Source organism: Mercurialis annua, linkage group LG7 (genome assembly GCF_937616625.2).
Source record: "Mercurialis annua linkage group LG7, ddMerAnnu1.2, whole genome shotgun sequence".
In the NCBI taxonomy this organism is placed as follows: domain Eukaryota; kingdom Viridiplantae; phylum Streptophyta; class Magnoliopsida; order Malpighiales; family Euphorbiaceae; genus Mercurialis; species Mercurialis annua.
Genome location: NC_065576.1, coordinates 43222205 through 43294293, shown reverse-complemented (window position 1 = coordinate 43294293; position 72089 = coordinate 43222205). Strand labels below are relative to the sequence as shown.

Below are 72089 nucleotides of genomic sequence, written 5' to 3'. Positions count from 1 at the left end.
TTCGCGCAAGTGCATGTGTAGCTGCATTGCTGCATGCACTGAACTTACAAATCCAAGATGCAAACAAATTCTAAACTCTTACCTTATTCTGAATGATATCTTTCACTATGGTAGTAATTCTAGCCAAAGTCTCAATCTTCTTTTCCATTTCACTAACATGGGTCAAATGCGCCACATTCTTATCATCCTAAAAGATTTCACAGCCCAAAAGTCAGTTCAATGGATCAACATACAAGTAGGAATATGCATCGGTTGGTTCGGTTTAGTTCGTTTTGGAATTGGCCGAAACCAACCAGCCAAATTTTGTTAAATTTTTCAAACCGAACCGAACCGGATTATAAGTTCGGATTACATCAAACCGTGCCAAAAATTTCGGTTCAGATCGGTTTTTTAAAGAAACCAAAATTTTTATATATTTCTTTTTTGAGTTTTTATCTTAAAATTAATTTAAATATTACAAAAAATATTGTCTAATATTTTTTCATATATGTCTATAAGCATATTATGCCATATTTATCTATTTTATGCTAAGTAGCACGGAAACGGAAACGACAGAAAACGGACTCGGAGAAACGGTATTGTTTTCAAATGAAGGACAAAAAACGTGGGAGAAACGTGTAAATAATAAAAATAAAGGGATATATTTATAATTTAAGAAATTATAAAATGCTATATATATTACATTTTATTTATATATTTATGTCAATTAATAAAATAAATTAAACATAATTAAATCTAATAAAAATAAGAAGATAAGATTTATTGTAGATAATATGAATAATTAAAATTGTGGGAAATCGATAAAAAAAAAAAATTTACTGAGAATTTTTTAGGTTGTTAGAACTCAACTTTCTTCGGATCAGTTAAGCCTCCGAACTTTTGGCTATTAGATTGTCTATTTTTTTTATTTACCGAAACGTTTCTTTATGAGTTTCCGAAAGATTTTGAGAGTTTCCGTTTTCGAAACGTTTTTGATACAGGACACGTAACTTTATGAAAGTTTCCGTGCTTCTTAAATTGTATGAATTTTATTAACTTCCGTCGGCTATAATTAAGGAATAGAGACTAAAAGAGCATAATGTCTGCATTTACATTATTTTAAAAAAAAAAATTATTAATTTGATTTTCCGATTATTTCGATTTTCAAAATGCTCAAACTGAACCAAAAACCGAACACCAAACTTTTATATAAATATAAACCGAACCAAACCAAATCCATTAAACAGCCAAACCATAGTTATAATTCCGGTCTGGTTCGGTTTTACGTTCCGGTTTTATTTTTGCACACCCCTACATACATACAAGTCATACAAATTATACTAAAAATCCATTTCAAGTCCAGCATTATACCTTACGACCTTGAAGTTCCACCTGTAGGTCACCTATTTTTCTTTGCACTGTACTTAATTCTCTCAAAACCCTAATCAAGCCATCACCCTTCTCACCAGTGGATAAGTTTTGTACTTCTTCCTATATAGAATTGAAATTGCAATAGCTAATTCAAAATCAGATTAATTAGCAGAGTCATAAGTTAAATTAGAATTGGAACAAAAAAAATGAAAATTGAGATTGAAAACCTGAGAAAGAGGCGGAGCAACAGAAAATCTGAGATCGGCGGCGATTGAGAGAGCATCAGACATCCCTCTGATGCGTCTGATTGGCTTCTTGCCCACCCAAGGAGAGTTGTCGCTGCTTACCATCGATATTTTACAGTTAACCGGAAAATGTTTTCGTGCATGCGATCAGGCATCTTCGTCAAGTCTAACCCAGCTCTTTAAAAATTTCATTAATGATGGTCTTTGTATATATTTTCTAGTTTTATAAAATTATTTCTTTAACCTATCAAAATTAATTTATACACTTAAATTTTATAATTGTATATTTTATATTATATATATTTCAAAATAAATTTGAAAAATTAAACTCGATAACATGCATGAAATATACTTTAAGCAGTAAAGTGTGATACCTATTTCTCAAAAAAAAAAGTGTGATATCTGATTTGAAAATCTACTTACGAAAATAAAAAAAAATTATCAAATTATTTTACTAATCAAGATCAATCTTTTCTATTGTCCGCAAACCGATTCCTAACATCATAAATCACAATTATGACATCTGATTCAACCATCACTGGCAAATTTTTCATAAAACAAACAAACAAACATTTTACAAAAATAATTTAAAATATTTTTTTTTAGAAAAAGGTAAAAAAATAAAAACTAAAACTACTATAGTCCAACAATTTTATTTGTATTGTTGAAAGGTTTGCACCTATCAATGATTTTTGACTTGTGATAAATGAATTTTGATATATATTTCGTCGATAAATATTAACCTATTAAAATAAAAAAATAAAAAAAGTTGGATATTTATTATATTTTACGAAATGAAAACAACATGAAAGAGAGATGCCAACCGTTAACAGAAAAAATAAAGTACTAATGGCAGACAAAAAAAATAACAAACGGTTAGGATTTTTTATTTAGGAGAAAAGAGAGAAAGAGAACATAAGAAATGAATTTTATAATGAGAAATTTAGAGAAAACACGGGCTTTACCCATTTTATTCCCAAAAACACGGGCCTGCTTTTCTCTTTGCAATAATATCATTTTGGGTTTTTAATTTGCCATTATGACTTTTATTATTTGAGAATTAAACTTTCATAACTTGAAAAATACGATTAGAGAGAAATCACTGATTTGCTTGTCTTTAATTGAGTTTGATTTTTAAAAGGAAATCCGGATTCTCGCCATTATCTTCTCCACTCTCTTAAACTTTAAACCCTTAATCAAACTTCCTGATTAATTATTTTTTGAAAAATATGATTTTGTAATGGTCAAAATTAGGTCAGTCTAAAAGAAATCTCCAAAAAAGAAATTTCTGATTCCTAAATCGAAAGCACAAACTAGCAAAAGGAAGGTTGATTATGTTGAAGGTCGGTCATCTATTAAGAATTGTAGAGTTCGTAACCGTGAGGAATAAGATAATGATTTTGAAGATTTTGAAATCATTAATAGAAGCAAGACAACGATGTTCATACTAATGACTCAGTGAAGGTATTTTTTTTATTTTCCATAATTTTTAGTATATTTTAGGTTGTTTTTGTTTGATTTTGTGTTTGTTTGATTTCAAATGTGTGTGTTTAAATATATTTGCTTTTAGGTTGATTTGTTCTGTTGTTTTATTTTTTGGGCAGGTGCTTTGAGTATTACCAGCAAAGTCATTATTGAATCAAGATGAAGAAATGCTTATGAGAATAGAACGTTAACGTGTGTAATGTTTTAGGTGTTGGTTAGCCAATGGTTAACATTAGATAAACTATTGGTTAACTTGTAATAAATTTTTTGGTGTTGCAATCATTTTTTGTTTCTTTTTTGTGAACAGCGGTGGTGATGTGGCGGTGTTGCAGTCATTTTTTGTATTCCACAGTTCACTAATAGGGTTTGTTCATCGGCGCAAAAATCTAGGAGCAGCGGCGGCGTGGATTATCGAGGAGCAGCGGCGGCATGGATCATCATCGCCATCGATCAAAATCAATTGCTGCTCTCTTCTATTTTCCAATCAGTCGCTGTTCTGCAATGGAGGTGAAGTTGGCGCGTTGTTGTTACGGAGGCGGAGACGGCGCTATGTTATTGAACGGAGTGACTTCGACGGAGAAAGAAGGCGGAAGAGGAAGAGCTTCTGGTGTGGTGTGGTGGCTTTATTTACGCTGCAGCTGTTAATGAGCCACAAATTCAAATAGTTTGGTGATGAAGGAAGTTTTTGATTTATACTTGTTATGATCAAGTTTTATGTTGGTTAAGAAATGGTTAACCAATAACAAGATGAAAAAATACTTATGAGAATAGAACGTTAATGTGTTCTGGTGATAATATAAATGCTTATGATAATGTTTGTTTTACCTGAAATAATGAGTTTTGAACTCTACTCTAACGTTGTCTTTGTATGCAACAGTATGTCCTGGTTTCAAGGTTAAATTTAGTGTTAATTTAATGTATAATTATTTTTTGGGCAGGTGCTTTGTGTATTACCAGCAAAGTCATTACTGAATCAAGATAAAGAAATGCTTATGAGAATAGAACGTTAATGTGTGTAATGTTTTAGGTGTTGGTTAACCAGTGGTTAACATGGGGTTAACTGTTAGTTAACTTGTAATAAATATCTTGGTGTTGCGGTCATTTTTTATTTTTCTTTTGTGAACGACGGTGGTGATGTGGTGGTGGTTTGATTTTTTGGTGTTGCATAGCCTGCACTTTTGGTGTTTGAAGAAATGCTTATGAGAATATCTATTGATGTCTGTAATATATTAGGTATTGGTTAACCAATGGTTAATATTAGGTAAACCGTTGGTTAACTTGTAATAAATTTTATTTTGAATATATTATTAATAAAATGGTTAGTAAACTGTTGCTGAAATTTTTTTTGTTACTAGTTAACCATTATACTATAAATTGCAGTACAGTGTGTGGTTTCAGATTGCAATATATTTTGATTTTGTTAACTATATGTTTGTAGCATAAAATGAGAACTTTAATTAGTTAAATTGTGTGTTAATTAATTCACAATGTTTTTAGTATACGGTTGGTTATTGTTTGGTATAATGAAGTGTTTGAATTTTATCTTATTAATAGAGTATATACATAGTTTAAAATTAGAAACACCCATCTCATACTAATTATCTTCAATAACAAACACACTTAATTTATTGCTAAATTTATTTTTTATTTATCTTTAATTGTCAAAAAGAAGAAGCAAAATAACAACTGTTAACATTTTTGAACATGCTATTAATGGTCTACCAAGTGATGATCAATAGTATACTACAAAACAAACTGGAACAATGATTTATAAGAGATCTATTAACGATATATTTAAAATAAAACTTATTATAAGTTAACCAATGGTTTACCCAAGATTAACCATTGGTTAACTAACATTCGAAACAATACAGATATTCATAAGCATTTCTTCAAATACCAAGTGTGCAACATCAAAATTAGACCACCACTAACAACCACTGTCATCCACCACTATCAAATTAGACCACCACTAACAGCCACTATCATCCACAACTATCAAATTAGACAACCTTTTCACATCACAAAGAAATTAAATGAAAAAACATACTACTCAGACCAAAAAATTTGAATTACATAAGATCTATTACTATTTTGGTTGACCGCGACGAGTCTTTTTATTATGTCCCCGCTGTCCACATTGGTTGCATTGTACGCTTTCATTATCCTCGGCATCCAACGGCTGCTGATTAGGTCTCAATTGATATCTAATTTCTAATTTGCTTTTCCAACTAGTATCTTTCAGTATACTAAATATCATCCTGCTTAATTGTTCAAAATTTGTATCTTCTTTGACAAGCATTACCTTGATTTTGTAATTCGAGTAATTGAATCACATACTCCGTTGTAGTAAGTATTTTCAATGTTGTCATTCCTACAATTAAAATCAGTTAATAAGATTAAACGGACCTGTTTGAATAAAAATTTATATTAAACAATACAATTTCTTAAAACTGAAAATAAACTAGGCTATTTAACAGTGTTCATCATTTAAATAGTGTTCATCATTCCAAAAACATAATCCAATTGCAGTGATAAATATTAAAGATCAAATCTTTTTTTCCAAATTGAATTTGAAAACAAAATTAAGAGCAAAAATATTACCCGATTTTGATTTGATTATCTTTGGGAGATTTGCGTGACTTTGATGTACCGATTTCTCTAGATTCTTTTGTTTTTGAGATCACCTAATAGCAATTGAATTCATCCGAGCTTGGGAAGAATCTTTTGCGCTACGATGATCGTCTTTTTTCTTCGATAACTAGAATTCTCTGTATTTTCTTGCGGTGGAAATTCAATTTGAGAGGAATTTGACTGAATTTGGAAAGATATTAATTGATATGCTTTAAATGTGAATTGGAGAGAATTTTGGAAAGAATCTTCAATTAGTTGTTACCTTTTGATAATCATTGTATTATTTTAATTAGGGGTATTCCTATTTAATAGCACCACCTTTCGCGTTTTTTTCGATTTAAGCCACTACTTCAAATTGTCTCAATTGTTAGCACATACTTTCCAATCTTTTCAATTATTAGCACAAGCCCCATTTCCGGCATCTGAAATCCTACGTGGCTTGCCGGCTTGCCCCGTCATCGCCACGCTGGCCTTCCCATACGACGTCGTTCACTTTCCCTTCTTTTGGAACACAAAACGCTGCCGTTTTCTTTAAATGAAACGCTGCCGTTTCGTCCAAACATAAATTTCCCCCATTTCCTCTTCTTCCTCATTCAGTCGACCTAATTTCTAATTTTTCTCTCTCAAATCCCTAAAAAGCTGAAAGCCCTAAAACTCATTTGGTCACCTTCGTTCCCCATTTTCTCAAAGCTTCTTCGTTTGTTCTTCTCATCTTGGAATGACGAAGCATAAGTACGAGACCAGTAGCTGTTCAAGTGCCATTTACTCCGAAGCTACGAGTTCAGAGTTCAACGCCATTCCTCATAAGTATTGCAGCCATGATGAAGTTGCTTCTGTGTATACATCATACACGAAAAGCAACCCTGGACGGAGGTTTTACCGCTGCAAGTTTAGAGAGGTGAATTTTCTTGTGATTTTCTTGTCTCTGAATTTGTGGCTGTTTTGTTAGGGCTGTTAATTAGTGGCTGTTATGTTAGTCTTGGGGCTGATTTAGCTGTGGTCAATTTTTAAATGTATGTTAGGATTGTGATGAATTTGGTTTAACTTTTATGTGTTGTGTTATTCTTTGAAGCACGATGACTGCAACTTCTTTGAATGGATTGACCCAGAGCCAATTGGTCGTGAAAGAAAAGTTATGACCAAGATAATTGAAAGAAGGGATGCACTGGAGGAGGAATTGAAGCTCAAAACAGAGTCAGAGGCCAAGCTTAGAGCTGAGTTGCAAAGCAATGGAGTTAGGATGACAGCTTGTCGAGGCGTTATAGGTGTGCTGAACCGCAAAGTGGACGATGGTGATCGTAAGAACCTTGAGCTGCAACAAACAGTTCGTGAAATGGCTGAGATTAACTCAAGAGTTGCTAAGCAAGCAGATAAGCTTGGAGGGGTCAAGTCAAAACTGTTAAATGAGAAGAAGAATCTGCAGAAGAGGAATGCAGTGTTGTTGAGGATTGTTTGGTTTATGATTCTGGTGGTTGTGATTATTGCTGCAGTGGGAATGAAAATATGTTAGTTTATGTTGGTGTTAGTTTATGTTGGTGTTAGTTCATGTTGGTGTTAGGGTTAACAATGTCAGTTTATTATGGATGGTTAGACTCTATGTTAGTTTATTATGCAAGTGTGTTATGCACATTTATGTTAGTTAAAAATGATGTTAGTTTGTTATGCACATTTATGTGAAACTTATGTTAGTTTATTATGCAAGTTTATTCCCCAAACTTATTACCAGTTTATTATGCAAGTCTAGATGTGAACAATATAGTAACTATAAAATTGGCAATTGACAAAAGTTGCATAAATACCAAGCACTTAATTACTAGAATGTAATTTACAAATTGTCATTCTAGCATAACTGCATATCATAAGCAGGTGCAAAAAAACTGGCATTCCAGTTTCAAAAAAACTGTCCTATAATCCTGCAATAAACAGGTCCAAAAATATACCTATAAACCTGGCATTTCAGGTCCAAAAAACTGGCATTCCAGCTGCAAAAAAACTGTTCTAGCAGTTTCAAATAGCAGTTTCAACCCTATACAGATTCTACTATTCATACCAAAACTACTACCTATCTAAGGTTTAGTTACACTAGCTTGAGAACTAGAGCTCCCATAGTTTGGTTCTCCACGTCCAACTCCTCCTCCAACTCTTCCACGTCCTTTTCCACGTCCAAATCCTCCGGTAGGTGGCTATAACAAAGTAACAAATTGTCAAAAATGTAATCATTAGTCCTGTATTCAAAAGACAATAGTTTTATACATACCCTCATATAGATGTTGCCTCCAGGTTCTGAAAATAGTTTTGTAATACCACCATGAGTTGGAGCTGTGCTAGCCATTCTTGGCTGTTGGTATGGGGTGTGTGCACTCACAGCTGGGATTCTTGCTGATAGTACTGGTGGTGTTGCAGGAGCTTTGGCTGGTCTACCTCTGCTTGCACTTCGAGTTGCAGGGGCTTTGGCTGGTCTACCTCTGCTTGCTGTTGAAGGATCTTTTGCAGGAGCTTTGGCTGGTCTACCTCTGTTTGCAGTAGGATTCTTGGCAGGTCTAGAGGTGGAAGCAGAAGGTTCTCCTGCAGTAGGATTCTTTCTGGGCCTCCCTCTTTTAGCCTAAGAAACAAAAAAATAATTGCTAATTAACACACCATTAATATGCATAAGAAAACACATAACAAGTGTAATTAAGTTTCTCACCGGTGGCTTGTCAGGTCTCCTAACTGCATTGTTATACTTAGCAAGACATGTTCTTTTGTTATGGCCAACCTGATTGCAAATCTTGCATGTCATTTGAATTCCATGCCTTGTCATGCTTTCCATTTCCAGTTCCTCAATTCCTCTTCTTCTTTTTTTCTTCGGCCTTCCAGGCATTTTCTTGTAAGGTGGGGGTAAGATATTATTACCAGCTGTTTCTGGCCACATTCTTCTCCCATTCAGTGGTTGTAAAGCATATCTATATGTCTCAATATACAATCCTACATTGTAGCATCTGTCCACAAAGTCTGCACAATCTTTGTTCTGCCAATGTATACATGCACATGCATGGGTACAGGGTATTCCTGATATTTGCCAACCCCTACATGAGCATGTCCAATTTGGCAGGTCCACCACATATCCATCTTCCCCAATGCTGACCTCAAAAGTATCACCCACTGCTGGCTTAACAGCACACAACCTACTATAGTATTTTATCTCCTCAAGTTTTTTTCTAATCCTAGGACAAATGGTGTCAGTTACCCCACACATATGTGTCAGTTTGTTATGCATTCTCTCCATAAGGTTAACCCTAATGTCCTCTAGCATGTCAACTATGTGCTTAACCCTAGTTTTCACAATGTACCCATTGAAGGTTTCACAAATATTATTATCTATCATATCATTTTTACAGTGCTCAGAAACATAAGCCTTACAGAATTTGGTGGGATCCCTATCTTTGAAGTCCAGACATGCTGCCTCATTTGCCTCCATTAATACTTTCAGTGCCAACTTCAAACCAGGCTCATGAGTTTGTCTTGTTGCTGCCCAAAAAAGTTTCTTTAAGGCTTGACCCTTGAACTCTTTCTTCCAATTGCAGTAGACATGTCTGGCACAATTTCTGTGTTGGGCTAGGGGTGCCAGCCTTGCTATGGCATTGCAAAGGCCCTGTTAAAACAAGTCAAAAAACAGCAATTCAGACACCAAATTGACAATTTCAAACAAAACATAATCTATTCAAAACAACAATTGGCATACCTTTTGTTGGTCACTTATGAATGTCCAGCCAAGCCCATCCCCCAAATTCAGCTCCTCAAAAACTATATTCATAAACCATGTCCAAAAATGTTCATTCTCACTTTGAACCACTGCCCAAAATACAGGATACATTTGATCATTCCCATCCTTTGCTACTGCAGCTAATAGTGCCCCACCCAATTCTGTTTTCAGAAAACAGCCATCAAAACCCAGCATCATCCTGCACCCCCTTTTGAACCCTTCTCTCAAAGCACTAAATCCTATGAAAAAACCCTCAAATGTACCATCCACCTCGTTGATCAAAAAGTCAAACCTCCCAGCACTATCTACCCTCATTAGCTCTGCCTTGTATGGCCTTAACAGGGCATAATGTTCCACAATAGAGCCCTTCAACATTTGTGTAGCAGCATACCTTGATCTGTAGCATTTTGATTTTCCTGCCTCTACTGCATACTGCTCCATCAAATCCCCTGCTACTTCTTTGACATCCCAATTAGGATTTCTCCTGAATTTTGAGATAAACTCCTTAGCGATCCAACCAGCCGTAGCAGCTCTATTCCTGGTCACTCTAGAACATGTGTGTTGGGGTGTTAGCTTCCTAATTGCAAATGTTTTCTCCTCCTTTACCAAACTAGCATACAATCTCCATCTGCATCCATTATTACACACAGCCTCAATCTTGTTGTAATTTCTCCTCACAATTTTCACATTACGACCATTCATGATTCCCCACTTCTGAACAGCATCCTTCACTTGTTGGTTGCTCTCAAACCTCATGCCTACCACAAACTGTAAGGTCTTATGATCACAACTTGGATCATACATCTTCCTCATGCTCCTTTGCTGTTTATCTATCTCATCCATGTCTTCTTCCTCAGATGTGCATAGAGAATTTACATCACAGTTGCTGTCTTCATAATCAGAAGCAAACCCATCTGGCTGATCTACATTATCAGTAGGTATTTGAGCATTACCATTTTCAGTTAGCATTGGAACAGAATCCATACCAGACCTTTGCACAGAAGCATTGGCAGACCCCTTTCTATGACTCTGGTGGAGTAACTTTCTAGAGCATATGTACTCTTCATCATCTGACATCTCATCATCATCCAGACCATCATCAGTTTCAGACCCATCAGCAGGATAATAGTCTGCATCTTCTCCATCATCATCTTCTGATTGTGCCAAACCATCAGTGCTTCTAGTTGGCTCATTCACTTGGTCATTATTCTGCTCCAGAAGAGTGCTTCTAGTTGGCTCATTCACTTGGTCATTATTCTGCTCCTCAAAAGTGCTTCTATTTGGCTCAAACACAAAAGACATACCCTCATTTTGTGACACTGGAACTTCATTAAGCACAAGTTCATCAGCCTTCTCAGGAGAATTCAAAGACTGACTAGGAGGTGGTTCTATGTCTACAAAATCTATTCTACCTCCCTCAACCACATTTTCTAACACTGTGGAGCTCTGGGAAGCAATAGAAAAACCCCCTGGTGTACTTGGACCTGCATTGTCTGTTCTGTCTATTTGTTCACCTTCCACATAAACATCAATTTTTTCATTCCCAAGCAATACACATTTCACCATATCCATCACAGCATTATCACAATCCAGTACTCTTAGTCCAGTTTTTAGAGGCATTCCAGGGACACGATAACTCAGTTTAACTTTTTTATACCCTAATCCTTCTGCAAACAGTCTGATACATAAAAATTGAACCCTATCTGGACAGTAACCATAATCTGCCTCTACCTTTCCACCCATATAAACCATTTCACCACATAATGTATAAAATTTCCCCCCATAATGATACCACATAGAAAACCCAGAAGCATATATTCGTTGCTGCATTCATAAACGAGTTTTTTAATCAATTAAAACGATACAACAACCTCGAACGGTTTCCTAGGGTTTCAGAGAGAAAAATAAAATTAGGGCAACGTACCTCAACTGCCGATGGAGTGAGAAGACTACCCCCAGGAGGAACAACAACCTCTAACGGATTCCTCTTGTTATTCGCAGACTCCAGTGGATTCCTCTTCTTCTTCATATCGATTATACAACTTCTGATAAGTTTCTTCAAATTAGGTTAAGTTTGAATTTATGGTTCAACTAATTTAGGGCTCTCAAGGATTTCTGGAATTGGGTATTTGATTGTTTTAGAGATTTTATCGTTTTAGGGATTTGAGAGAAAGAAATTAGAATTTAGGTCGACTGATTCAGAAGAAGAGGGGAAAATGGGGGAAATTTATGTTTGGACGAAACGGCAGCGTTTCATTTAAAGAAAACGGCAGCGTTTTGTGTTCCAAAGGAGGGGAAAGTGAACGACGTCGTATGGGAAGGCCAGCGTGGCGATGATGGGGCAAGCCGGCAAGCCACGTAGGATTTCAGATGCCGGAAATGGGGCTTGTGCTAATAATTGAAAAGATTGGAAAGTATGTGCTAACAATTGAGACAATTTGAAGTAGTGGCTTAAATCGAAAAAAACGCGAAAGGTGGTGCTATTAAATAGGAATACCCCTTTTAATTATGAAAGGTTAGTTTTGCTATAACAAAAGTGGAGACCGTAATTTTCAATTTTAAAACTTAGCCTCATCTTATTGAGATTAAAGTTGCTATTGTGGGGTAGTTATCAATTTTTCTCTTTTATAATTTTATATATCTTAAATTATGGTATGGGGAGATTCTTAACAATACTTAAACCTTTATGCTAATTTTTTTTATGGAATGAAGTAGTAAGAAAATTCTTATCGAAATATTTGCAGTGAGAGAAACTGGTTAGAAAGATAAGTGGATTTAACAAGTTTTGTTTATCACAATAGCCAATCCAGGTTTTACAAAAGCTAGAGTCGAATTTGAAAATTGATTCAGGTTTATTCAAACTGCGAGGAAGTTGTTTGCTTCGCCTATACAAGGCATCCATCTTTCATGTGAATGCTTCACAGGGATTTGTCGATTTTTATTCTGCAGCTGATTTTGTTGTCTTCCGCTCTCTTAATCTCTTCTCTTTTCTATTGGTTTTTGGTTTAATTTACAATTCTCTGTTGGTTTTTCTATTCTCGGTACGTTTTTTTTTTTTTGCACCGACTGCCAGAGCAAGATGGCCTTGTGTAAGACAGACGCGCTAGAGGATAATGTCTCGGAATTAGAAATTTCACACGCTAACCCGCGTGGCACTTAGGCGATCTTGCTTGTGAAGATGCTAAGTAAGCCTTGAATTTTAATACGAAAGTAACTTAGTAACAAATAGGGACAATAAGAACTTGAATAATACAACTTTGTATTAATAGTAAATAGAGAGCTTTACAATGATTCATGTATGTATACAAATGAGGGAGTTTGACTATTTATAAAGTTTCCACCTCCTAAATGAATTAGGATCTATTTGATCCAACGGTTTATATTCTACATTCTAGAACTATCTACATTATTCTATATAATGCAAGAAGCTACTATATACATGTAATACCTTCTAGAAAATTCTAGAATATTCCGAATTAGTCTAAAGAATTCTAGATAATTCTGGAATAGTCTCGTGAAGAAGCTTCTAGAATGTTCCAGAACATTCTAGAGTATTCATGAGAATTCTAGGATGTTCCAGAGGGTTCTAAGATATTTCGGAGGATTCGAGAATGATCTAGAGTGTTCTGGATGATTCTAGAGTGTTTTAGATGATTTTAAAATGTTCTAGAGGATTCTAGAATATAAAGTTTCTAGAATGTTCCGGTGGATTCCGGAACATGAGATTAGAGAGTGTTTTCGGAGAAATTCGAGACATAACCTCCATCACGTGCGCATAATTGTACAGCGCGTGACAATAAGCTTACTTGTGCCATATGCGCGAGTGGGAACACGCACTGTTTTGAATAGTAGCGTGTGTTTTCACACGCTTAGAGGATATGATTTCTGCTTTATTAATGACTTTAGTAAATATTTTATTTGGTATTTTTGTATCCTCCTCGCATCAAACCAATACTTTTAAAATATATATACTCTTTTTGCTCATAAATTTTAGTGGGCGAGAGAGGATGGTATCCGGCCTTTGGCTGGAAATCATTGTCTCTCCGCCTGTTTGTATATTTTTGTAAATATTTGTTTGTTTATTATTTTTTCTTGTATTACATTGCTTCGTTTTGGAGATTTTTGTGATCATGCTTTTAGTGTGTTTAGTTATTGTAATTGTAGTTTGTGTATGTTCCGCTGTAATTCTAACAAGACTTTTCAGCACTTGTTCGATCTTCGTATTCAAATTTTTTGTTGAACCATGGTGGGTTTATTTGATTCGTTCCAGAATTGATGTTCTTTTGATAATATATGTTGCAACTGAGGAGTCAAGATTTCAATTTGTACAAGTAAGACTATGTGTACAAGTTAAAGATGAAACTTTATAGATTGAAACAAGCGCCTTGAGCTTGGTATGAAAAAAATAGAATGATCCAAAATGGTTATATGATGGCACCAGTAGACTCCAGTTTATTCATGAGAGTTCAAAACAAAAAGTTGTCCATAGTATTGGTCTATGTGGATGATCTCATAATCACGGGAGATGATGCGACTCCAATAGATCGGGTGAACGCCAACTTATCGGTATGTCTCCAAATGAAAGCCTTGGGAAAGCTAAACCATTTCTTGGTCTTTAAATCAAGCACATGAAGAATGGACTTTTATTGTGTCAACATAAGTACACAAATGATCTAATAGAGAAGTATGGAATGTTTGAATACAATCCTATCACAACACCAGTTGAGGTGCATTCAAAATTATGCTCTTTCGAAAGGAAAAACTTGAAAGACGCTATCATGTACAGACAGTTAGTTGGGAGCTTAATCTATCTCACTCTCACGAGGCCTGATATATTATATGCAATAGGCATGGTGAGCCAATTCATGCAGAATCCTAAAAAGCCTCATTTAAAAGTCGTTCGAAGAATTTTACGATACCTATAAGCTATAATGAAGTATGGTATATGTTGGACCAAGTCCCATTTGAATCATAATTTTGAGTTTGACAATCAATATAAAGAGCCTAATCATGTTTATTAGTGTATAGGAACATATAAAAATCATCCTGGGTCGAATCGCATCTTTCTAGCGAGAATCGAAAAATCAAAATTCCGACAATTAGTAGCTTTTCGCGCCCGAGATGCCTTCAGCATCGCGGGCGCGACAAACAAATCTCGGGCGCTATATTCATTATCTCGGACGCGATACAAAGTCAGCCAAAAACCCCTTAGGATTTTGACCTTCATCACGGGCGCAAAACAAGGACTCGGGCGCGATATATGTGACCGTTGGAGGTCCAACGACTCTTTCTGAGCACCCCAACCAGCAGATGACACATGGGCTTCTCCCATTGGACGATTCATGTCCTTTGAATATCGCGGACGCGACGTAGAGGATCTCGGGTGCGACAGGGTGCTTTTCAGCACAAACTTGAGTTTTTTTCTCTCTTGGGCTTGTTGATGGGGTTATAAATACCCCTTGTCTACCTCATTTATGAGGTTAGACTTTATCAACAACCAAAGATTACAAGCATTCAATTTCTTATTTCCAAAAATATTTATTGTGCATCAATTTACATTGATTGCTTTCCTTTTCTTTTGTTGATTATCAATCTTTTGATTAATCATTAAGTGTTGCGGGTTTATGATTAGCCTTGAAAAATCACTTTGTGAGTTTGAGATTAGCTGTAGAAAATTTCTTTGTATTAGTTAGTGTTTAGTTTTAAAACACATAGATTAGCAGGATCAAGTTGTGATCCGAATCACTCTAAATTCTTTGTGTCTTTCTTCTCTCTAAACCTTTTTAATTTTTAAAAATACCTTATTCCCCCCCCCCCTCTAAGGTAGCATTTGGAATTTCAGTGTACTATACAAGAAAGAAGGAAGACTGAAATCAGCGGCTGTTGTGATGCTGATTACATTGGAGATCACGATGCGAGACGCTCAACTACAGGTTATGTGTTCAATATGGGAACATGACCCATATCTTGGTGCAGCAAGAGACAACCTGCAACTTCGTTATCAAGTACGGAGGCAGAGTATAGAGCAACATCAATAGCAACTCAAGAATACACATGACTATTACAACTTATGAAGGACCTGCATGAGCCAACTGATTATTCAGTGCAACTATATTGTGATAATCAGTCTGCTATATATTTGACTGAAAATCCAGTGTTTCACGCAAGAACTAAACACATGGAGGTTCATTATCACTATGTTCGAAAAAATGCCTTGCGCGAAGAATTAAAAATGGAATACGTAAAGATTGAGGACCAAGCTGCCGATATATTGACCAAAGTACTTATTTCTTCAAAATTTAAAGATTTCAGGAAGAGACTTGGTAGGATACGTAAAAAAAATTTCAAAAAAATAGTAGTTGAGGGGAAGTGTAAGAAAGCACCGACTCACTTTCTTCTATAATTTTCTAGTCCTTTTTTTTCTAGAATTTACTACTTGATGATTAGGAAAAGGCCAAATAACTAAAAAAGCTAAACTATTTATGAAAGTTTCACGAAAATTCAAACTTTTTAATTTTATCCAATCTGTTCTGAAATGCATGATTTCGTTTCAATTTTATCCAACTATACAATTTTACTTATATGACATTGATGTGTGGCGATGTCATATCAGCGCTACGTAGGTGCTACATGAATAAAATTACATAGTTAGACATTATTGAAACGAAATTATGCGTTTTTGAATAAATTGAATAAAATTAAGAGTAAAATTTTCCTACAACCTTGGTTGTAGGAAACTCCTACAACCATTGTCATGTCATTTATTGATTGGTCTCTTTCAATATATTTAATATATTTAAAAAGTTACATTTTTAGTTTCTATATTTTACATAAAACATGTCCACATAATTTATGACTTCTAAAATTGCAAATTGGACAATAGTATGATTATTTATTTTCAATTGATAATTTTTCTCTATATTTTTATTTTTTTAGACAATTTACATATAATAAAATTATAGTTGGAATGAAATTAAATAATAAAAGTAACAAAGATTATTAAATTAGTTAACTAAATTTTTTTATTAATAATTTTTTTTTAAAAAATAACATATATTTCATCCATTTTTATTTCTTAAAATTATGATAAGTTACACTTAAATGATTTTAAATAATTGTTACAATAGTAAATTAAAATTTAGATTATATTATTATTATTATTAATATATGAGTTAATTTTTATTAATTTAATCTTTCATTCATGATAAAATGTTAATAAAAATTATAATTTTAGAAGTATTATTTGAAAAAATAAAAAAATAAAATTACTCTATATAATTAAAATATAACTTCCAATAAAATATAAGAATTAAAAATGTAACTTTATAAATATATTAAATATATTAAAAAAAGCCAATTAATAAGTGACATGTTAATAGTTTTAGGAGTTTGCTACAATCAAAATTGTAGGAAAATTTTATTCTAATATTAAAAGATTTAAATTTTTTAAAAACTTTTATAAAAGATTTAATTTTTTTTACTCATTTGGCCGTAGAAAAAAGAGTATTTATCCCACGCAATGAATGTATCACATCATTTTTACAACAAGCCAATAATCATTTGCGATAGGGAATTTTTATTTATTTTTTATATTTTTATCATTAAACATTTATATAAGACTAAAGCCTTATTGGTTTATTACACGAATGATATGGCGCAACCGTTGCGTTGTATAATTATTCAAACTACCGTGAACCACCGACCTTGCTGACCATTTATATGTATGCATTAGAAAAGAGAGAAAGTAAAGTGAGTGGAGTGTGTTGTCGTGTGTTGTCGTGTGTGAGAAAATCAAAGAAGAATGTGTACTAAATAGTAAAAGGTAGTTTAAATTGAATCTTCCAATTACTACATGTGCTAATTATTTATTATTTGCTATTTAAATCCTCTAGAAGATGGAGACCTTTAATTTCATAAAGAAATAATTGAGATATAGGCATAACATTCTTGACTTAGTAAAAAAATCTCTCTCTTCTCTCTAAAAACCTCTTATGTTTTCTTTATTTCTTTACTTTTTACCCTTTTATTCGATAAATCTCTTTTTTGGAGGTTTATGATTAAATAAATTTTTAGGATGGTTTTTTATTTGAACTTTATATTCAAATTTATAATCCAAGAAATTTTGATGTGTTTAGATCTATACTTGTGAAATCTATTATGCTCAGAAGGTTAGAACTCAACGGATCAAACGGATCGTCAGCAAAATCATATGGGTGATAAAATTCGAGACCTTGCTCAATCGGATTCTGTTCATTGTTGTGGTTAGTTATAGCAAGATGTACGTCTTAGAGTTATCTTCCTTTTGATTATTTTTGGCTTGTGTTTTTAGTTGCTTTTTAATATTTTTTGGATTTAATTTTGAAAGATCATATGATTAAAATTTGTTATATGACTTTCATCATTTTGTAGTTTTCCATATTTATTTAATGCCTAGCTTGGAGGGAAAAAAACATTCTTGACTTAGTTTAATTTAATTTAAACTAAATAATATTATCTCTAATTAATCCTACCAAGTTCCAACTGTAGATTGCATTAGACATTTATTTCTTAATTTCTCTTTTGTTATTTTATAAGACTCACATGATGTCCATCCTATGAAACGTATATGAAACTCTTTCAAATCAAACAAGTCAAAAATGGAAAAAGGAATTTGTCTCATTTTTCACGATATTTATAAAATACGTAAATTTGCTATAATTTGACGATATTAAATGAATGCTCAACTGCTTAAAAAATCACAAATTTTAATGTGTTTTGCATATTTAACACGAACTTTCAATTATGGCAATTTTAGACACTAACTTTTGATTATTGTTATTGAAATAATTACACAGACTATTAGAATAGGAGGTTTTATTCTCAAAAATATGGTGCCACCTCCGTATTTGAAAAATAAAGTACAACATTTTTTTATTTAATTTTTCTATTTTTGTTTTTTAATTTTACGGTTTCTCCTTCCCATTGTTGTTTATGGTAGTGCGGGCGGTAGTTGTTTATTCCTTTTAACCGATGGTCGTCTCTATTGGGCTCCCAGGATTCACAGCTGCCATACATGCAAATCTCCAAGGACAGCATCTTCAAGATCCTTCCAAGCTCAGCGATGGTGGTTGCCTGCAGATCTGACGGATTTATGGGATGATATTTTGTGAAAGTGAATGAAGAGAAACATAATTGCTTCTTGAGAAAATGGTAGCTATTGATTTCGAAATTGTATCTTTTGTAAAGAAAACTAAGTTTTTGTACTATGAGTATTATGTTTCTATTTTTTATTTGATTATGAATGGATTATGTGTAAACTAATGGTTTACCAATCGTTTGCTGATCATTTCATCTAAGAAAGACAAATCCCATCAGATTTGAGCAATGGTTTATCAATAAATTTATTTTTAGTTAACCGTTAGTAACCATTAATAAACTATTAAGTAAACCGATAATATACCATTAGTTAAACTTATAATAAATTTATTTTTAGCATATGCCGTTAGTAAACTGTTGGTAAACTTAAATTGTACATTTTTTGTAAAATCGTATTTCTGCAAAAAAATTGTCAAACTATATTTTTGCAAATATTTTGGTCAACCCGTATTTTTAAGAATATTTTGCTATTATATGGGTATTTTTCAAAAAAAAACCTCTTTTTTTTGTAATTTTAAACACCAAAAATTTCCGTTTAAAAGATGTTGATGCGGAAGGCAAAACAATGTCTATTCTGGTGCACACATCAATATTGTTTTAATGGAAAATTGCTCGATTCATAGAATTGCAAAAAAGAAATGATAGTTAAATTAAATTGCAAAAGTTGAATTTTCGTATTAAATTGCAAAACACGATAAAGTTCATAATTTGAGCCTTAAATAAATTTTTAAATAATATTTAAAAGACACCGCTCTTTATTTTAGATATAAGGGACATATTTATACCTTTTCTAAAACTAATACATTGTGCAAGAGGTCAAATGGGCAAACAATAATAGTTTAAACGTGCAGTGGGAAAAAAATTAGTTAAGAGATGTTATACGTCAAAATAGTATAGTTTAAGGGTCAAATAGAACACGTCAGCGCGCGTGTCATTCACGAATGGTTTGAGGAGATAAATAGAACAAAAACAAAAGTTAAGAAGTTCGATAGGAAGAAAAAAAAAAGTTTAGAGGTGTAATGTAATAAAACAGTATAATTTAGGAATTACATTATGTATTAAGCCAAAGAAAAACTTGTTATAACTTCTTCTCTAATAAAAGAATTGAAATATAGGTATCATTCACAGCAGCCTCAAAATTCAGAGCTGCTTAATTCGTTGATCAGTGAACCGGAAGTGATGGAGTTACTCACCGGAGGTTTTCTAAGTCTTTTCATCACCATAGTCTTGTTAAAAGCTCTAACAAATCTCATCTCAAAAAGAACCAAAACCAGAGCCGCTACTCCATTAAAGCTTCCTCCAGGTCCATCACCTTTACCACTATTAGGCAACCTTCTTCAACTAGGCGACCAACCACACAAATCTTTATCCAAACTGGCTAATATTCATGGACCATTGATGACTCTTAAACTCGGTCAAATTACTACAGTCGTCATTTCTTCTGCAACTGTAGCCAAACAAATCCTCCAAACACTCGATCTTAATTTTTGCGACCGAAGCTGGCCTCAAGCAATCCAAGCTCACGATCATCATATAGTTTCTGTCGCTTGGATGCCAGCTGGACCTTCGTGGCGGAATCTTCGAAAAATTTGCAGTTCTTATCTCTTTTCGGTTCAAAGACTCGTTTCTAATGAGAATCTTCGTTACAGGAAAATTCAAGAACTTCTTGCAGAAGTTCGAGAAAATTGTTTGACCGGTGCTGCACTTGATATCGGTAAATTAGCTTTTAAAGCTACGCTAAATGTGTTGTCGAGTAATATATTTTCTTTGGATTTGAGTGATGACTCGGATTCGGATTTCGTAAATGAGTTCAAGGAGGTCGTGAGGTGCGTTATGGATGAAGTTGGAAAACCTAACGTAGCTGATTATTTCCCGTTGCTAGCGAAGATTGATCCGCAGCGTTCGAAGCATCGGAATACAGTCAACATTGGGAGGATTCTTGATTTGTTTGATCGGATAATTGATCGGCGTTTGCAGCTTAGGGAAGAAGAGGATTATGTCTCAACCAACGACATGCTTGATACTCTCCTTGTCCTGGTAGAAGACGATAATTCAGAGATGGATAGAAATTCCATGAAGCATTTGTTCTTGGTAAGTAGTTCAATTACTGGATATACCCCTCTTTGTCATAGTATTAGAGATTTGGTGTTGGAAATTTGATAACATATAAACTCAATCATTTAAAAAGAAATATAATTACATTTTCATTAATTTAATTTGGTACTATATTTCTCGTAAATTATAGTACCAAATTAAAAATAGTTTGTTAGTTAAATATAGACTAAATCATTTATTACTTTTTTCATCTATAGTCTAAACTTTTAAAATCATCCGTAGTTCATTTTTCGGTTTCAGTTATAGTTATTTGTTCAAATTAGAGTAGAGAAAAATTCATATATTTTTTCATATTACTTCATACTATTTTAATTTGCCTTTTTAACATATATATATATATATATATATATATATATATATATATATATATATATGTATATATATATAGATCATATTTGAACTATTTTTCAATATGGTTTAAATAAATAGCTAAAATTAAATTTAAAAATTGAAAATAGACTAAAATAAATGGCTATATATAAGAAAAGTCAAAAAATGGGGACACTTTTTATTGACTAAACCTTAAACAAAGATCTAGTGGACTTTTTCAAATTTAGAATAGAGAATCAAACTCCTTCTTTTTTTCTTATTTTATTAATAAAGTTTCAAATTTAGAAATATGTTGATTACTTTTTGCTCTTGAAAGTATATTTTTTTCACAACATATTTTTTTTAAAGTTACAATAAAAATATTAATAATCAATTAATATTTATATAAAATTTAATAAAGAGTCAAAATTAAGAGAATTCATTAAAAAATTCCTAAAAAATGCTCATTTTAATAAAGAATACAAATGGAGATGCATAATAACGAGAGCATTTTAAATTTAAAAAAAAAATAGTTTCTAACTTCATTTTACTTCTTTTTGGTAAATATTAATCAAATATTCTTTTTTAGCTATATGTTTTATATTAGAAAAGAAAAGAATTTATATTTTTAAGAATATAATAATCAATTCAACTTAATTTTTTTAATATAATTAATAGAATATGAAATAGAGAGTTTTGGCTCTCTACACTCTATTCTCTAAATATATGAAATAGAGAGTTAAATAGACTTGTATGTTATTGTTGAACTTTTTAAATTAAAGAGTTCGACTCTGATAGATTTCATTGAAAATTTTCTAAGAAGGTAAAATGATTTTATCAATCCATAAATATAACCAAATTAATAGAAAAATTAACAGTGTAATTCGACAATTTTATAAGTTATGATAACTATATCTAAACAATAAATACAAAGTGAAGGATAGAATCGATAAAAGTAAAATATGTTTTCATGTTCTAATTATTTAGATGAAAAATTAGTCAATGATAGAAGAAAAATTAAAACTTTAAGAAATTATCTTTATTTATATGCTATTCCTAAATTATTATTTTTATAATAATTAAAAAAACATTTCTTTAATTAGGAAATAATATATAATAAAAAGTTTAAATATCAATTGTATCTAACTTTATCATTTTTATTTATTTGGGTATAATTGTCATAACTTGTAAATTGACGAACCCAGTCGCAATTATGTTTAGGAATATTAACATTAATTTGGTCATAATTATAAATAGATAAGTTTATTCTATATTTTCTAAATAATTTAAGCTAAAGTAGAATAATAAAAAAATGACAAAAACTAAATCAAAAAAACTAAGATATATTATTCAAAATATGACAATATGAAATTTAATAATTGGCTCATTTGACATAAAAAATGATTATTAATTAATATAAAACAATTATAAGTGTAAAAATTTAGAAAGAATATAATTATTTTTAATATACTGATATAGAACAAGCTGCAAATCCTTGTTCATGGATCGTCTTATAATATAAAATTAAAATTACATAATTACTCTAACATAAAAACAAAATTATTTTATATAGAAAAGACAAACAAAACTCTCATAAGAAAACAGACGAACACCACAAAATTGAGAGAATAAAATTAGTATAAACTCTAAACAAATTCATCATTAGTCTTGAGAAGTGTTGATCTATATTTGATTCTTGATTCGCATATAAATTGAGATCAGGGGTGGACCTAGAAAGAGTTTATAGTGGGCAGTTGACCACCTTATTATTTTGAATCTTTAAAAAAATATGAATATACATATTAGTAGTATAGTTTTTCGGTCTTAAAATTTATAGCACTGACCACCTTAAATTTTTAAATTTTTCCTTCTTATAAATATTTAGTACAATCTTGCCCACCTTATAATAAATTTCTGGGTCCGCCACTGATTGAGATTGATGTGTATGGTCAATTAATTTTAACCAAGAAAAGAAAAAAAAAGATAAAAAGAATTGGCTATTTATCCTCTTCTGTGTAAATAATGTAATATAAAAAATGAATGACTACTGTCAGCTAAAATAATAAACCATTGACGGCAGTCGAAAAGAATAATAAAAGAAAAAATTTATTATACCACCTTAGTTTGCGTCTGCCTCAACATTTATATAAAGGATTGTATATGGAAAATATTGAACTAGCAAACTGCTCTCAGACGGTTACGATTTTTCATTTAAGAGAAAAAAAAAGATTATAACCTTTTTTCTTTTAATTATGGATGCTCAATCTGTCAGGATTTATTTGCCGCCGGAACTGATACAACTTCAAGCACACTGGAATGGGCAATGACAGAATTACTCCGCAATCCAAAAGTTTTGTCAAAAGTCAGAGCTGAGATTAAGCAGACTATAGGCAAAAGCAGCTCACTACATGAATCACACATAGCTCAAATACCTTACTTGAAAGCTATTATCAAAGAAACTTTTAGATTGCACCCAGCAGTTCCCTTATTGCTCCCTCGTAAAGCAGGAAAAAATACAGAAACTAATGGGTACATAATTCCCAAGGATGCTCAAGTGCTTATCAATGTTTGGCATACAGGCAGAGACCCGACTCTATGGGAAGATCCTGGAATGTTTCGACCGGAAAGATTTTTTAAGTCGGATATTGATGTTAGAGGGCAAGATTTCGAGCTTATACCATTTGGCGGTGGTCGGAGAATTTGCCCCGGGTTGCCATTAGCAACGAGAATGGTACACTTAATGTTGGGATCACTTGTTCACTCGTTTGATTGGAAACTTGAATATGGTGTTACACCAGAAAATATTGACATGGAAGAAAAATTTGGCCTTACTTTACAAAAGGCTCGACCTCTACGAGCTATACCAATTCAAGTATAATTCCCTTTTTTTAATGTTTTAAAAATACCATATTTTTTGTGTGAGGTAAATTTCAACCAAAAATTTTAAAAACACAAGTTTTAGCGAATGTTTGATGAGTACATTTCAATTTTAGTCAATTACACATTCTTTCTGAAAGAAATATCAAAAACAGTTTATTTTTTTTAATCATGGCTATTTCGTAATTTATATCCTAATTATAATAAATATTTTTCAAATAAAAAACTAAATTTGGTTAGAATTGAAAATATTATAAAAAATTATAGTTTTTAAAAAAGAATTAGTGATTGGCTAAAATTAAAATGTGTTTATTAAAAATTGGCTAAAATTAGTGTTTTATTAACGTTTTGATTAGAATTGACATCATCTGAAAAGATTTGATATTTCTAAGACATTAGACCTTTTTTACACAATTGTTTGTTGTGCATGTGCGCTGTATCTGGTTCATATTTGAAATTATTATTATTTAATCTATATTTGAAATTGTTGCACATATGTTTTTTTTTGTATATTTATCATGATTTATATTTGCACATAATTTTTTCTTTTTATGTATATTGTTGATTTACATTTGATATTTATTACGATTTTTTTACACGTTCCAATGGTGAAAACTATTGTAAAGTAAAAAAATAATAGAAAAAATAAAAAAAACGGCAAAGCATATTTCAAATATGAAATGAAAAATAAAAGCATGAACGATAATGATAAACGAAAACGGTAATGACGAACAACGATGGTGATAATGATGAACGCCGACAAGAACAATGAACGCCGACAATGACATTCAATTTCATATCTGAAAAAAAAAAGATCGTGAGATGGCTATGAGGATGGTAACAGTGGTGAAAAATAAAATTGGATGATGGCATTGATGATGGTAATGAAAGAGCGTTTCAAAAATATGAAAAAATTAAAGGAAAAAAAAAATAAAGAAAAAGAAGAAGATGAAGTTGAGGAAGAATAATTGTTACTTATATTGTTTAGGTTATAAACGAGAAGACTTTCGATGAATGCAGTATTTTACAAAATATAAAAGTGTTGTAGTATTTTGGTTAATACAACTCAAAAGGAGTGTAGTTATGTAAAAAGCCCCACTACATATGACTTCTCGAAAGAAAATAATACAACACAATAATTGCAACATATTATTTGTGCAACAAAATAATAATGAAATTTTCATGTGGAATATGTAATGAAAAAAATAATATTTAAAAGATTCTCTATTGAAAATACTTATTAGTTTGTTGAAAAAATGACATTGCACAACGGTTGTATGGAAAAAACACTCCTTCTTGAAACCCATAACAGTCTGACGCAATTTGTGGATCGTCGACCACTCAGACGCGTATAAACAATATTTAAAGATGTTTTTTATAGTTTTTTTTATAATTAAGGAGGGGGGCGTTTGTCGGTAGAATTGAACCCACGACCTTAATAACATACTAGCTCACGCATATACCATTTTGAGTTAGGCCAAATGTTATAAAAAGGTCAAACCTTTCACAAAAGTTCCACAAAAGTCCAGACCTTTCAATTTCGTCGATTTTGGCCAGAAATCGATTATTTGCTTTCAATTGTGTCCAACACTCAATTGACATTTAATTTTGCAGTATCTTATTGTCATATAATTATCAGTATCATATGTAGCAGATTATTATATGATAATATGATGATACTGCTGGATAATATAAGAAAAAATCATATTATCACATAATCATATGATTATCACTGTATCAACTTATCATATGATTATCACTGTATCAACTTATCATATGATTATCACTGCTTCACCTTAGCATTTAATTATCAGTGTATCATATTGCATTGTCATCTTATTATCATGTAATTATCAGTATCATATGTAGCAAATTATTATATGATAATATGATTATACTGCTGGATAATATGAGACAAAATCACATTATCATATGATTATCACTATATCACCTTATCATATGATTATTACAGCTTCACCTTAGCATGTAATTATGAGTCAATCGTATTGCATTGTTATCTTATTATCATGTCATTATCAGTATCGTATGAAGCAGATTATTATATGATAATGTGATGATACTGCTGAATAATATTAGACAAAATCACAATATCATATTATCATATGATTATCACAGTATTATATTATCATATGATTATCACAGTTTCACCTTATCATGTAATTATCAATGTATCATATGCATTGTAATTTTATTACCATGCCATTATCAGTATCGTGTGTAGCAGATTATTATCATCTCGTTATCATAAATATTTATCTGTAATTTTTTCCATACACAGTCGACCCTCTAATAATTAATACACATGGTGGATCAAAAATTTATTAATTTATTGAATTTATATAAAACAAATTATAAAAGATATTTTAAAGCATCTACATTAATAGACCTAATATTAATATTATATTATAAAAAAACTAACTAAATACACTTTACAATCACTCAATTTAAAAAAAAAATTATATTCAATTTAAAAAATATCAAACTAAAAAATAATTATTAAGAAGTTGTATTCATAATGTAAAATAATTTTTAATATTTTTAATACTAGAAATACTTTACTTACTTTAATTTGTTTATCTAATAACTTCTTTTAAAATTTCTCAAAAGAATAAGAAAGTCATAATTTGATGGTATTTTAACTTCCACTTTATGAATTAAGGTTAGTATTGCCTCAAATAAATCATCAATTTTTATATATTTCTTTAAAAAAATCTCTCTAATAATTAATATTAATGTAGAATATATTTTAAATTTTATTAATTATTAAATAATAGAATTATTAATTATCCAACGTGGAACGAAGTTGGTTCTCTCAATTTTCTATTAATTATTAGAATTATTAATTTATAGAATATTAAATATAAGAGGGTCGACTGTAGGTATTATATTATCATACTAATAAGAATTTATCATACTATTATCATAACATTATCTATCTATTATTATGACATTATCATATTGTTACCATTATCATATCATTCTATTATCACAACTTTATTATAATCATATAAATGATACTGATATGATAATACTGTGATACTCATATGATAATGAGATGCTAAATTTTTTAGAAAAAAATACATTCTCTGCAGTGTTATGATAATAATATGATAATATGTTGTTTTTTTTACACAAAATCATTTTATGTGTATTTTTATATCTAAAATTGAAAAAAAAAATAAAGAGTAAATTATAAAGATCCGAATTTTAAAAAAATCACAATAACCACCATGAATTAAGGAAAATATCGCTAAAATAAAACATGATAGAACGGTGGAGCGAAAAGAACGGAGGCGTAACGATGAAGAAACAACAAAGTGGAGAAGAAAAAAAAAGAAAAAAGAAACAGAGAAGGAAAAAGGAAGAAAAGGAGAGAAGAAAGAGAAAAAGAAAAAAAAAAGAGAAATAAAAAAATGACAGTTATCACATGTTAAGAGTAAAAAAAAATTCAGAATAAAAAAATAAAAAAATATTGATATAATTATAATATAAATATACTTTAAAATAAAAAAATAAAATATTAAAATAATGAGATATTTTCTCTATTTTTTTTTATTGAGATAGGAAATCAAATTATTTTTAAAAGTGGAGTATTTATTCTAATTTTCTCAAGAAGGTACCATGCAATCATGCAAAGTTCGGCCAATTATTTTGAAAAAATTGGAGTGTAGTTCAGCAAGCCTAATTCAGCAAGAAAAAAAATTATCAAATGTAATCGTTGGGCCATATTATTCGTGCAACAATCCAATTACGCGTTAGTCATGTTGAATTTTTAATGATTAAATAATAAACAATAATTAAAAAAAATTTTATTGTAAATATTTATTGGTTTATTGTAAATATGACATGAAACGATCAATGCACGGTATAAACAGTCCGGTAAGAAAATGTGATGAGCTGATCAAGTGGTATTTTTATGGATAAAATATTTGATTAATCCTCATACTTAACTATTAGTATTGCATAGTAGTAAAATAATTGAACAAATTTTTTAATTGCCTAACCAGTATATGTTGGATGGCCGAACTTAGTTTGCATCGCCGAACCAGCATGTGCTGGATCAATTATTTTGATTGGCATAATGAATGGTAATGGACTTCAATTCCAATTTAAAGCTCCATGCTCCAACTATCAAAAAGATGACCAGTTAGGCAATTTCTTGCCTTCACTAATTCGGCAATATTGATAATTGGTCCGGCAAAAATAATTGAGTTCGGCAATTAATTGATTTTTCTGATTAAACAAGCGATTATAAATTAGATATAAGCGCTAAGCAGTAAATAGAAATATATTTTAAACTTTATTAATAAAATATTTAATCATTAAAACGTAATAAATGTTTAATCATTAAAATGTACTCCATATTTAATTTTGAGAAATATGTTAAAGTTGACGATTTTAAAATGTGAACGAAAAAAGTCGAAAAGAAGGGGTATTTTTCAATGATTAATGATTAAGCCAATAATACATGCAAGAGTTACAAATATAAGTATCACGCATAACAGCCTCATAATCGCAGCTGCTTAATACGTTGATCATGGAGTTACTCACCGGAATTTTTCTAAGTCTTTTCGTCACCATAGTCTTGTTTAAAGCTCTAACAAACTTCATCTCAAAAAGAACCAAAACCAGAGCCACTCCATTAATAAAGCTTCCTCCAGGTCCATCACCTTTACCAATATTAGGCAACCTTCTTCAACTAGGTGACCAACCACACAAATCTTTATCCAAACTGGCTAACATTCATGGACCATTGATGACTCTTAGACTCGGTCAAATTACTACAGTCGTCATTTCTTCTGCAGCTATAGCCAAACAAATCCTCCAAACACTCGATCTAAATTTTTCCGACCGAAGCCGGCCGCAAGCAATCCAAGCTCACGATCATCATTTAGTTTCCGTGGCTTGGATGCCAGCTGGACCTTCGTGGCGGAATCTTCGAAAAATTTGCAATTCTTATCTCTTTTCGGTTCAAAGACTCGGTTCTAATGAGGATCTTCGTTATAGGAAAATTCAAGAACTTCTTGCAGAAGTTCGAGAAAATTGTTTGATCGGTGCTGCACTTGATATCGGGAAATTAGCTTTTAAAGCTACGCTAAATGTGTTGTCGAGTAATATATTTTCTTTGGATTTGAGTGATGACTCGGATTCGGATTTCGTAAATGAGTTCAAGGAGGTCGTGAGGTGCGTTATGGATGAAGTTGGAAAACCTAATGTAGCTGATTATTTCCCGTTGCTAGCGAAGATTGATCCGCAGCGTTCGAAGCATCGGAATACAGTCAACATTGGGAGGATTCTTGATTTGTTTGATCGGATAATTGATCGGCGTTTGCAGCTTAGGGAAGCAGAGGATTATGTCTCAACCAACGACATGCTTGATACTCTCCTTGTCCTAGTAGAAGACGATAATTCGGAGATGGATAGAAATTCCATGAAGCATTTGTTCTTGGTAAGTAGTTCAATTACCGGATATCCTTTTTTGTTAATTCTTAATAGTATTAGAGATTGGTGTTGGAAATTTGATACCAATCATTAGAAAAATATATAAATTACAATTTCATTAACTTAATTTGGTACTATATTTCTCGTAAAAGATACTTGTAAATGAAGACATTTACAATAACTATTGTAAGAGCATCTCCAATAGATTTTTTAAAACACTATAACTTTTTAATTTAAATAGTTTGATAGTTAAATATAGACTTAATCATCTAAATATATTTTATTTTTTCGTCTATAGTCTAAACATTTAAAATCATTCATAATTCATTTTAAAAAAATTGGATTCAACTATTGTTATTTGTTCAAATTGAAATGAAAAAAGTTCATATATTTTTTCATATTATTTCAATTTGCCTTTTTAACATCAATAATCTCATATATATATATATATATATATATATATATATATATATATATATATATATATATATATATATATATATATATATATATATATATAAAGATCATATTTGAACCATTTTTCACTCTGATTTAAACAAATGACTACAATTAAATCTAAAAATTGAAAATAGACTAAAATAAATAAGTTCGGACTATAAATAAAAAAGTCAAAAAAAATGGGGATATCTTTGATTGGCTAAACCTTAAACAAAGATCTAGTGGACTATACATTAAACAAATTTAGAATAGAAAATCAAACTCGTTCTTCTTTTCTTATTTTATTAATAAAGTTTCAAATTTAGAAATATATTCATTACTTTTTGCTCTTGAAAATATATTTATTATTATCTTTTTCCAACATATTTTTTTTATGTACAAAAAAATAGTAATAATTGATTACTATTTATATAAAATTTAATAAAGAATAAAAATTAAGAGAATTCATTAAAAATAATTAAAAAAACATTCCTAAAAAATGCTCATTTTAATAAAGAATACAACTGGATATGCTCTCCAAATATAGTTTTTATAATAACGAACATCTTTTTTTTAAATAAAGATCATTTTAAATTTAAAAATTATTATTTTTTAGTTTCTAACTTCATTTTACTTCTTTTTTTTGTAAATATTAATAAAATATTTCTTTTTTAGTTATTTGTTTTATATTAGAAAAGAATAGAATTTATATTTTTAAAAATATAATAATTAATCCAGCTTAAATTTTTTCATATAATTAATAAAATATGAAATAGAGAGTTTTGGCTCTCCACACTATCTTCCAAATATATGTAATATAGAGTCAAATAGATTTGTATGTTATTGTTGAATTCTTTAAATTAAAGAGTTTGACTCTTTAATAGAATTCATTGAAAATAGGCTAATAATCACCCATGGCACCTCAATTTTAGGGGTACGGGCGCTAAACCCCCTGATGTTTAAAAACGGGCGTTAAACCCCCTGATCTTTGTGGCGGCGCTCACTAAACCCCTTTTGGACGAAATATGACCAAAATACCCCTGGCGCCGTTTTTCCTGGTCAACTGACTTTTTTTTTAAAAAAAATAAATAAATAGTGGCGCCACGTCAGCTGCCACGTCACCGAACTACCCTAAAAAATTAAAACACCTAAAATACCCCTAAAACACCCAACCCAATCAAATCAACCCAATTACATCCAACCAAACCACTTTCACCCGGCGGCGGCGGTGGTGGTGGCTGTGGTGGCGGTTCGGGTGAATAAAATTAATGAATAATAATTTATGAAGTAAATGAGTGATTAACTACTAATGATAATTTATTAATATACATCAAAATGCTATATTTAATATATGAATGACGATTTAACAATCTAATATATAAGAAAAAAAATTTGTCAAAGATAATTATAAAAATATTATATTTTAATATAAAATAATTAAAAATAATTTTATTTTAATTATATGTGGACCCCACCATATAAAATCTCTGGATTCGCCACTGGTTACACACAATTTAAAATTCTAAATAATTAGAAAAAAATTCAATAAAATACATACATGATTTTATATTTGTAAACTAAAAATATACATTAAAAACTTATACAAATTTATTTTATAGTGTATATGTATTCAATTTTCCTTTTATATTTATTTAATTTTCCTTTTTACTTTTATAGAACTATTTGTAATTTCATTTATATATATACATATTTTTTCGTAAATTGCTATGATATGTCAAAAAAAAGATCTATAGCCGAATCTATTTTTTATCAATTTTTTAATTATTTAACTCGATATATGAATATTTCTTATCAAAACAATCATGAATAAAATTAATGAATAATAATTTATGAAGCAAATGAGTGATTAACTACTGAATGATAATTTATTAATATACATCAAAATGCTATATTTAATATATATATGAATGACGATTTAACAATCTAATATATAAGAAAAAAAATTTGTCAAAGATAATTATAAAAATATTATATTTTAATATAAAATAATTAAAAATAATTTTATTTTAATTATATATGGACCCCACCATATAAAATCTCTGGATCCGCCACTGTTCATAATGACCAAATTAATAGAAAAATTAGCAGTGTAATTTATAAGTTATGATAACTATAGCCAAACAATAAAAACAAAGTGAAGGATAGAATAATTTCAAAAAAAAAAGTGAAGGATAGTGATAAAAGTAAATATGTTTCATGTTCTATTTATTATATGATAAATTAGTCAATGATTGAAGAAAAATTAAAACTTTAAGAAATTATCTTTATTTATAAAAAAATATGTTATTCCTAGAATATTATTTTTATAATAATTAAAAAAGGAAACATTTCTCCAATTATGAAATAATTTATCATAAAAAGTTTAAATTTCAACTGTATCAACTTTATCATTTTTATTTATTTGGATATAATTTTCATAACTTGTAAATTGACAGACCCGGAAAATATTTTCAGGAATATTTACATTAATTTGGTCATAATGATAAATAGATAAGTTTATTATATTGTCTAAATAATCTAAGCTAAAGTAGAATATAAAAAATTGACAAAAACTAAATTTAAATACTGAGATATTATTTCAATAACAAAAATATGAAATTTAATAAATGGCTTATTTTGACATAAAAATAATTCTTAATCAATATTAAACAGTTGTAAATGTAAAAAATTATAAAGGATATAATTATTCCTAATATTCTGATATAGAACAAGCTGCAAAGCCTTGTTCGTAGATCGTCTTGTAATATAAAATTAAACTACATAACTACTCTAACATAAAAAATATTAAATTATTTTGTATAGAAAGGACAAGCAAAACTCTCATAAGAAAACAGACGAACACCACAAAATTGAAAAATAAAATTGATATAACCTCTAAACAATTCCATCTTAAAACTTGAAAAGTCTTGATCTATATCTAATTCTTGATTCGCATATAAATTGAAATTGATGTGTTTGGTCAATAAACGTTAAGCAAAAAAGATGGAAAAAATGGGCTAATTCTCTTCTGTGTAAATAATGAAATATAAAAAAAAGAAATGACTACTGTCAACTAAATAGTAAACCATTGATTGCAGTTGAAAAGAAAAATAAAAGGAAAATTTAATTATTCCACTTTAGTTTCCGTCTGCCTCAACGTTTATACAAAAGATTGTATATGGAAAATATTGAAACTGCCCTTACCAGACGGTTACGAATTTTCATTTAAGAGAAAAAAAAATTCTAACCTTTTTTCTTTTAATTATGGATACTCAATTTGGCAGGATTTATTTGCCGGCGGAACTGATACAACTTTAAGCACATTGGAATGGGCAATGACAGAATTACTCCGCAATCCAAATGCTTTATCAAAAGCCAGAGCTGAGATTAAGCAGACTATAGGCAAAACCAGCTCACTACATGAATCACACATAGCTCAATTACCTTACTTGAAAGCAATTATCAAAGAAACTTTTAGATTGCACCCCCCAGTTCCCTTATTGCTCCCTCGCAAAGTAGGACAAAATACAGAAACTAATGGGTACATGATTCCCAAGGATGCTCAAGTGCTCATCAATGTCTGGCATATAGGCAGAGACCCGACTCTATGGGAAGATCCTGGAATTTTTCGACCGGAAAGATTTTTAAAGTCGAATATTGATGTTAAAGGGCAAGATTTTAAGCTTATACCATTTGGCGGTGGTCGGAGAATTTGCCCCGGGTTGCCATTAGCGACGAGAATGTTACACTTAATGCTGGGATCACTTGTTCACTCATTTGATTGGAAACTTGAAGATGGTGTTACACCAGAAAATATTGACATGGAAGAAAAATTTGGCCTTACTTTAGAAAAGGCTCAACCTCTACGAGCTATACCAATTCAAGTATAATTCACTTTTTTTAATGTTTTAAAAATACCATATTTTTTTGTGTGAGGTAAATTTCAACCAAAACTTTAAAAAATAAAGTTTTAGCCAATTTTTTTATGAGTACATTAAAATTCTAGCCAGTTACTCATTCTTTCTAAAAGAAATATCAAAAAAAATTAATTTATTTTAATCATGACTATTTCGTAATTTATATCCTAATTATAATAAGTATTTTTCAAATAAAAAATTAAATTTGGTTAGAATTGAAAATATTATAAAAAATTTGTATATTTCAAAAAAGAATGAGTGATTGGCTAAAATTAAAATGTATTTATTTAAAATTGCTAAAATTAGTGTTTTTTAACGTTTTGATTAGAATTGACATCATCCGAAAATATTTGATATTTCTAAGACATTAAACTTTTTTTACACACTGGTTTGTTGTGCATGTGCGTTGCAAGTGGTTTATATTTAAAATCGTTATGTTTTAATCTATATTTGAGATTGTTGCGCATACTTTTTTCTTTGTATATTTATCGTGATTTATATTTGCATACAGTTTTTTTACATATATATCATTGATCTACATTTGATATATATTGCGATTTTTTTACATGTTCCAATGGTTAAAACAGTTGTAAAGTAAAAAAAATAACAAAAAAAAACAAAAAAAAACAGCGAAGCATATTTCATATCTGAAATGAAAAATAAAAGCATGAACGATAATGATAAACGAAAACGGTAATGAAGAACGACGATGGTGATAAACGACCAGAGATGATGAACAACGACGAGAATAATGAACAACGATAGTGTCACGACCCGAAATCTCGAGCCGTGACCGGCGCTAGGGAACGGGAGTGGTTGCTCCGGAACCCGTAGCAAGCCTAAAGACGAGTAAAAAAAAATTTCGCAATATAATGAATAATATAAATAAAAAAATCCTTCATAAAACATTTTCATAACTTGAAATATTTACAATACTTGTAACATCGTCCGAAGCGATGTACGATAAGCCAGGGTCTTATCATGCGATGTCACACATCAAGCATAGCCCGGTTTGCAAAATATAGTAAACGGTTAAAAGCGCAGTTTAAAACTTTATTTACATATCAGAGTTGGATAAAACATTAAAACCGTTCAGCAAAGCCATATTCATAACTAGGACTTGACATCTACTGCAGCACTATCGATCGACGTCTTCTTATTTACATACTTCCAAAATACGGACTTCTGAACAAGGATAGAAGTCTGTCACATCAAAACATTTTACCTGAAAGGAAGGACTATTTGGGGGTCAGTCAACGCTGAGTGAGTTTATAGTTTACAAATGAGTATTATTTAAAACAAAACAATGCTATAAACATTTATGCATATGCATCCAAACATAAATTCCGAATGAAACCCTACACCCAAATAAATCATTCATATTCGAGAATCATTGTAACCATAGTATATAACATCACATCATTTGATCCTTAGTGGTACGGTCCCGAGATAGTTCGACCGAGTTACCGTTACCACGTGGCATAGTCCCGAGATAGTTCGACCGAGTTACTTATGCCACTACTTAATCCCAAGGTGTGAGTCCCGAGATAGTTCGACCGAGTTACTCACTAGATACGGGTCCCGAGATAATTCGACCGAGTTACTCACGTATCTATCAAAAACATAATCCTCCTTCCGATTTCACATTTCACATTTCTAATTATAAAGCGCTCAGATCAAAACTGGTGATCACACAGTTCCTATTGCCGCCCAATAGGAAAGCTTGTTCCATCGGACTTACATTGGTTTCAAAACAATGATGCATGTCATTTATAATAAACATTTTAATAATAAAACAATGCTATGCAATTTATATAAAAGTTTTGCATTTAAAGGTAATGCACAGTTAATACGTCAAATGTAAACATATATAAACTCACCGCTTGCTACTCCTAAAACCTCGATCGATTAACTGTCGTCTAGTTTAAGGTGCTCCTTGTCCGTTAGCTGCGTTCCTTGCCGGATCTAAATAAGATGTAAATTAACTTAAATAAGATTCTAACTCGATGGACTCTATAGACTTAAGGTAAAACGCACACTTAATTCGCTATAATTTAACCGCGTCTAACCTTGACTTAAAACTAACAAAGTAGACCTTTTTAAGGTCTAATAAAAATCCTAAGTCCAAGAGTTTATTTAATAGAAGTTTACAAACTTCTAGCAACTTAACATGTTAATCGTCAAAGTTTTGCTTATCGACAAAGATTATAAATGACTAACACATTCCGAGCTCAATCTCAACATTTTGAATAGCTAACATTATGTTAGTATTCAACTCATGTCGAACCCTTAATCGACATTTAACAAATCCATTTTTTTTTCTTTAGGCGTTACGATTTTGTTATCGTAACTTAAACTTCTATTTATAAATTTAACATATAATTCTATTCCATTTTTCATAACAAATCTTAAATACCATTTTAACTAATAAATAACTAATCTTAACTTAACCTTAAATTATATATATTCATACATTTTTGTTTTTCCATTTTTCCAACACTTTTGAACATTTTCTTAACAACGTAATCCACTTTTAACAACTCGCTAAGTTCTCGTTTTTAATTCAAACTCAAAGGTGCTCGAGCGAGGGTCGAAATCACGTCGAATTACCCTCTCCCCCGATGTCCGAGGGCTGCAATTGCAGCCCTCAAAGGGGCTGCCCAGCTCTGCTCTTTAGAGCAGAGCTGCTGCTTCCTACGGCAGAATTCTGCCGAAGCAGAATTCTGCTCGTAGGAGCAGAATTCTGCTCCTTGGTGAGCAGCGTTTTGCTGCTCACCGGAGCCTCCTCCGGCCACCTAACTTTCAGAATTTTTACACCTAAAAACAACCTTGAACTTCCCAACATATTCACCAATATTCAGCTAAAAAAAACACTTCCTAAATTCATCAAATTAATCAACACAACCATGAATTCTATAGCTGAATTTTTAATCACCAAAATTACCAAAACCTAACATAATATTTCACTTATAAATCCTCATACTTAATCAACCATCTTTGAAATAGATTAGATATAAGTAATTACCTTAGAAAATAGAGTGAAACTCCTCCAAAATTTCTAAGCTTTGGTGAGAAAATTGATGAGAAAGGGAGAGGGGTATGGGTTCGGCAAAAATGGAGTTTTTTGGTGAGAGTTTGGAGTTTCTTGGAAGCTTTGGTGGAAGATAGGGAAATATGGATCATAAATATGATTTAATTATTAGTGGATTTGACAATAGGCTTTAGTAAATGGGCTTTGGGTATATGGGCTTAACATAAAAATGGACTTTAATTAATCTTAAGTCCTCTTTTTCTTTTATTTGAAATTTAATCATAATTTATTTCACTTCCGTAAACGTCGTCGTGCTAAACCCGAACCGTTTCTTAAACTTAATAAATTTTCGTAGTAATTTTATTTGTATACTTTATTTGGGCACTTATTTTATTAGTTACGACTAATTTCTTATTTATTTATAATCCCACTAATAAATGTTTTCGAAAGAAAAAAAAAATTTAGCTTAGACTTTATATTATTGATTTCTTAAATTCTCTAAGACCCGAAAAAATTCTAAAGTCTAATCTCTTTTCCGTCCTTCTTACTTGAATTTCTAAACTCCAAATATTTCCGGTACGACTCTTCCTTAAAAATCTTACGGGTTATTACAGATAGTGACATTAAATTTTATATCTGAAAAAATAAAGATCATGAGACGGCTATGAAGATGGTAACGGTGGTGACAAATAAAATTGGGCGATAGCGTCGATGATGGTAATGAGAGAGTGTTTCATAATTCTAAAATAATTTAAGGAAAAAAAAGAATAACCAAAAAAAAGAAGATGAAGTTAAGGAAGAATAAGAAATAACCTATTTTCAGGTCCCTAAACTATACTTGTTTTGTTCATTCAGTTGTTAAACTATTTTGTGTCTTTATCTATTCCTTCAACTTATCGAAAAAACATTTTCAAGTCCTTGGACGATAAAAACGACGTTTTTTTATTTTCGAAAATGTAATTTGTTACTTTAAACGGCATCGTTTTTCTGAGTCAAGAACTTAAAAATAATTTTTTTACTAAATTGAAGGACCAGATAAAAATAAAAAATAGTTTAAAAACCGGATAAAAAAACAAGTATAATTTAAAGCCCTGAAATGGGTTATTTCGAAGAATAGTTAACCAATGGTGTACTGATGGTACACCAATAATATTATTTTTAGTACACTGTTAGTAGACGTTGAGTTAACCGTTAGTATATGTGTAATAATTTTTATTTTGAATATATTGACTATAAGTTGTAGTATTTTGTGTAAAAAATTCTATTGGTCTTTATATACTTTTCATAATTTTGTTTTTAGAAACCGTTAGTGAACCGTGATTAAACCGTTGATAAATTTATAATTAAATAATTTTTAGCATGTTGTTAATAATTTTTTATTAAATTAAAATTGTGCATATAAAACATAAATTATTTTCTAGTATACCGTTAGTCACATATCAGTATCCCGCTGGTTAACTAAAATTATATTTCTGAGATTAATTTTTTTTTTTTAGAATAACAAAAGTAAGTTTTGCAAAAAAAAAAGTACAAATTGTATTTTTCAAAAACAGATTTTGACGTTGTATTTTTTAGAATACTAGTTTTTTTGGCCACGTGCTACGCACGTTAACGATATCTATATGACCCGTTATTTAATATTATAATTGTATATTTTTTTACTAATATATTATTATTTAAATTTTATTAGACTTGTGCTTTTTTATTTGTTATGTTTAATTATTTTATAAAATTTTAATTTCTTTTATTGGAAACGTTAAAAAGTTAGAATTAAGCAATAGATTTAATTTTTCATATTGTTGTTATTAAAAAATGATAATATGATTGGAGCAAATTTATATTATTTTTTATAGTAAATAACTAATAAATATAAAAAATATCAAAATTTTAACACAAAATATTATAATATGATTATTTAATATTAATGAAACTCGTCATATTGTTTTATATATAGTGATATATCTGTGCAATTCATTTTAGGATTAGTAATTTAACACATAATGATAGTTGTTGCACAATTCTTTTAGGATTAGGAATTTAATATATAATGGTAGCTACTGCGATAATTATTTTTAACATGTTTTCTTTATAGATTAGGAATGTCATCTTTCTATTTTTTAAACATAAATATTTTTATATGTCACAATTAAGAATATCAACTTGGATAAAACATGTAGAGAGTATTTTTGTCCGTGAATGGAAGTGTTTCCCCTACGAGTACACTTTTATATTTGTTATAGATTATAGATAGATAGATAGATTATAGATTATAGATTTTAGCTTTCTATAAGTACTTATCTAAACAGGCCATAAATAATAGAGAAATTTACTAATTTACCTAAAATATAAAAAAAAATAGGACTATATACATCAATGCGGAAAAGTTATAACAATTACCTCACGCTTTTCTTAATTTTGTGTTATTACTCGACGTGTTCAAAAGTTAGTGATTCTACTCCAGTATATAAAACACATGACCTGACATTCCTTTTTTCTTTTGTCTCTTCCATGTCTCTTTCTTTTTCTTATTCTTTCTCTTTATCTTTTTACTTCTTTTATCTTTTTATTTCTTTCTTCTATTTTCTTTTTTTTCTTGTTTGTCTTCTCTTTCATTTTTTTCAAATAATATCATGTTCAACCTCCTAAATTGATTTTAAAAATTTACAATCAATTTTGAATTTATTGATTTTTTATCTCACAATTTAATCATTTTTTCTATGTCAGATCTAAATCTAAAAAGACAATAAAAAAAATATATATCAAAAAGTAGTTTTTCTCCAAACTACAACTAATTATAAAATAATTATTTTAGTTTCAGATAAAAATCAACAAAAACACGATCTGCAAAAAACTATTTTTTTCATAACCTTATCATAATATTATGATAGCCTTATTATGCATAATTATTTTACTTATTTTATCATAATATTATCATTATCATAGCTATATCATAATATTATTATAATTTTATCAACCTTATGATAATTTTTGCATAAACCAGTTTATGCATAATTAGATTACAGTTTTATAATAGTATCATAATATTATCACCTTATCATATGATTATCACAGCTTCACCTTAGCATGTGATTATCAATCTATCATATTGTATTGTCATCTTATTATCATGTCATTATCAGTATCATATGTAGCAGATTAATATATGATAATGTGATGATACTGCTGCATAATATTAGACAAAATCACAGTACCACATTATCATATGATTATCACAGTATTACATTATCATATGGTTATCACAGTTTCACCTTGTCATGTGATTATCAATGTATCATATTGCATTGTCATCTTATTATCATATAATTATTTGTACCGTATGTAGCAGATTATTATATGATAATATTGTGATAACCTTATCATACTATTATAATAACGCTAGCATGATATTATCACAACGTTATCATAATATACTATATTATAACAATATCATAAAATATTATCATGACGGACTTTATATATCATAATTTTATCATACTATTATCATAACCTTATCAAAATATACTTTATCTTAACAGTATCATAAAATATTATCATAACATTATCATGACGTACTTTAACATAACTATATCTTAACCTTTTATCATAAACTTATCATACTATTATCATAACATTATCACAATATACTTTATCATAACAATATCAAAAAATATTATCATAACATTATCATGACGTACTTTATCATAACTATATCATAACCTTATCATATTATTATCATAACCGTATAATATTATGGTATAGATATGATAACGTTATGATACAGTTATGCTAACATTAATGATACCGAAATGATAATCAAGCATTTTTCTTGACATAAAATCGTTTTTCTCTGCAGTGTTATGATATTGATATGATAACGTCATAGTGATAACAATATGATAATCAGACGCTGTTTTCTGCAGAAAATCGTTTTTAATGCAAATTTTCAGATCTTAAACTAAAAAAATTTAAGAACAATTTTTTTAGATATGACAGTTAAAATAAATCGTAATAATCACCACGAGTTAAGAAAAAATCGCTAAAATGTGGAAGAACGGCGGAGTGAAGACGAAACGAAGGCGGGGAGAAGGCGGAGCAACGACAGAGTAATGGCGGATCGTTGAAAGGAACGGCGGCGGCGTGATAAAGAAGAACAAATAAATGAAGAAGAAGAAGAAAATGGAGAAGAAGAAGAAATGGAAGAGAAGAAGAAGAACGATAAAGAGAAAAAAGAAAGAGAAAGAGAGAGAGAGAAGAAAATCTGAGAAAAAAAGAGAAATACACATGTGAGAGTAAAAATAAAATACTTAGAGGAAAAAAATAATAGGAAATAAATATTATTATAATAAAAAAAGGCTTTAGAGTAAAAAAATAAAAGTGTTAAAAAGGTGAGGTATTTCTCTATTTTTTCCTTGTTGAAGTATAATTTACTAATATTTTAAAAAATAGAGTGTTTTCTCTAATTTTCTCTAAATAATAAGAAAGATGAACCGGGCCAAACAGTGAGGATAAAATGAAGATGGGCTATCCAATTGATATTGTTCCAGAAATATTTGGGATCCGCAAGAGCCCATCTTCTAATCAGAAAAACTCGGGTAGTCAGGCAAAATTAGGGTTACAGTTTTACTTATCTCCTATATAAAACGCGTCTTCTTCTCATGAATACATCAACAATTCCTCTGGTTTCAGGTGAGCAGCGGAGGTTTAGTTTTTCTTGTGTGTTGATCCCGATGAGGAAAAAATCCCCTAAATAGATAGGAAGTGCCGTATGACACTTTACACAGCAGCGCCTACATTCAAGAACTCTCTCAATACTTCCGACAACCGATTATTTGTTAATCGGCCGGATTTATTAGGTTTTCGCGGTGTTTCCGTTGTGTGGGTGATTTGAAACGGGTCCCTGAGGGTTCTCAATATTCTTTTTTAAAATGTCTTTCTAGAATTAAATTGTCAGGTCCGATGCCACGTCGCCGGTAGCTATTTGGCAATGGCCGGCGATGCTATGATTGGACCGAGATCGAAATTTATTGTTTCGCTGCCTGATAGGAATCTGTGGATCTGATTTCTCTCGATCTATGGAGCCGTTTTCGGCGATTACATTTTCTTTTAATTTAATATTTTTATTTTTTAGATTCATATGTTAATTTTGAGCTTGAATATGAAGCCTGTGATGATTTCTTTAAGATTGGAATTACCGTCTGAATATCAATTGATGTCAATTTTTAAGACTGGCTGTCTGAGGCTTCACTTCGTATTGAAATTTTTACAATTTTATATAAAAAATTAATTTCCTAAACTTGGTGTTTGGAAAAATTGATTAATTAGGAACTTTAAAAATTAAAAATTTACGGGTTCTTCAATTTGTTGAATTAATGAAGAGTGTCTTTTGGTCATAAGTTTGTGGTGAAGTAAAAAAAACAAAGTTAGGTCAATTATTGGACTTCTAAAAAATTACTTATCATTCGCAATTTTGTGTGAAGATTTGAATTAATACCTAGCAATTTTGCTATAGTTTATAACCCACTGACTTCTAAAATTTATGAAACAAACTATTAAAACAGAAATGATAATCTAATTTGGTGGTTAAAAAAAATTCTAATTCATTAAAACGGAAATGATTTGTTTTTTATTATTTGAGAAGAACGGAAATGATAATCTAATCTGGTGGTTAGATTCATCTAAAAAAGATTAATTGATTTTGAAACAGTAAATATCATCTTAGTTAATTGATGATGTGCAATAAGAATAAATTAAATTTAATTTAATTTAAGCTATTAATTTCCTTAAATTTCTACTACAAAATTAAGTAAAATGCATAATAAGACCATTAATAAACAATAGATCATAAAATTAGAAGGATTTATCCTTAGTTCTTTTAGAAATTGAAAATGTTAAGCTTCGCATACAATTTGCCCTAAAAAATTACAGATTAGATAACTCATTTTCATCCTTATTGTGATGCTACCAAGGCCCTAAATGACCTAAAATTCTATGGACAACTCTGGTCCTCAAAAAATTGGATTAATAAGTAAAGAACATAGATTAGCATTTGCTAAATTACTAAATATTCCTGGATTTACAGCTCAAAAAATAAAGCTATTCTTCATGTTGATCCATTTCGACTGCAATAATATGGTTCTTGGTGTATTAATCATGTTGGAGGAAAAAATCTGTTGAGGTTGAACGGCAAAGTGTAGAACTCCTCATTTCTGTTATCTCCTCTAAATGTTCTGAACTTGACCCACCACGGCATTCCCCGATCTTTCTTTGACTTCTCGACGTCCAGTGTGTTGTCGAGAAATACAGCAACGATTAGACCGACAGTTGCCGGAGATGAGAATATGGTGTTCAGAAAAGCATTGAACTGCAAAGAAATTACAACAATTCAGAATAAGCAATTTAGTAGATGAACTGTTTTTCAGAATGTGAGCTGAATTATATGTACTTACCCATCCTGCATTGCTGTGAACAAGGCCGTGGCGACTGGGATTCCAGTACTCGTTGAAAAACTGCGGAACAGAAATCCCGAGGAACAGGGAAAGACCGGTGATGATGAGGTTTCTCATTGAATTCATGTTTGTGAATTGAAGAAATGATAGTCCCACAGAAGCTGAAACAGCAAATTACTTATCATTCACAGTAACTAATGAAAAACTGGGAGTTTCAGCAGTTTGACCGGTAAAAACTCGCTCAAACTCATTTCATCTGGACTGGAACACCAACCTGTTCCTGATTGAACGGATCAGGCTGGCTGTCCGGGTCCAGCTTTTGAAACAGTAAAGAAAATGCTTCAAAGGAAAGAACAAACAAAACATACCAACTAGGCCAAAGAGAACACAGTACAACGCAGCAAATATGGGGAAGGGTATTGATGCAAATACAGCTCCAAATTTACCTGTTAAAACATGATAAATTAAATGAAACGTATACAATAAATTTCAGTTGTAATCAAGAATCAATGAATGATGAAATATTATTATTTCCACAACTCGAAAATGTGAATCTAAACTGTTTATCCTCAAATGCTCATATTAAAATGACAGGTTGATATTGTAGCAATACCAACCTAGGATAGAGAAGAATATCATGAAGCCAGCAGAAATCTGAACCACCCTGCGACTTCCAACTCTGGTTAGTCCAAGAAGTCCTACATTTTCCCTGAAATTGATAAACAAAACATTTTCAGTTATTATCGGTTTTTAACCCAGGTTTTTGCCCACTAGGTGCATCATCTGGCCACAACACAATACAGTAATTCAAGTGTGCGCCTTACACGGAAACAGTGGAACCGGTGCATGTTCCAAAGAGACCATCAAGCAGAACACCAATGCCCTGTTATAACAATTTTGTTAATCAAGTCTTGACAATGAATAAAAGAGTTTTGGAGAAAAGAATAATGTTCAGCTTTAATATTCTGATTGTATGCGAGTTATTCATACTTTATTATGCGATTGAAGGATCAAATCAAATAGTAGCTTAATCGTGTTAAGCTAACATACCTGCCAGCCAATGCCTCTGCTCAGCACATACGCTGGAGGGGGGGTAGCAATAGCCAACCGAGATGCTGCCTTGTATGCACCAGTTGACTGCAGCATCAAAACTTGACGTAAGTTTACTATTAAGCAGAGATGCTGTAAATTGTATTAACAATTTGAAATAACGACACACGTTAGACAAAATAACAAGCGGCACTTGCCTCAACCATAGAAACAAGAACTGCGGACATCATCGCAAACGAATGACCAGCGGAAAAAGTAGGTGGACCCCATTGCAGAGGATATGGGAACTTAAACCTGAAATAATATAACATATGAAAACCCAGAAGTGAATTCAATACACCTTAAATGCTTCAAAAAATGAGTCAATCTTTTGACAATACCACGGGGCAGTAGATATAAGATTTGCTCTGTCTGTGCGGCAACTATGCTGAGTTCTAACTGGTTTGTCTCTGTAAGCCCCACTAGCGGTCAAAATAATAGCATAGATCCAAACTATGGCGATGCATATCAACACAGGAAATCTTTCAAATATCGGGAGATCTCTCATTAGTCTCACATGCTTTAGATACTGCAATATCAAAATCCAACCTTGTGACGGAGGAATTAAGAAAAATCCTACCATAACAATTTTTGATAAAAGAAACCACTTACCAGTGACAATCCAATAACCAACAACAGCATCGGCAATCCAATTTCTACACAATTGCCCAACTGAAATGGAACAATGTGAAATAAAACTCACTGAAACAATCCCAAAGATATGCAAAAGCAGCATAAATGGAAGACAAACAGCAGGTAGCAACATGATAATATCAAATAAAACTAGCAATACATACTTCAGGGAATCCTCGCTGAAACAACCCCAAACCAACCAATCCAACAACAGGTGCCATACCAAGAGGACTAAAGAATCTGAAAATAAATGAAATACAAAAAAGTAAGCAAGCGATACATTTAATTGTTTAGCTAATAATCGCACACATAACACCCGCAGTGTACCTTGAAAAGAGACCCCAAACTTGGCTGTAGCCTAGGATGATCTGTATGCTTGAGGCAACGATCAAAGCTCCCTGGATAGCGCGCATTGTCTGAATAAATCTCTGCAAACCAATCACATGGGAAGATCTCTTTCAATACCCTATCAAATAGAAGAGTTTCTGAGCACAACTTCTGAAAAGCAAATAAAGTTCTAGGAGGTCTAATGGGACTTGAACTATAATTTTAAGATAGTTGTTCAAAATTATAACAACCTAAGTCGACTGATATGTGTGTCCGTCTCCTATGGGCTATGGCTAGTTGCTTGATTACAAACACTAAAAGAAGAAAAAAGATCAATTCAATGTATAAATTTACACTCAATCAGTTCACTGGCCATTCAAGTACGAAGGACACAAATGGAGAAGGAAGAAGAGGATGAAACTTACTTCATGATGATCACTAATCCGTTGCAATGAAGAGTCACTTATAATATAAGCAATGGGAATGACATAAGCAAAGGATCCCCCTACTACTGCTGGCAACCTGGTTCCAAAGAGTGCTTGAAGCAGAGTGTTAAGGCCAGATACAAACAGAAGAGTCTGTATCACCCGCGCTTTATCCCCCTGGTTCCACCATTGTTAAACAAAACAAAGTAAATATACAAGCAGTGGAATTTGCACATTGCATAGTTGAATTCTTTGAACCAATAACAATGGAGTTGAACAACTGGTAGCTATGTAGCCAAATACGGATACTGAGAAACAAGACACTTGGACACGGACACAGACACGGCGAAACAGTATTATTTTAAAGTTTCAAATTTTAAAAATAAAGTTTCGTCTCCAAAATGCCAAGTTTCTAATACATTCCAGAAAAGCCAAGTTTTCAACACGTTCCCGAAATACCAAGTTTCTAATAGTTCCTTAAATACCAAGTTTTCGACACGTTTCCAAAATGCCAAGTTCTTGATACATTTCCGAAACAAAAAACGTTGATGGAATGAAGTGTCCGGCTACTTAAAATAAATATGTTTGAATTAAAATCCAAAAGTGCACAAATGAAGAACACCAAGCTAGGTGTTCATAATTTTATCAATTAATTAGTATATGGTAAAGCAAATGTGTATATATACACTCACATCACTGCCACCCATTGCTGGAACAAGCAAAGAAGGGATCATTACACTTGTACCCAGCATCAGTATATAGTTTTGAAAAGCCAACAATATTGTTTCAGCTGCAAAACGACAACAAAAAATATTTAAAAACAATTGGTCAAACAATTAGTAAAAATAAAAATAATTACACCTCAGCATATAAACATCTGTAAGTCATGCGAATAACAAGGGATTTTTTATTACTCTAAATTGACAAATATTCCCGTTCATCCAAAGAATTTCCATTTCCCGGTAATTCTCAGTAGCCAAACAGAACATAATAAATTCAAAATTCAAAATAGCAAGAAAAAAATAAAAATAAAAAATCTAAATTAGCTGCAGTTTGGTATGCTCAACCTGTCATCCACAATTTCTGCATGAATGAACCAACTCATTTTCAATAAAATTAGTTAAACAAAAAAAAAACATTTTAAAATTCAAAAAAAAAAAATGACATTCTTGATATTTTTTTCATAATTGAACACGAAGAATAAAACCCAGAACCTAGCAGATTGCTGATAAAGCGCTTGCGCTTATACTGTTTGAGTTATAACTCGTTGGTTTCTTAATATTAATGGCTAAAATTAGCTTCTAATTGTTTAAAAACTTCTACTCCAGAGTATTAATGGCTATAAGCTCAAATTTGTAGTTAACTCAAAAACAGCTAAACAAAAACATATAGGAAAAAAGAAGAGACGGCACGAACCCCAAGGTGGGTTAGAGTCAATACAGTACTCAAGGTCTTGAAGTTGTTCCATGGGAGGGTGACTAATTTCCGCCATTGTTGTTCACTGTTACTGCAACTTTTTTCAAATTTTTCTGGTTCTTTACTTAGTTTGTTCGACACACAACCAAAGACAGACAAATTTAAGAAAAGAAAGCTCAAAAGTAAAGGAGGAAGAAGAAGAGGGAATTTAAGAACAAAGTTACAAAAGTAGTGTACAACTACTGATATAAAGTAACCAAAAGTAACCAAAATACTATATTTATATTCTACTACAAAAAAAAATTATGTTTTTTTAAATAAAATTTATATTTCTGTTTTTCCAGATATACCCTTAATGTCTCTCTTAATTACTAAATTGCCATCCCATTTCCTGGTGGACCCAGAAGTACATTTCTCAAAACGGTCAAAATGAAGTACGGGATTTAAACTGGGGGTAATTCATCTTGACCGTTAATTAAATATAAATTTAGTAGTAATTGACGATTGAGATTGATTTGTTGTACTGGTTGTTATTTAATTTAAGACGTGTCGGAGAAATAACGAATATTAATAAGTAGACGCCGTCGTTTTGCTGTATGGTTGCGTCCTGTAATCATTGCTTTCTTGTAGGAGCTCTGTTATGGTAAGATTTTGTTAGGAAAAATTATTGCACACAACCGTTGCGTCATGTCATTCGTGCAACAAACCAATTATGCGTTAGCCATGTGGAAAATTGAATGATAAAAAAAATAAGTAATAATTAAAAGATTCCCTATCGCAAATGCTCATTGGCTTGATGTAAAAATGACGTGGCGCAACGGTTGCATGGGATAAACACTCTTTTGTTAGTGGTGGTGGTGGCCCACTTATTGCCAGCTAGGAAATATTTAAATGGATGATTAGGATGTGGGGCCAGAAGTGTTGAACATGAACCGTGTAGTTACTTACTAGTTTAGTGTGGATGGACCCATTCATAAAATCTTCATACAAAATTAATTTTAAAAATTATTAACTTTATTAAATTTATGATTGTAATTTATCCATTGTTGATAAACAATAAAATACCTAATAATTACTCAATAAAAAGTAAAGTAACTGTGGCATGATAATTATATTTTGACTAATGGTTTTCACGTTTTCAATTGTGATAATGACTACAATTTTCAATGTTAATGGAGACATTATTTCTCATATACTAGTAGTAATTTTTATTTTTAAGGAAAATTGTCATATATTTTATAAATATAATAATTCTTTTATTCTATGATGATATTAATGTTGAAATAGTGAGTATTCTTAGGCCTCGCTTTGTTGGGGTAAATTGAATAAAATTAAAAGATACTTTTAAATATAAAATATTTTAAATTATATATTAATTATTTATTATGGGTTATATATAGTTTTTGGATGATTGCAAACTTTTATATAATGAGAAAGAATGGAGAAATAAATAGAAAAGGAATGTACTATACAGAAGTAGGTAAAACCATTAATTGTAATTTCAGGTGTATAGTAACTATTGTGATGTTGATGTGGATGAGGGCAACCTATTTATTGTTTTGCTTGGGGTTCTTTTAATTTTGATAATTTTAAATACTTTATATCTCAATATAATTAATATTTTATTATTTTATTTATTATAATTAATAACTTTTATTTATATAATAATTTTTATTTTTATTTAGTTCATCTTATTTGATTAAATTGTATTTTGAAGGTTTTTTTTTAAATATGATATATTTATTATTAAATGGGAATTTAAAATAAAATTATACTTTATTTCCTGGGTTTTTTTCAAAGTAATGTGTATGTGCATAATTATTTTTTTTAATTAAATTGCAACAAAGAGCGTATAATGTAGATTTAAAGTATAAAACTAAAATTAAATAAAATATAATAATAATTACTTATACTTCCTGAAGCCATTTTGATAATTTATGGTACTAAAGTTCAACTTTTAGAAAAACTACACCAACAAAGTTGGTACTGTAGTGGCTATATATATGCTTTCATTAAAGCTTATTCGAATTTAAATGGTTTAACATATAGTTTGATCTTTAAATTTTAACATTTTTATCCATCTAACCCTTAAATCTAATGTCGCACGTATCGAACCTCTGAATTTGTTAAATAATCCTATTTGACTCCTGAAATTAATAAATAAGTAAATGTGCACCCTTTTATGTACACCTGACACTTGAAATATTCTAAAAGCCTGTATGTGGGGGTTCAATATTAATTTATTTATCATGTTCAGGGGTCAAATAGAATTATTTAACAAATTTGGAAATTCGATAGGTGAAACGTTAAATTTAGGAGTTAGATGGGTAAAAGATATAAGTGCATGGGTCAAACTATGTATTAAGCTAATTTAGAAATTTAGAAAACTACGTACACTTTCTAAAAGAGTTTATATATCACACTTCATTGGTCTACCCTATTTGACTCATACTAGTAAAGTCCATATCACAATAATTTAGATAGAAATCAAATCTATTATATAAATAATTTATTAATAAAACAACATTTTTGCAAAAATATATTTCTTAATTTTTGAATAATGTACATTTAGCTTTTAACATAGATTTTCACACTAAGTTGTTGGTAAATAGATAGAGATTATTATAAATAGACCTATTTTTTAACATTTCTTAACTTTTTTAAAAAATAGTTGAAATATAATTTTTTGTTTAAATGTGAAGTATTTTGAAGTGATTAAACTTCAATTCTATACTACTACTCAAAACATAATGATAAAAAGAGCAGTTAGAAGAAAAATATATACGTAAAAAAACCAAATTGAGAATACATATATTTTTAATTTTATAAATAAATTTGATCTGATTACGGATAAAAATTAATTGAACTAATTAAATTTTATTATTATTTGTTATTTTGTTTTATCAGTTTAACTAAATTCGTAATTAATTTGATCATTTCAATATTTTTTGTTTAAAATTTGATTAATTTAATTGTTTTAATTTCTTTTAATTTAAATAATTCGACATATTTAATTAAAAGATGAAAGATTTTCGTGACCTCAATAATTTTTAACCGAACCGACTTTTTATTTAACCCTACTTCCACCACTAGATTCTTAACATTTTCCAATTAATATTATTCCAATTGATAGTATTCTTATTTATGTCGATTGTATATACATCTAGTATTTTCCAATATATAATCCTCATTGTGAGTGTTTTATCATATTCGATAGAAAAGAGGCAAAATGGTAATTAGAGGAAATAAAAATGGGCAAAACAGAAAGGATAAATGAGAGTGTAAAAGTCATAATAAGAGGGAAATGAGCAGGAGCGCACGTGCGAAGAAGACAATAGCTTCGGGTAAAGAACAATCGAACATTCATACTCTTCTGTTCGGAACAGAAGTTCAGTTTGCCCCTTAATTTTAACATTAAAGATCAATAAAATTAAGCTCGTAATTTCATATAAAAAGTTAAAATGACAATTTTAGCTCGTTTTAACTTTCATTAAGGTATAAAAAAGGCAGAAGGTACAAAAAAACCCTCGACTTTTTTTCAAAAGTACAAATCAGCCCTTTTACTTTTTTTGGGCACAATTAAACCCTCGTGTTTTTAAAATTGAATAATTAAACCCTTATTGTTTGAAAATCGAACAAATAAACCCTTTTAGTTTATTTTTTGGTCACTTACCCCCTCAAATTTCCGGTAAATATTTTAAACGTTAAAATTATTTTTGAACTTTTTTCCTATATGATTATGAGAGACATGTCAGCCATTAACGAGTGTTTCTAATGATGCTGGATGAAAGGGGTTTTTTGTTCGATTTGAAAACAAAGAGGGCTTAATTATACCCTAAAAGAGTAAAAGGGCTTATTTGTACTTTTGTGAAAACTATGAGGGGTTTTTTGTACCTTTGGCCTATAAAAAACATATTAAAACGTGATGTACAAATAGAGTTAAAAACTTAACATGATAAAAGAATTCACTTTCCCCATAAATTTGGTAGAAACGATCATTAAAGTCAAATTCATGGCTTTGAAAAAAAGCACCATAAACTTGACATTTTAATTTGTTTTACCCCTTCAATTTGAAATTGTCCAATAATTTTTTATCACCTTAGTTCCTATTTACATATAATTCTCAGATTATTTTCTACTACTTCATTTGAAAAAGAATAACACAAGCCAAAACATCAAATCTATATTTTTTAAAGGACACAAAGCTAGTCTTAATTAATTTTTATGCAAGTGCATAGACAAAATGAAGCTTTATTGATAGAAAATTATTAAGGAAAAAACAAAATTCAAAAGCAATAGTCCATTTTTTTTTCACACAGTTTTAAGAAACACAATTAATACCCTAACTTTTCACAGCTTTATCTTCATTTTTTTATCATACCCTTATTAAATACTCCTTCCGTCCCACAAAGATATGCCACCTTTTTATTTTGGGCGTTCCAAATTATAGGTCACCTTCTATTTTTGGTTAATAATTTTAAACCTAAAAGTCTTACTTACCCCTAATAAATGTACATTATTATTTTCAACTTAATTAATTGCTCCATGTTCCAATATGGAATAAATGTCATTTTTAATTCCAATGCAAAATACACCAATACAAAAATTAGTTATCAATACATTATTTATTTATTTAAAAAATATTAAAGGCTAAAAATGGAAAAGTACAGAAATAAACTAATTTTAACTAATTTAACTACTTTTTTCTTAATTCCCGTGTTTTTCCAAACGGCCTATCTTTGTGGGACGGAGGGAGTATTGTCTAGTTTGTTTTTTAAGCTAATAACAATAAATGATAAACATTAAATAAGGATAAAATAGAAAAATTAACACTTTAAATTGTACTCCCTCCGTCCCGTTTTAGAAGTCCCATTTGACTTTACACACAGATTAAGAAAACATTGATTATTCTTGTCTTTTCATGTTTTTTCATGTTTTGTCCCTATTAATGATAGTGGAATTTTCCATAGAACTCTTTTAAGATGACTAAAATAAGGATAAAATAGGATATTCAATGGAAAAATATTCTAAAAATAATAATGAGACTTTTTAAATGAGACATCCCAAAATAGAATATGGGACTTCTTAAATGGGACGGAGGGAATAATTCATAAGGAATGTGGAATGTGGACAACAATTTGAAAAAAAAAAAAAAAAAAAAGTGGATTATTGTTTTAAAACGGAAGGGTATTTATTTTTATCTAAAGCTACAAATTTAATTATTCATTTTTTTTGTGCGAAATTCACATAATAAAATGAACCTTTATTGCTTCTGTTGGCATTAATTAACAATGTTACTAACCTTAAACAATTAAAAACTTAAAATCACCAAATTTCTTTCGTTTTCAAACCTTTGAAGATAAGAATCTATGCATCTATTCCTAACCGGCACGCAGCCTGTTTGCCATTTTCCACTACCTACTTCGCATCTGAACTTTTAACAAATGCACTTTTAAAAGAAATGGATAAATTTTTACTTCTTGTCAATTTTAGATAGGCAAAACCCATAACTGATCCTCCAACTATCTTTATTTTTATAATTGAGTTCTTTATCTTGCATTTTGTGGAATTGGATCCTTCAACTATTATTTGTGATCGCTTCGTTAACATTCCTTGGAACGTAATTTACAAACACGTTGCTAAGCATGCGAACATCGATACACTAAAACACTGCCGTTTACTCCCCGAACACAACTTACAACTTTCCTTGTATTGTGTTCTCCAAAGACTAAAGAGCAACTTTCTCAAAACCGAAGCAAAACACAAGTTTTACACAATCGTTTTACCCAATTATTAACCCAAAAATTGATCCCAATCAAATACCATTACAAAATTTTACATTCTATAAACCTAAACCTAATTTCAATACTCTTTTCATCATTCTAAAATTTAAAATCGAATGACACCAAAAATATTTAAGTTTAAAAATTCAATTAAAATTATAAACACGTTACATTGTTTGGCCTTTTTCATCAATTTTAAGTTGAATATAGTATGAAAACACTCTTAAGTGCATTATTTTAATAAATAAGTGCATTATTTTAATAAACACAAAAGTGCATTATTTTAGTGAAATTTATACTACTCCTTCCATCTAGAATTGATAAACCAATTTTCATTTTGAATGTCCTATAGAAAAGACCTATTTTTATTTTAAAAGTTAGTTAACTAGATAAATAACTAAAATATTCTTAATTGAACTAATTTTAAACTAAATTAAATTAATTTTAACTTCAATAAAACCAAAAATTAATAATTTTTGACAGGGCGCACCGCACATGAACAAAACCAAACACTGCCACAACAATTTTAAGCACCCTTAGGACAAGTGTTTGTATCATTTATTCGGCGTCTTTGTCTGGGCCAATATAGATAGTACAACTTACTGAAATGATGATAAGTAAACATCCAAAAAGTCCACCAAACGATGAGGATATCTTTGATGAACCTATTCCCCATAACTCTGATAAGCCAGCCTGAGACAATTGACAATGTTATCAACAATCATAAGAGAGAATTTCTGCAACACATCAAGTCCGTATTCATTTACTTATTGAATCGTCTGTTAACGATGGGGTTGGTCTTCTTTCTTACTAACCCATGTATTAATAGTTGTTGGGTAATAAATAAAATGCCAACATGATGCAAAATGGATCGATAATATAAGTCGACACACAAACACCCCTATCCCACAAAAGCAATAAGATACATAGGTCTAAGCATTAAAAGCTATGTTGCACGGAAAAGTAAGACTAAAATGGAAAATCGCTGAAATGGAAAATGGCGAAACAAGCAATTTCAAAAATGAAAAATGTAGGACTAGATCAGTGCAACATAGATCAATAGCATCATATCAAAATTCCAGGGCAACTTCATACTAACCTGCATGAAATGGTGGTGATATTAAGAGGGGAAAAAACGTACCTCAATGTACTGTACATTTGTAGCTTTGCTGGTCTTCTCAAGCTGAAGCCCACGAGCTAATAGCACCTGATATGAAACAAACTTGGTTAGACACCTATAAAATGATAAGGAACATTTCCAGTTTACAATTGTTTTAACTGCTAAATTTATTATATATATATATATACAAAAACAGGAGTTCTACGAAACAACCACATTTAGTAAAATTTAATGCAGTACCTCTACTAAAAAGGCAAGAGCACCAAGTACAAGCATAAGCAAGCATGAACTGAAATCTGGCACCACGAATTCCTGCGATAAGCAATCAAAACTTGTTCCATGACTGAAAATAGAAAGACTGGCGATACCGCATGATGAACAGCTAAAAATATTGATTTCTAAGACCAAATCATTTAGGGTCTCTATGATTTGCTCATTCCCAAATACAAGGTCAAACTCATTCAGTTTCTGCTTCCCTTGGTTGTAAACCCAACATCCCTATGCAGTATTTGCATCAGAGCCAAGCTGGAAATTCTTACAGTTTAGGATTCAAATTGAATTTTTTTGTAGATAATGCAATTATGCAACAAAATGGTAAGATGAGTGAAGTTATAAATTTTTGGCCATAAAGAAGTTCAATAAAAAGCAAAAGCTCCATATCATAGCTTTAATGAAGACTGAAATATTTAATGTTAAAAAAAAAAACTATCATATGACTTGACTACTAGGTGCTAGTGCATTCACCATCAGAATTACTTATAATTTTTATAAAGTTTGAACTATATATAAAATAATGATTTAGAAAATTTGAAAATATTGGACTTAAGTATAAATTAACAATGCTAAGGAACTTACCTCAAATGCCAATGCACAGATTGCTGCAGCAGGGCTAGAGAGTAAACCAAATGAGAAAACAGTGGACCTAAAAGAGGAACAAAAACACACTCTTCAATTGTAAGACATTATAAATTATAAGGATGCATCAAAGAGTAAGTATTTTTCCAATGTGGCGATGAGCAATTGTGTAACAAAATGATGATCACAAGTGATTTGGCCAAATATGTTGCAGAAACAATCCACTAACAGCATCAGAAGGAAAATAATTTACATGTCCCATTGTGATATATTCCTACTTTAGTCCCACAGAAACTAATTCTCAATCTTACACAGGTTGATCACAGGCCCTTGCTCCAGCCTTTATAAGACAATAGCTGATTCCACCAGTTATCGAAGAGAATAGACCAACCAATACTGCATATACATGGTGGCTTCCTCTGGCAGATGTGATGTTTGTTTCTCCAGTTTTAAACCATACCCCTGTCAAATCCATAAAGACAACATCATGAGTGATGGACCATTGTAAAAGGGCACAAAACTTGGGCAAGTGAAAATAAACAAAATGAAGTTTAATAAAATACATGCAGTACGCAAATCTAATAATCAAATATAAGACTAAAACTGAATGAAAAATGAAGTGCATGTCTCCTCTAAATCTCCCAATTTGTATTTACAGATAAATTTCCAGCAGGTTCTCTATCCTCAGCTTTGCAACATGGATCAAGAAGTTTTTATCAACAGATGCATTAGAATGTTTTTCAGCAATATATGCTGGGTGTCAAAAGGAAGTAAATATTAGAACATTTAAAAATCTACAGTTCCATATTTGAACATTTAAAAATCTACAGTTCCACATTTGCTTCATCCAAAGGAGTACTTTTTGTTTGATAATAATCTAAAAGAGTATAAGTAGCACCTACATGCCATTTCAAAAAGCAAGGGAATCCCTGTTATGGTTATCATACATGACAAAACAAACAATAAAATTACAATAGAATATTTTCAGTCCCTAATATTCTTTTAAGCAATCATTCCCAACACAGTCAAGGAGGTTCTGTTAACTCACATCTCTACCTTGTGTACTAAGTATCTGCCTGTAAATGAAAAGCACGCCAAAAAAACTGCAAGCCAGACCTGATAAATAAATGGCAGTTAGAAATGTAATCACTTCCCATCAAGCGAATGGGTTTTTGTTTTTTCATGAATCAATAACAATGAGAAATTATAGAAAGGGGTTAGATTTAAACAACCCCCATTGTTTCCCTCATTCAGTAATCAAAATTAAAACAAATTCTAAGATGAATAGAATGCTTATATACCTCCGATATCTGCAATTTTTAACTTTTCACGAAACATGACTCTTGCCACAACTGAAGCCACAATTGGAGTCGTGTAATTTAATACAATAGCCTGAGAAAATGGTAACCTCTGAATGCTGAAAGGGAGAGGGAAAAAAAGGAACCGGGCACTGATTATTACAGTTTTCCACTAGTTAAGAAAATTTCTAGTGGATAATAGTTTATTTGTTTACAAGCCAAAAAAAAAGGTTTCAGAAGCATATCGAAGACATAATGTGCAAGCAATAGAACACTTGAATTGTAAAAAGTACAGCAGTACAGAATATATGATGTGAAAGACCTCGAGAAAAACAATGAAGTTTAAGAAAATGGTGCTACTGTAGCCAAAAGGTTCATGGATATTAAGCATACAGGCTTTGTACATTCTTATGTTATCTTACTGCCCTAGATTCAGCAGCGCTGCACCGCTATATGCTTTTAAAAAGAACCCACTATCAATGGGCTGGTACAAATGGCAATATTTTGAAACTAAATGGACCTCGGAGACAACAGAGGCACCCGTTGCTGGTAAGTTTCATAATTACCAGCAACTAGGACTGTAAGTAGTCTATGTCTTTCCAATAGATGCATGTCAGGAGGAAAAAACAGTTTAGACAAATGATAAGCTGCCTTAAACTAAATGCAGGAGCAAATAAACTGGAACTTACCAATAAATGAAACTCAGCAGTGACAGATATCCAGTTAAGGCTCTCAAAAATAATATTTTCTTAGCATGTGCTGCTCCAAATAATGGCTGTCCAGTTCTCCTCAACCACAAATATGATAATATCAATACTATTGTACATCTTGTAAATGCAGTCTCAAACAAAGGTATCGACCGAGCTGCCATTACAAATTACAATTAATAAGAAAAGGAGAATTTTATTATTTTCTGTCTAGTAGTGAAACCTAGAGGCTGGAGCACATAAAGTTGTTCTTATTATTATAAAGATAACTTAATAAACACACTTTGCTGGAGGTGCTCTAGTGTTCAAAATCTTTACAAACTACCTTCCATCTCCACTCTCTACCCTCCACAAATTTATAAAGCTATATCTTCATTGAATCATTATAGTAAATGCCCATACAAACTGAAGCAAGTCCAGCACAAAGGTCATCAATGATAACTCAAGCTAATTGCTCACTAGTCATCATACCATTACAAGAAAATCTTATCATTTAAGAGCTCATTGATTACACAAAAGTAGTGCTCAAGTATTACCTATGAGTTATGACCAAAAGGCATTTAGTGATGAAATTAAGTTTCTAGATCTTAGCATTTACAAGAATCCAATCATATATAATGGTTGAGAACACAAATAAATTGAGTCTCTAAGTAACAAGTTGTAGAACAAAGATCAGTTAATTGCCCTCATTTATGTTCAAGCTATTGAATGTCGCGTCTGATGTTATCGTCCATGGGATGGAAATCTATCACTGGCTCAAGTCCATAAAAGTCAAAAAAGGAATTCTGATTTTACTTTGAAATCAAAATCCAAGTGAGTTAACTTGTTGAACCCCAAGACTTATGAATCATTTAGAATATTCTCCTACCAAAAAATTAATTTAAAAGATAACCTACCAATTGTTGATTCCTCAATACTCAAGCATTGTACTTAAGTATACAAGTATTTTCATGCAAAAACATTTGATTCGGTACCAAGAGCGAAATGGACCTTTTTGTCTGTCCCTTTTAAATGGACTTGTAAAAACAAAATTTGAAACTTTTTTTAAGGGAAAAGGTGGAAAAATGATCCTAATATATAGCACGCGTCTCTTATAAGCACCTCGTGTAATTCGGATCTCAAAAATGACCACAACGTCTAGAAAACGCATAAAACACAACAGAAAAGCTCAACTCCATTTATATTTCTGTTTAACACCATCTAGTTATTGTATTCTTTTAATGTGTTTTCAAGACGTTAAGGTCATTTTTTACATCCGAAGTACATGAGTTGCTTAAAAGAGATGTTGGCTATACGTTAGGGTCATTTTTGCACCTTCTTTCTATTATAATGAAGTGTCATCCCCAAGCAGTCGCTAGAAACACGATAGTGAACACACTTCAGAAGAAGACTTATGAGTAAGACTTATGAGCGACAGTTACTAGCCTCAAAAGACACATTCAGGAATCGTCTACCATACCACAGACTTCATCAATGGATAATCTATAAGTATCTAAACTTAACACCAAATGAAATTTCCAAATACATCAAAACGATGTAGAGTAAAAGGGCTGTGCGCCAATAATGGCAGATATACAAAAGCCAAAACCTACTTACTAGTAAAAGAATCAGACAGAACTTCCATGAGAAAGTAGATTGTGGAAGATAAAGCCATGCACAATATACCAGAGAATCTGGATCCACTCCATACCCACACCATACATTCTGTCAGTGGAGACCTATCCGTTTCAAGTAATCTTTTCGCCCCTTGCTCCTGCAATTCAAATTTAACCAGAATTAAGTTCTCTAATTCAACATGTATATCCACATCTTAAATTAAACTCTAATAAAAGCAAATTGAGTAACCAATAGCTAAACAACACTGTTAACTATTAATTTCAGGCTGCTTTTGTCTAATTCAGCTTCAAATAAAACTAATTTCAAATTAACTCAACAAATAAAAGAAATTACTAAGAAATGAAAAGATTAATGTCAATAATAATTACGTACTCTAGGTTTTCTACGAGAGTAAGAAACGGAAAAGATATTGATCTTAGGATTGTCTTCTGGTTTCAAGAGAGGGACAATTTCGTCAGACGGAGAGCCGCCATTGTTGCCGCTATCATCAGCTGATGATGAAGATGATGACGGTGATGCGTCGCAGACGATCAGCTCTACATGATCTGAATCTTCGATAATCTCTGTAGTAGAAGCCGCCATAATCGAGCGGTCAAAGAAAAATGAAGGTAAATAAAAACCTAATAAATTGGAGTTGTAATTTACAGAGTACGTTGACAGAGTATACACAAATTGGTTATTATTGTATTCTCAGCTGCTGCTGTTATTGTTGTTGCCAGAAACTGAAAGTAATTGGTAAACCGTAAACGGTCAAGTTTTGCTATGTACACGTGGCTGGATGAATCCTTGTTCTTTCTAAAGCAAAGAGTCTTTTAGGTCAGTGAACTTCCGCTTCAAAATCAATTAACTCTCGTTTAATTGTTTTAATCAATTAATGAGAATAAACTATATTCCCTCCGTTCTTTTTTAGTTGTCCATTTAGCCAAAATTGCACATATTAAGATAGTGGGATTTTTGTCTTAAATAATAGAAGTAAATACTAATATAACCCTACTATATAATAAATGCTTTGTGAATTGAGTTATAGAGTCATTTATTAGGGAGGGTTAAATTTGGAAGATAATAGCTAATGTTATCTTGAAATTCTAAATGGACAACTAAATGTAAACAAATTCATTTGGCTAAATGGACAACTAAAAAAGAACGGAGGTAGTATATAAATTGAATATATATATATAGAGAGACCGAGATGACTCAGTATTATTTTTAATTATTTTAAAAATAAATAATATCGTCTTTAATTGATTAAGTGTCGATTAATTGACTTTGAGCACAAATGCAGGGACCTTATTGAATCTTTACTTTTTCTTTTTATTTGTATAAAAAATTTACTCCCTACGTCCTAAAATAATAGTCCACTCTCATTTTTTAGTCACAAATAGTTGTCTATATTTTTTGAAAATCACAATTTAAAGAGAAATTGCAGAAAATACTCCGTTTTTCAAAATATTTGCAAAAGTACTCCGTTTTTTGAAAAATTATTTGTCTACCTTTTTTTTCAAAAATTTATTTTTTTACTCCGGTTTTTTTTTACTCTGAAAATTTTTGTAAAAATACTCCGTTTTTTTAAACTGTTTTAAACTGTATTATAAACGGTTTCAAAGATGTCAATTTTTTTTAAAAATACTCCGTTATAAACCATTTGAAACTCTATTAGAAACTGTATTTGAAACCGTTTGAAACTCTATTCTTATGAAACTGTTATAAACCGTTTGAAACTCTATTAGAAACTGTATGTGAAACCGTTTGAAACTCTATTAGAAACTGTATTTGAAACGTTTTTATAAAACAGTTTCAAATTGTGTTTTTTGAAACTGTATTTGAAACCGTTTGAAACTCTATTTTTATGAAACCGTTATAAATCGTTTGAAACTCTATTAGAAACTGTATTTGAAACCGTTTGAAACTGCGGAGTAAAAAAATAAATTGCGGAGTAAAAAATTAAATATTTATTTTTTCTAGGCACGCTTATAAACTTTTAGTTTTTGAGGTAAATTTACAAATATTTTAGTTTTTTTAGGTATTCTCCTAAACGTCCCCAATTTAAAGTGTTGATTTTTCCATATTGTCCTTATTTAAAGTGTATCATTTATTGTCATTTACTTAAAAAAAGTAAATTGGTCATAACAATTAATAAGAATATGATAGGAAAAATAAAAATAAAATTATAAAAAATTAAAGCGTTAATTGTATTTCTTAAACCGTGTGAAAAGGGAAAAGGGGACTATTATTTTGTGACGGAGGGAGTATGTTATTTGTTCATTTTATCCCTAAAATTTGGTACAGAACATCAAATAAAACTAAATTTGTAGTTTTGAACAAAAAACCTCCAGAATGAATGTTCTTGCTCAGTTTAACCCTTTAACTGAAGTAACAAAAAATGATCAAGAGTATTATATATAAAATAGAGCTTAAATAAGTTTTTACCCCAAAGAGCGTATTATGAAAGTTTTTCAAGCCGCAAAATAAGCTTTTATTGAGTATTTTTTATTAGAGTTGTAAAAAACGGACAACTAAAAAAATTGACAATTAAATGCACCAATTCAAAACGGGATTGAAGCTGTAAAGATTGATAGCAATGTCTGGCCTTTTACAAAGAAATGAATGCACCAAATCAAATAAAATTGATGTTTAATAAGAATTACATTACAAAGCTGGCAAAATGCCAAGAGCAAAAACAAGAGAAACAAAATTTTGAGTTCTGCTACTACTATTAGTGCAAAACAAGAGAATTATACAGCCTTACGCTGGTTTTACAGTAGCTTTGCTACTGCTGGCTGTTACTACTGCTTATACTTATCAGTATCTGATAAACTGGGGTTTAGTGAAATTTCAATTTCCTCGAGAGACCGTCCTTTTGTTTCAATTATGTTGTACTTGGCATATAGAGCAGCTAACAATGAAACGCTGCCGAAGCCTGCATAAACTGGAGCAACTCCAAGAATCTCCACCAAGTCCAGAAAGAACAGACCCACCAAGAAATTGCAAACCTGAAGTTTAATGTGCACAAATTACACGATGGGAAATATGAAAGACATGGTATACAGAGATAAAAAGAAACAACATTGAACTTAAATCCTAATATCACTCCAGTTTTGCCTGTCGAAGTATGAAAAAATCACAGCTTTATGTAGGGGCGTGCTAGAGCCGAACGAACCAGACCAAATTTTCAAACCGAACCAAACCGACATAATTTGTTGGGTTCGGTTTCTATTTATATTCGGCTTGGTTTAATTTTTCAGAAAATTAAAAAATAAAATATAATACTATTAAAATTTGCTAAAATCATTGCTTCTTAGACTATATAAGTGGTAACTGGCAAGTATGTTAGTTGTTTAATCATTTGCAGATTCGAAACCCAACTTCTAGACACCATGCTACCAGCCACGTGTTGTCACATTTCACTAAATCAATTTTATATCAGTAACCTACTGAAACCAAACTGATGATTTCTTTCAGATTCTGTTATTTTTAACCCTTAAAAACCGACCATTCCGGTGTGCATGGTCGGTTTGGTTTGCTGATGCACGCCCCTCGTTCTAAATGCTTAAAAGACATCAATAATTAATAGAAACAAGCTCCTCCTTCCTCCTCAAAATATTTAAACAAATAAAAACTGCTGTAATTCTTACCCAGTGAACAGAAAAACTGAATCCCATAATCTTTCCGCGCATCTTGGCACTGCTAAGCTCAGGAATGATAAGACCAGTTACTGGACCAGCTCCAATAGCAAAGGTAAATATATACCTGCATGTATGATGTATATTAGGGGTGACCGGTCATTTAAATGATCCAACGAAATCCTAGCAGAGAAACTTTATTACAGAGTGTGGTCAGTTTCAATTCCAAAACATGTCTTAAATATGATGTAGTTGAGAAACATATCATACTAAACCTGATGCCGAGAAACATAACAATACTAAATGATGTTATGTTATGATCCCACATGCTTTATAATTTAAAATAATTTGAGTCAATATTTTTCACACAGTGGAGTTATATAAATGAAACATGAAGACCTAACAGTAATCTAGTCAAAATGATCCAAATCATTTAAATCAACTGCCAAAAGGGAAACAGTCTTTAAGTTTTGATTCGGTTGGTACCCTAATGTGAGTCTGATTGGTTAAACTTGTATAATGTCAAAATCAATGATCTTATTGGTTTAATTTGAAACATTAAACTGAAAAACTACCAAGCTGGACGATGGGCAGGGAATGCCAAAGAATCATTAAAGGATTTAATTGTGACATAGTTCTCTATTTCCCTGTTTCTTAGAATAAAACATTTGCATCAGCAAGATAATGATGCTAAAACATTTTCCATGTTCACCTTAGATAACTTTGAAATACTGCAATCTATAAGTTTGCTTACATAAGAACTCCAATGATTGATAAGTTGTGACCAAGTTCTTCATCTACTGGAAAACTGATTGAGCATGCTATAAGAAACATTGACAGAGCCTGCACAGGAAGTAGAATTCGTGAACTAAAATATGTGTGGTGGTCGAGCTACTTCGGAAAGCATTGGAGCAGATTTCGAGTCCAGCACAAATGATAATATGATGTCACAATGCTCTTGAGTATAACTACATATTCTTGTATAGGCAATTCATGTATGCACACTCACCATTCCAATGTAACTGCCTAGTAAGAGCTTTTTCCTCCCTTCCTTGTCGATCAAGTATGAGGCACAAAGTGCACCTGAAAATTGATTGAAACCTGATAAACTTAAGAGACTGATCACGTAAGCAACAAGTACTCAAGTACAACCATAATTATACAGATGTCAAACCTGCAAAGTTGGTAAGCCCAACATATAAGCTGGCTAAGGCACCATTTGCTATGCCAACATCTTTAAAAGTCAGTGATGAAAAGTAAAGGACTCCATTTATACCAGCAAATTGTTGTAGAATAAATAGGGAACCTCCAACAAGTGCAACTGCAAACATACAACGACAATAAGTCAAAGCTGAAAGCTGCAAGCAAAACAAGAAACCTGCACTTCTATTGAGAAACGAAGATCAAAGAGTTCCAAAAGGATGTTCAAATGATATGAAGAACATATGCATATAAAAGGGGATAGCACAGAGAAACTCCCACTATCATACTTCATTATGTATAATAAATACTTCAATTTGATAAAAGAACAACCTCAACCTCTAGAGTGCGGCTCCTCCAAGAGTTCCAACCACCTACCGCCCACATCACTACCATCATTCTTGATGACTGATTGGATATCCTCAATTGCTCTTTCCACTTCAGATGGTCCCCAAAGATTTTTGATGATTGACTTAGCATCATCCAATCTCCCTATCTACCAACCCACGTAATAAGAGCTTCAGGATGACAACCAAAAGCCAAATTTTACAGATAATTCACATACAAATTAACATGAATCGTACTTTACACAGCCAGCGGGGACTTTCCACGGCAAACTGCATACCCAGTGAAAGAATAAATGCAGGAGCACTTGCAATATACAGCATTGTCCTCCACCTGAAGAAGATGATTTAGACACTATGCAACAATTTTACAAAACTTGAACTTTCCAATCTCGCAATATTTTCAGCGAAGACTTATCTCTCCTTAGAAGATCTCTTAGACACATTCACTTGCATATTGATTTGCATTTGACTAAAAAATGAAAGATAGTTAAGCTCCCTAAATAATAGATTATACATCCAGTAACATTGATGTGACCTATGTGAGCTCTCATGAATCTAACTCTTCTCGATTTCCATAACCATTGATTTACATATTAGCTTATTCTATTTAAGTTGTAACAGAATTCAGTATGCATAACACACTGCATTCAAATATTTATCAGCTTGCAAAGTTTCACTGCCAAGCTGGATTATCCTTTTCAGTCCACACTGGCCATTTTTTAAATCAGCATGGCTGATACAGAAGATATGGCCTGATGAACACATGCAACAGTCAATTTATCCAATTATCGTGCGAAAGAGCCTTCTGATCCCATTTGGCTCCAGAAGCAGCTTTCCAAATCAGAAACAGATTCCAGACCCCTCCATTTCTGGATTTTCCAACCCCCGTGATACATCATCTCCATATTTAAGTTTTGCAATATTCACACCGATCTTCAAATACAAATAGTGAAGAAAAGGAACGTATTTTTAAAAATAGGGAAAACATTTAGTCAAAGGGATTTCTCACTCAAAAGACGCTCCTGCCAATGACCAATTGACCAGAAAATATAGTCAAGCACCATGTAAATAAACATTATTATGGGTATTGAAAGTAGCACTGTTTTCTCATACTTACAGTTTAACTATAAATCATTCTATTATTTTTTTATTTTCTTTTACTTCAAGTCTTCAGCTATAATCCATGAGACTCCAGCTTCAGCTATTATTATAAGGCAACGGCATCATTACACAATTTTCAACAATGCCCAAGCCTTGTTTTTATGGTTTGAAACATTCTTAATTCTAATGAATGCCATCTGTGTCAATGTAAATGAAAATCTTCATTTGCTGGTAATACATAGAAATAGATAAAGGGATGTCAATTGTCACTCTGTCGAGAAGCAGCAAAGAGCAAACGGAAAAGAAATTTACCAATGCGGATCCGTTTCAGAGGGAATTCCAAGGAATAGTGACGTAATGATCCCAAGACAAGTACCAATTTGACACAAGGTTCCTAATGAACCCCTGTATTTAGTAGGGGAAACCTACAAGATACAAAATCAGAAATGAACGAAGTGATGCGGTTACTTAAATAAAATTCTCCAGATTCTACTGAATATAATGTAATTTTTAAAATTTCAATTGCTCTATAGCTGTCACTGTATATAAGAGTGATAGAAAGAGCAATTTCTTTCTTCTTAGCTAGGGTTCAATCCATTTTGTTCCTCTCTTCTACAATTTTATTGCCCTCAGACCATACTGACACATGTCAGCTACTCTTGATTATTTACAAAATGCTCAAAACATTAAGTTGTTGACATGTAGTGAAATAATTAAATTTAAAGGCACTACTAATATATGTTGTAACTTTTGCTTTCCAACATCTGGATAAGTTCTTCCAAACATATCATACTTATAACCAATTTCAATACTTTATTTCATAAACAACACAAAAACAAAAATAATTATGATTTTAAAGATGAAAACCAAGCTCCGAGTAAAGAAAACAAGCATAGGGACCATGTTAATGAAAAACAAGTACCTCCGAGACATAGATTGGAACGAGAACGGTGTTCACACCAATCCCAAGGCCAACAAGAAATCTTCCAAAAAGTATTTCATCTAAGGAGTGGGCTTGTGCACTGTTACAAAATACAAAAAGTGACTAAAAAGATTAACAATTCAAGTTTGAATTACGCTTATCTGAACAATGGAACATCAACTTGTACACTCATTGAGATAGTGTAATTTTTTATATAAAATAGAAATTGTTTATTTCCAAAAAAAAAAGTTAGCAGCTAGAATCATTGTTATGCATCACTTCTTCATTACCTTATAATAGCACCAAGAGCTAATGGTATCGTGACGACCTGAAATGTACGACGACATCCAAGTTTATCCACCAACGAACCAGAGGTCAAGCTTCCAATAAATGCTCCAGCTATAAATATGCTAACCACAAGTCCTTCAAGAATTGGATCTCCTTCAAACCCTAGCTCTCGTGCAACCGAAACAATCGGACCATTCATCACTCTACAAATCATCTATCATAATTCAGATTACTGAAGTTCATGACAGTTTGAACACCAATTAGTACTACTTAAAATCAACAATTTCAATTACTCCACAGCTTGTAAAAGTAAAAGAGGCTAACCCTATGTGATAACCAAACAGAAAATTTGACATAGAAGCTATCAATGCATGAGGAAAAGCAGGCAGCCATCCTAAATCAACGCTTGATTCCTCTTTCTTTTCTTCTACCGATGATTTTACACCATCTTTAGCTTAATTTCAATAAACAAACAGCAAATAAATAACTATTTACAGCAGTCATATGCAAAAATTCAATTCAATTCAACTCAAATTCTTGCAAAATCGTCAGTACTAATATACTAGAGAAAATGAATTTGAAGAAATGAAATAATTATATATCAGACCTGGTGACTGAGTTTGTAGCTCAGTCCGTGGCTTCTCTGCCGTCGAAACTCTGAACTTCGAACGCCGATTAGAGAAACCGAACTGAAAATGTTGCAGTTTCCGAAACGGAGGAGATTTTTGTAATGACGGAACCGGAAAAACCGGCTGTGAAAGTGCGGTGGCAACGCTCATCGGATAAGAGGGAAGAAGATTAATGATCAGTGATCAGTGGCTAAACCGGATGATCATGACGTGGTTTGTTTTGAAATTTTGCGGACGTGGCTCGGGATTGAGACGCGAGGGAAATTGTTTTTCTGCCACGTGGGATAGACGGATTGGGTGTTTGACAAATGGTCGGTGGAAGAGTCAGATTCTCCCCTAAACTTATGTTAATTGTTTAAAGTGCACGTTCTTTAAACTTTTTTGACAAATTAGGAATAAACTTTACATTTGCGTCAATTAAATCCAATTTTGACATTAATTTTTATTATTTATTTATCTAGGTTGAGTTTCTGGAATTTTTATCTTATATTAATAATATATTTATGAACTGAGGATGTAAAAGTAAACAATATTGCTATAGTGTTTAATTCAAATTTCACTTTAAAAATTATTTTATTTTATTTTTCAATAATTCGAGTTTGGATTTGAATGTGCTCCCTTGATCACCTTAACACTCTCCTAATAAAGTCGTCAAAATATATTTATGCTGAAACACCTTTCTGTGCAAATTTTTGAATTTGTTTGTGGTTTGTTATGAAAAAAAATTAGACTGAAATGTAATCAAAAAATTCTTGTTATGATTAAACTATATTTAAATTACATTATTAATATGAAAGTTAAAAATATATATATAAAAAATAAATTATCCACAAATAAACCATTGGTACGATTGTGGATAAAAAAATTGTCTATAAAGATTTTGTTGGATATATTGAGCGGTCAAAATTAAATACAAAGCGAATTGGCTATTTATAGAAGATAATTTTAATTTTAATAAAAAAAAGATATCAAATTATAATAATAAAAATTGATTTTTTTTGAATTTATGTAAATGATAGAATAGCATAAAATTTCACATCGTAAAATAAAGAAAAAACTCGCACACTTGCTCATATATACAAGGTCATGACCACTCTTAAAGGTGCGTATTATTCCTTACAAATTACACACAATACATATATCATCTTTCGCATTGGAATAAATGCAGGATTCGAGTCCAAGATCCATTCTCCTTTTGTATTTTAGGTAGAACCAGGCAAACAGATACGCCACGAACTGCTTCTGCATTTCCGAATCTATCATTAAATAATTTTTATGAGTATTTCCTTAGTTAAAAAACACACTACTAATGACTAACATCCACTAAAGCAAACTATGTATTAGTTAAAAAGCCATAATTATTTCCAAGTTGTAGCGTTTTTATGATTTAAATGAAGTTACGATTTAAAATAAATTCATATATGCAGCTGTTCAAATTTAAAATTAACAAAAAAAATTGCCAACAGAAATTTTTCTGAACATAAAAAAAATTAAATGTGTTATTTTATAGTTGAAACTCGTCTTAAAAAAAATTGGTAAGTAAATCTAAAAAAAAGGCACAATTATATATGTTAATGTAACATTACAAAATCTTGAACTCATCATCTCCATTAGGAATATTAGGAATATGTAACTAGTTTGAGCTTTTAATTTTTTTTTGAATGCAATCCTTATTTAACCTGTTTATAAATACATGAAGAAGTGAAATCGGAATGTCGGTGAGCAGCAGGGAAGGTCCACCGGAGCTAAACCAGCCATGCACGCCGATGGCACAAGTGAAGGAGAACAAGCTGAGTACACGTGGAGGTAGCACCGACAATATATCATTGTCGTTTGATGAGTATATAGCGGATCTATTATGCTGACTTGTGGGCTGTGGCATTATCTCATCTCACTTATTAAAACATTTTCATTTAATGAATATAATTAATTTTGTTATAAACAGAGTTACTTCAAAACCCCTCCACTCAACCAACTAGTCAGTCCCTTTCAGAAAAAATCAATATATATTGGACATTATTTATTGACAAAATAGATTCCAAAATTTTATTTTTATAGCAATTTAATCCGAATGCTCAAAACGTTATGAAACAAATTTCAACTTTTTTATTTTTGCAATTTATAACTCCAATCAATTTTCTCGCAGGTCCGTCTCATTTTTTAAACTATAGAGTACAAAAATAGGAAAGTTTAGAATTTTATTTGAATTTTTTTAAAACGTTTCGATTTAATATGATAATACATGTATCTAATATGACTGCCATGTATACACAAAGTTGCTAGAAAACGGGCTGGGCTACAAATTATAAAAATAAAAAAGTTGAAATTCATTTCATGACGTTTTGAACATTGGAAAATCGCTATAAAAGTGAAACGTTGTAATTTATTTAGTAAATACCCCTTAGTTTAACAAGAATGCATTATGTGTAACTATATTTCTCTTGTAATGAAAAATCATTAATTTTGTTAAAAATAATGCTGTGGACCGCCCATTAATGCACTTATAAAAAATTGTTTCAGGTGGATGAAAAAAAATGCTCTGGCTTAATATAATTAGGTTACTTTTTTTAATTAATCGTAGATGATGATTAGAATATGATATTCTACAAGACAAGCAGTCTTAATATCAAAAAATACTTATAATTAATTTATAGCATTATAACTAACCAACAGTTTGACCAAAGCATGGTTTCATGTTTAAGCAAATCAAGTGGAATTTGACTGCTTTAATTTAAATGAAAAAAATATTAAATTAATCCATTACAAAGTCCTACTAAACAATTATGTTAAAATTCAAGAACAATGATAAAATTAATAATTGTAGGACTATGTTAGAAAAGGCTGCACGTGGAATCACATGCCTTCCCACATTTTAGCATCTGAATACTTATAAGTAGCCAATGATCTCTAAGCTCAGTTGGCTAAGGAGTGAGGCATAAGTCTCAAGGGGCATGGATTCGAACCCCCTTGCGAATAAAAGGAAGAAAAAAGAAGAAGATTTATGGAGAAGACATCTGGAGAAGGCTCACACGTCAGAAGCGTCAGAAGCAGCGGCTACGGCATCATTCCGTCATATTGGCGAGCTCGGCGATGCATTCAACGTAAACGGTGTGGATGGCGTGAGGGGCGGATTTGCACATATTTGTAAAAAGGGTAGTATGTATATATATATAGCTTTGTTTGTAGCTTTGTAACTTTGTTTGTAATATCTAGGCCAAATGTCGTAAAAAGGCCAAACCTTTCATAAAAGTTTCACAAAAGTCCCGACCTTTCAATTTTGTCGATTTTGGCCAAAAACAAATTATTTGGTTTCAATTGTGGCCAACTCTCAATTTGATTTCAATTTGCCTATGTGACGCCTATGTGGCGCCTATATGGCATGCAAAATATTGAAAGGTCAGAACTTTTGTGAAACCAAATAATTCATTTTTGGCCAAAATCGACAAAATTGAAAGGTCAGGACTTTTGTGAAACCAAATAATCAGTTTTTGGCCAAAATCGACAAAATTGAAAGGTCAGAACTTTTGTGAAACTTTTGTAAAAGGTTTGGCCTTTTTACAACATTTGGCCTAATATCTATCTCTGTTAAAAAAAAATACTTATAAGTAAATCGAATCAGATAGATCATTAATTTATTTTAAGTTTTAACCAAATCAACATACATTTCCATTTGATTTAGTTCCGATTACTGAATTAGTTCGGTTAATTTATTTTGACTTCTGTCTGATTTTTGAAATAGTGCTTACAATTGCCAAGTCATTTAATTTTCAGGTTCTGTCAACAAAATCTCAAGAATAGAGACATTGGTTTTTGGTACCCTAATCAGAAATGTCCTTATTTTAATCTCAATTTAAGTCCAATAGTTTACTTTATGACTGCAGTAGGAAGCACAAGTAGAGCCTGTCATTTGCATTTAATGAAGATAAAACACCTTGCACCAATATCATATCCTGCATACAAAGGAGGAAGCTTCTTAACCAGTATATTCTTGTTTGAGTAATTATTAAAAGGCCTAATCACTTAAAAACTCCCTACATTATAACTTTTTTTTCATATATATTCCGATGCAGAATTTTTTTCAACTGTACCCTATTTCGAGTTTTCAGGTTTCAACTCTACCTCAATGCGTTAAATTAACCTCTTTTTATTTATAAAAATATCCAAATTAATCCTTCAATTTTAACATATATTTTAATTAAATGTTAATGTTATTAATAATACAAAAACACGATCTTTCTTTAAAAAAATCAACTAATAATAAAAAAATTAATTTAATTTATCGAATAAATTTTAAAATTAAAAACATAAATCAGATGAGTACGTTGGTGGGTCAAAATTTATTTATTTGTCAACTTATTTAATAGCATTTTAAAAAAATTAATTTTTGAATTTATTTGAACATTTTTAAAGTTAAAGGACTTGTTTGTATTTTTTGCAAACAAAAAAAATATGATATAACCCTTTTATTTAATTTTTTTAGTGTTTTCATCCTTAAATTAATTAATTTGTCAATTTTTTTAAAATTGGGGTAGAGATGAAACCTGAAAACCCGAAATAATGTACAATTGAAAAAATTCCTATATCGTGTATAAATGAAAAAACAATTACAACGTGGAGGATTTTTAAGTGATTAGGCCTTATTCAAAAGGCCGAGGATACAAAAAGAAAAAAACTTTCTAAACTTTTTCAGAAAGTACAAGATAATTTTTTAACTTATTTTTGGTACAAATTGATCCTCAAACTTTTAAAACTAAACAAAAAAGCTCTTCTGTGCATAATCACCGTTAAATGGTGACGTGGCACATAGAAAAAAATTCAAAAACATCCTTAATTTATAAACTGTTTATAAATTTTATAATTATAATTTTTATCATATTTCACCATTTTTTTCATTTGGATACAAATAATACTTAAAATTGAAATATTTAAAGACCGACTTCCGGCAAGCGGAGTTCATTGCGTGCCACTTCACCTAATTATATGTGTTTGTTCATAATTAAAACAATTGATTAAATTATTTATTAAAATCAATTGACACAAATTAAACAAATTGAAACTCAATTAAACAAATCAAAATTCGATTAGAACCTAATTAAATCAATTAAAATTGATTTTAATCTAGCTCAAATTTATTCGAAAAACCGCCAGCCTTTTCTGGAAACCACTGCGGAACCTTATCTGCAACCCACCGTCAATGTTAGAGAAGACCCGACGAGTTGTTCTTAAAAAACAGACCACCGATGGTTGGTGGTATACTCTTCAAGAACAGACTTGATGGTCTGTTGAAGAACACACCATTGACGGAAGGTTTGTTCTCAAAGATTAACCTTTGTCTATTCCTGATCTGTTCTACCGGATATGTTTTGACTGGAATCTGGCCTGTTTCGAAATAAGTTCAGGGAGAAAAGTCAGCGGTTTTTGAAATAGGAAGTGGACGAACGGAAGCGCGACCGGAAAGACGAACGGAAAAGTAATCAGAGGAGACGAACAGAAAATCAAATGAAAAAGAAGAGAGAATTTTAAGA

At 31.0% G+C, this 72089-nt stretch overlaps 5 protein-coding genes, 1 long non-coding RNA gene, 3 other non-coding genes and 1 pseudogene across 11 annotated transcripts; 5 read left to right on the top strand and 5 right to left on the bottom strand.

Moving 5' to 3' along the window:
- The window catches only part of LOC126654764 (AUGMIN subunit 2-like), a 5203-nt pseudogene extending 3389 nt beyond the window's left edge, over positions 1–1814 (bottom strand).
- A 17867-nt stretch (positions 1815–19681) lies between these two features.
- Positions 19682–24080, top strand: LOC126656288 (geraniol 8-hydroxylase-like). The gene is made up of 2 exons (XM_050350824.2): positions 19682–20682; positions 23288–24080. Exons 1-2 carry the CDS (start codon positions 19771–19773, stop codon positions 23891–23893), a joined length of 1518 nt encoding a protein of 505 aa, XP_050206781.1. The 5' UTR covers positions 19682–19770; the 3' UTR covers positions 23894–24080.
- Positions 24081–28337: 4257 nt separating this feature from the next.
- LOC130014691 (geraniol 8-hydroxylase-like) lies at positions 28338–34153 on the top strand. The gene is made up of 2 exons (XM_050350823.2): positions 28338–29362; positions 33078–34153. The coding sequence occupies exons 1-2, from the start codon at positions 28451–28453 to the stop codon at positions 33681–33683; spliced, it is 1518 nt and encodes a 505-aa protein (XP_050206780.2). The 5' UTR covers positions 28338–28450; the 3' UTR covers positions 33684–34153.
- A 443-nt stretch (positions 34154–34596) lies between these two features.
- LOC126656290 (uncharacterized) lies at positions 34597–36884 on the bottom strand. Its single transcript, XR_007633191.2, has 3 exons — positions 36736–36884; positions 35591–35675; positions 34597–34948 (listed from the first exon to the last, which is right to left on the bottom strand). It is a non-coding gene; the product is annotated as an uncharacterized LOC126656290 (long non-coding RNA).
- A 4578-nt stretch (positions 36885–41462) lies between these two features.
- Positions 41463–41647, top strand: LOC126658958 (small nucleolar RNA Z112). Its single transcript, XR_007634523.1, has one exon. It is a non-coding gene; the product is annotated as a small nucleolar RNA Z112 (small nucleolar RNA).
- Positions 41648–41691: 44 nt separating this feature from the next.
- On the top strand, positions 41692–41840 carry LOC126658985 (small nucleolar RNA snoR2/U65). The gene has a single exon (XR_007634548.1). It is a non-coding gene; the product is annotated as a small nucleolar RNA snoR2/U65 (small nucleolar RNA).
- A 59-nt stretch (positions 41841–41899) lies between these two features.
- Positions 41900–41986, top strand: LOC126658975 (small nucleolar RNA snoR77Y). Its single transcript, XR_007634539.1, has one exon. It is a non-coding gene; the product is annotated as a small nucleolar RNA snoR77Y (small nucleolar RNA).
- Positions 41987–42569: 583 nt separating this feature from the next.
- Positions 42570–47334, bottom strand: LOC126656287 (nucleobase-ascorbate transporter 1). The gene is made up of 14 exons (XM_050350822.2): positions 47078–47334; positions 46354–46451; positions 45662–45838; positions 45237–45337; positions 45074–45149; positions 44889–44948; positions 44618–44805; positions 44435–44531; positions 44238–44324; positions 44012–44070; positions 43805–43896; positions 43556–43633; positions 43188–43348; positions 42570–43102 (listed from the first exon to the last, which is right to left on the bottom strand). The coding sequence occupies exons 1-14, from the start codon at positions 47151–47153 to the stop codon at positions 42890–42892; spliced, it is 1563 nt and encodes a 520-aa protein (XP_050206779.1). The 5' UTR covers positions 47154–47334; the 3' UTR covers positions 42570–42889.
- A 5959-nt stretch (positions 47335–53293) lies between these two features.
- Positions 53294–59234, bottom strand: LOC126656289 (uncharacterized). Its single transcript, XM_050350825.2, has 10 exons — positions 58830–59234; positions 58437–58593; positions 56823–56997; positions 56137–56252; positions 55892–55951; positions 55147–55297; positions 54836–54902; positions 54221–54292; positions 54002–54067; positions 53294–53553 (listed from the first exon to the last, which is right to left on the bottom strand). Exons 1-10 carry the CDS (start codon positions 59037–59039, stop codon positions 53419–53421), a joined length of 1209 nt encoding a protein of 402 aa, XP_050206782.1. The 5' UTR covers positions 59040–59234; the 3' UTR covers positions 53294–53418.
- Positions 59235–61062: 1828 nt separating this feature from the next.
- Positions 61063–66788, bottom strand: LOC126656286 (probable plastidic glucose transporter 1). Of its 3 annotated transcripts, XM_050350818.2 has the most exons (12): positions 66543–66788; positions 66260–66389; positions 65938–66138; positions 65648–65747; positions 65038–65150; positions 63862–63955; positions 63617–63773; positions 63252–63398; positions 63087–63160; positions 62832–62920; positions 62090–62204; positions 61063–61447 (listed from the first exon to the last, which is right to left on the bottom strand). In XM_050350818.2, the coding sequence occupies exons 1-12, from the start codon at positions 66712–66714 to the stop codon at positions 61241–61243; spliced, it is 1599 nt and encodes a 532-aa protein (XP_050206775.1). In that variant the 5' UTR covers positions 66715–66788; the 3' UTR covers positions 61063–61240. The 3 variants fall into 3 exon arrangements, with proteins under 3 accessions (XP_050206775.1, XP_050206777.1, XP_050206776.1); XM_050350820.2 differs by lacking the exon at positions 66260–66389 and having other exon boundaries at positions 66543–66633; XM_050350819.2 differs by lacking the exon at positions 66543–66788 and having other exon boundaries at positions 65938–66167; positions 66260–66376.
- Between the last annotated feature and the right edge of the window lie 5301 nt (positions 66789–72089).

Coding starts and splice junctions, on each gene's coding strand:
- LOC126656288 (XM_050350824.2), top strand. CDS start 19,771: ATGGAGTTACTCACCGGAGGTTTTCTAAGTCTTTTCATCACCATAGTC. Junction 20,683..23,287: donor CCATGAAGCATTTGTTCTTG/GTAAGTAGTTCA, acceptor TCAATCTGTCAG/GATTTATTTGCCGCCGGAAC.
- LOC130014691 (XM_050350823.2), top strand. CDS start 28,451: ATGGAGTTACTCACCGGAATTTTTCTAAGTCTTTTCGTCACCATAGTC. Junction 29,363..33,077: donor CCATGAAGCATTTGTTCTTG/GTAAGTAGTTCA, acceptor TCAATTTGGCAG/GATTTATTTGCCGGCGGAAC.
- LOC126656287 (XM_050350822.2), bottom strand. CDS start 47,153: ATGGCGGAAATTAGTCACCCTCCCATGGAACAACTTCAAGACCTTGAG. Junction 46,452..47,077: donor TGACTCTAACCCACCTTGGG/GTTCGTGCCGTC, acceptor GTCGTTTTGCAG/CTGAAACAATATTGTTGGCT. Junction 43,349..43,555: donor TGTTCTCTTTGGCCTAGTTG/GTATGTTTTGTT, acceptor TTGCTGTTTCAG/CTTCTGTGGGACTATCATTT.
- LOC126656289 (XM_050350825.2), bottom strand. CDS start 59,039: ATGGCGGCTTCTACTACAGAGATTATCGAAGATTCAGATCATGTAGAG. Junction 58,594..58,829: donor ACTCTCGTAGAAAACCTAGA/GTACGTAATTAT, acceptor TTTGAATTGCAG/GAGCAAGGGGCGAAAAGATT. Junction 53,554..54,001: donor CAAATGTACAGTACATTGAG/GTACGTTTTTTC, acceptor CAATTGTCTCAG/GCTGGCTTATCAGAGTTATG.
- LOC126656286 (XM_050350818.2), bottom strand. CDS start 66,714: ATGAGCGTTGCCACCGCACTTTCACAGCCGGTTTTTCCGGTTCCGTCA. Junction 63,956..65,037: donor TCTGAAACGGATCCGCATTG/GTAAATTTCTTT, acceptor CATCTTCTTCAG/GTGGAGGACAATGCTGTATA. Junction 63,774..63,861: donor GTCCCCGCTGGCTGTGTAAA/GTACGATTCATG, acceptor GTGGGTTGGTAG/ATAGGGAGATTGGATGATGC.